Below are 72,089 nucleotides of genomic sequence, written 5' to 3'. Positions count from 1 at the left end.
GTATGCCCAAACCTATTGCAATTATCACAGTGCTTGTCACTAACAGGTCCAGGTGCAGCATTCTGTGTATTCTGAAAACCTTTGCTTTGTCCAGACTGTCTAAAACCAACATAAGCACTTGATTCTGCTAAATTAGAGACAGTCTCAGTAATCTGCTTTTGCCGCTCCACCTTTTGCAACAAGGCTAAGATTTTATTAATAGATGGCAAAGGCTCTAAGGAAAGAATCTGAGTGCGAACTCCATCATAGCTGTTGTTCAAGTTCATAAGAAATTGAATAATCTTGGCATTGTTGTCCCTGTCAATCATTTTCTTGACCAAAGCACATGTACACAGACTGATTTTACCACAGGAACATGATGGTAAAGGGTCAATTGAATCAAGAGTTTCCCATAAGTTCTTCATTTTACTGTAGTACTCAACAAGAGAAAGATTAGCCTGTGCAATGTCCCCCAAATCCTTGGTTAATTGGTAAACTTCCAACGCATTCGACTGACCAAATCTTTCAACCAGTTCACCCCAGAATTCTTTAGAAGAACTGACATACTTAAAGTTCTCCCGAATTTTATGATCCAACGAATTTGAAAGCCATCTCATAATCATAAAATCGCACCTCTTCCATTGTTTATGACGCTTATCAGTTGGAGGGGGCATGGGACAACTACCATCTAACAAACCATCTTTATTTTTTGCAGCTAAGGACATTAAAACCTCACGTTTCCAACCCATAAAATCATGGCCCTCAAAGAGAAAAGAAGAAAGGGTGGCAGTTGGTTGATCAGAAGATGACAAATACAGTGGGTCATCATAATAGTCGAAATTTACTTCAGTTGAAGATACTTCAGGCATGATTGAAAATAGATGTGAAAACAACAGGACTGTATAAAGAAAGAAGAAAAGAACTATAGAGAATGAGTGCGGAAGCGATATGTGAAATTATACCTCTATTCCTTGATATATTCAAGCAAGAAATAGACCCAGAAAAACCAGAATCATCATACTGTATACTGATACCATATTGAATTATGTGACTGTTAGCATAGGTGAACAATTGAGCTTCAAGGTTGAAGATGGAGATGTTAAGAGATGATGAAGATAAGAAGAGTTAGAGATGAAGATATGAGAATGAATACGCAAGAATTGTAAAGGAGAATGTAATATTAATTTGAGAATTTGTTATATGTAAAAGTAGTTACAATGAATGAATCTGTTAGTATTTATAACAGACTTCTTAACAACCTAACCATAGTTAGTTAATTACTAACCATAGTTGTTTAGGAGTAGTTAGTGTATTAACCGACTCCAACTAATTCTTTTAACTAACTTCTATATTCCTATAAATAATAATCCTTCCTTATTATTATTCCTTATTCGATAATTTATACGCACTCCGTCCCAGTGAAAAGTTATCTATTTATATTTTGCTGTGTATTAGTGAATAATTATCTATTTTCATTTTTGACATACTTTTGTGAGCCCTCTTACATGTATGAGTGGAATGTGTTTTATGTACGTATACGTGATACAAAATCACTCATCTTTATTCCCTTTATTTTTCTGCCAAAAATAATAGATATTCCGTAACTATTAACCTTGATGGAAGTAGTATAAGACTTTGAACATTAACTGTGAGTCTGTGACCATGTCATAACTTATGTTCAAAATTTATGATAGATATATTGATGAGTGTCCTTGATTAAATTACGCAAAAATGGTAATATATAACTTTTACAATTTAATGTTTTATTAACTTTTGGAGGGATAAAATAATGTGAACTATTTTTTTTTTACAGATAACGAGTTTTATATGGTGCTCTTGAGTTTTTAGTTCATGTTCATTATACCCGTCACCCGTGAAGTTACTGGTTTTGCACACGATATCCTAAGTTTTTTTTTCAAATTTTTAACTAATTTTCCGCGCAAAAGAAATTATGACATTAATCGAAGACAAATTATCAATTTAAACTAAAGAGTTAATGAAAATTACGATTTTGCACATGAAATACAAACAAATTAGACTATTTTGCCAAATTTTGATCTCACGAAGGAGATCTATATCCAAACCCGATAGGATCCAACATTTATCTTATAAAAACATACTAGTAGAATGCAAATACTCATCTAAAAAGAAAATGAATGTCGACGTAGATTCATTTCTCCTTCATTTATTTTAAATAACAATTTGCATGACTTCAATTGTTTTTTTTTTTTTTTTTTTTAAGTTTTAACATATCGTAATTAAAAAAAAGAAATAATAAAGGCTAACAAAATTCTTGTCATCAAAGAAGTTGTCATATATATAGTGGAATTTTCTTCTCTAATTCTCCAATATGAGATTCTTACATGTAAAACTCATACAGGTTGGAGCTTTATTTTCTAACATTGACCGACATACTTCATAAACTTGAAACTTGATGAATAGTTTTCTCTTGATATGACATGCTCAATACAATCTGGTTCTGCAAACGAGCTCATGCGTTAAAAAAAATTAACTCATTAAAAAGTTCGAATTTCGATTGGGTATTTTAAATGAATTACTTGGAAAGATGATATTTTTTGGGGGATGATTAAAGCTCTCGATCGCATGCTTTGTGCAGGGTCCATACGTTATTTTATTTTCCATCTTACGAGTATCTTTTTATCTTATCACTTGGCCTCGACTTACCCAATGCTTAGTGGTTACACAGTGAATATTTCGGACATTGAGTCAATAATTCGAGTCGAGTGTCATGTGTATTGTTTACTGAGAAATCTGCAACTAGATATCCTAAATTCATAATGTTGAAGACTTTAAAAACGCTTTATCACAAGTTACAATTTTAATAACAAATTCATGTTTTTATTTGGTGGAGTATACTACTACGAAGTATAACAATACATGAAAAGCAATGCAACTTCGTGTCTTAAATTATATTTATTCATGGACCTAAAAGTAGGGCTGAGCAAATTTAGGTTCGGATATAAAAATACGATCTTAGTTTCGGTTTCAGTTCGATTTCTCGATCGGGTTCATTTTGATAGGTTAACCAATTGTGTAATAGATGAATCATTTCAACCAAAACCTTAGGGTGATGACGATAAGGTGGAAATTGCTGGTTTGAACTATTTTAAGTGGGATATGTTGAGACTAATTAGAAGAATAATCCCCTTATAACTAAAAGAATAAGAATCCTAAAAAAATTTCTTGCCTAAGTTGATTTATCTCTAAATGGGCCTTACTTTTGTCATAATTCTACACCTTAGCTAGGCTAAAATTTTTAGCCTAAATAATCACGTTTGCACGACTAATAAAATAATAACCATAAATAGTGCATAGATGAGTTAGTACCGTAATCCCGGAGATATCTTTTTGTAACTATGGAAGGTTCTATAAAACTAGAAAATTCATGGGTCTCAAACAAGAAAACGTTGGTGAGGTAAATATACTGTGTATAAATAATAGAATTGTCTCACATCGAAAGATTAGCATAAAGTGGGGTGATCCTATGATTATAAATAGGAGGCATCTTTGAAACTTAGGTAACAACCCAAAATATTTCGAGTCTCTCAAGTATTGTCTTAGAGAGCTTTTAAGAGTTTCTATCATTACCTCCAAAATATGATATATATTTTCTATATTATATTTAAGTGAAGTTTATAATTTTTATATAAAAACTTATACCATTTGACAAAAAAGCATCGTAAAAAAGTATGAAAATTATATAATTAGATTCGTGGTAGAAAATGTTATCGTTAGAGTATTGGTTTCATATCATCTGCACATATTTTAATTATGATAAAAAAAATAAAAAATTACGAATATTAATAGATAGTATAGTATTTGCTTATTATTAAATCGGGTTGGATGTCAAAGTAGGTTCGAAAAATATGGTGTTTTTCTAAGTATATTATTCGTTCCACATTGAAAAGTAATGGAGGTATTATGAATATATATATTATGTACAAATAGTTGAATTGTCCCACATCAGAAAATTATCATAAAATTATTATAAGGTGGAGTGACCTCATGATTATAAATAGGATTTATCCTTGAAACTTACTTATCAACCCAAACTATTTTGAGTCTCTCAAGTATTGTCATAGAGAGCTCTTACATATTTTAAGTCTCTCAAGTATTGTCTTAGATAGCTCTTATAAGAGTTTGTATTAACAGCACGCCTGAGTTACAACAATAACATACAAATATTAATCACGTAAATAATTATAAAGGTGATTACATATTAGTGATATTATAATATGATTATTTTAAGACAATCGATAGTATAAATAACTTCATTTATGTCAAAATCACAACTTAAAATAAAATGCTGCTAAATATACGCAAATTGGTTATTAATTTGTCATAAATAATGATAATCTCTACACTAAGATAAAAAATTTATAAAATATAATAAAATCAGGTGTTATATAAAAAGATCGTGAATACACAAACAAATCAATAATTAGCTTTTTACTTTGATAAATTGTAGAACTAAATCTTTTACCTTTCAAATATAGGTAATTATTATGCCTCATAACATTTGAGTAAGACTAAAATAAAACGTTATTTTTAACCATATATCGAAATCGCACTAGAAAAAAAAAAGCATTTTACAGTTATTTATACATTTTATTGATTCCTCCATTTCATATTAAAATTCGTGTTAGGAAAAAAAAATAAAAATATGTAATTTAAACAATTAGATTAGTGAAAATATTTATTCTATATTCCCAAAGATCAATAATTGCATAAGTTAAGGTGGGTGATCCTATGATATAGTTAAAAAAAAAATATGAAAAAAATATAATTAAATTCATGGTAAAAAAAATATTATCATTAAAGTACAGGTTTCGTATTATTTGCACATATTACAGATAGTATACTTCTTAGTATGTTATATATCCTAAATTGAACGTCTAAATAATAGAATTATCCCACATCGAAAGATTAGCATAAGGTAGGTGATCCTATGATTATAAATAGAATGCATCCTTGAAAAAAGTATTGTCTTAGTGAGCTCTTACAATATGATATAAAAAATAATATGATATAAAAAATAATGTGATATAAAAAATAATGTCTCTCAAGTATTGTCTTATAGAGCTCTTACAATATGATATAAAAAATAATGTGGAGAATGTTTTAATTATTATAATACACATTTCCTATATTATATTTAAGTGATGTTTATAATTTTTTTATAAACACGTATACATTTCATTTGACAAAAAAATATCGTAAAAAAATAAAAATTATGGTGATTATATAATTACATTTGTGGTAAAAAAAATGCCAACATTAAAGTATATATTTCTTATTATTTGAACACATTTTAATTATGATAAAAAATAGAAAACAAAATATACGAACATAGTGTAGTACTAAGTACGAAAAAGATGGTGTATTTCTTGGTACTCCCTCCAATTACCTATCTTTGCCCCATTTCCCATATAAGGCAAAGTATTTGTGTTTGCCCCATTTAACAATTTTCCTTTTTGAGACATACAAATGACCATATGGTCCTTATGGGTCATTTATATTTACAATTGTTGCCACTCATTAATGGGCTTAATTTTGGTGTTTATAAACACAAACCCATTGTTAATTTACCCAAAACTAAACACTAATCTATTCTACACTAACTACTCCCTCCCTTTTTTTTGATCAGTCCAAATACTCCCTCCCTTTTTTTTGGATCATCATAAAACTCCCTCCATATTTATTTGGATCAACCCAAAACTCCCTCCATATTTATTTGGATCAACCCAAAACTCCCTCCATTTTTTTGGATCAACCCAAAATTTCCCCCACCTACCGTCCATCCATATGAAAACCCTAGATCTTTCCTTTCTTTCTCTAGATCTTTCCTTGCTTTCATTTATCCGCCTCTTCCCCTTTCTTTCTCTAGATCTTTCCTTGCTTTTTCCATTACAAACCCTATATTTTCCATCTAAAAACGATTGATCTTTACATTTTCTTTGATTTTTTCGCCTCCTCTTATTCTAAAAACCATTTCCTTTGTTTTTCCGCCTTTACTTTAGCTGATCATCCATTACAAAACGATAAATCTTTCCAATTGTTGTTGTAATTTCTGGGTTTTTATGGCTCCTAAGCATTCAAATTGTGGTCAAGAGTGTCTTCAGTGTGTGTTGGATTGGTATATGTGTCGTTCATCAGGCGATGAAGATGAAGAACCTTCCTCTACCCAGATCTCGCTGCCGCCTACGAGGATTGTACCTGACTCACTAAGTCCGTCTGATTTAGGAACTCAGGTGGGCGAAACGGAGTTCGATGACGCTTGTTCTTCCTATGTGCCAAATACACCTGGGTTTGATGAACTCTCCAATCAGTCTGGGGATGATGAGCCTGATATTGTGGTACATGAAGCGAAACCGGTTCTCCCTGAGCCTGTTTATTTGGTTTCGGAGCCTGAATCAGAAAGTTTAAAGAGGATGGATGCTTATGTGAGGAGGTTCGTGGATAGGCAAAATATTTAACTAATCTAATTACTTTTTGGTTAACTATCAACAACTTGCAGATTTTGCATTACTTTCCAATTGTTTATTCCTTTCCTTATTATTGGTGCCCAAATGAAATGGGGCAAACTTAGTTATTTGGAGGGAGTATATTATTTGTCCCACATTAAAAAATAATATGGATATGGTTAATATATAAAGTATAAAGAGTCGAATTGGGGTGATTCTATATTCCCATGATTATAAATATGAGTCATCTTTGAACTTACGTGTCAGCAACCTAAAATATTTTGAGTCTCTTAATTATTGTCTTAAAGGTCTCTTATTAGAGTTTCTATTATTATTTTTACAATAACGAAATTTATTTATTATTTGTTTTTTCTCGCATAAATAATAAACGGTAGGTGTGTATGTATTTATCTTCTATTTTCATTGAAAGAAATATTATAATCATATATAAACAAATAATTATATGTAAAAATTTAAACCTTATAATATTTTTTTCATTATAACTAAATTAATTACCCCGTGCAACGCACGGGCTTTTACCCTAGTTACTACGAAGTATAACAATACATGAAAAGCAATGCAACTTCGTGTCTTAAATTATATTTATTCATGGACCTAAAAGTAGGGCTGAGCAAGTTTAGGTTCGGATATAAAAATACGATCTTAGTTTCAGTTTCAGTTCGTTTTCTCGATCGGGTTCATTTTGATCGGTTAACCAATTGTGTAATAGATGAATCATTTCTCGATCCACATTTATTTTAACCTAACCTTCCGGTGCTGGTTTCCACCCTTCATTCTCTCTTTCAACCGTGTCATCCACCTTCCCTCCAAGCCTTCTCCTACCAGCTCCTTCACTCTCGGCCTCCTCCTGTAAGATGTCCCTAATACGCTGCACAATTTTATCTGGTTCCACATGTGCCCCCTCAAACGCCACCTTATTCTTATGTTCCCATTTCGCCCAACAACTAACCATAAATTTCCTGTAATAATCCCCCGCCTCTATCTCCCTCCACATACTCTCCACCCAGCCACGCACCTCACCATCACCCCCACATCATCTCCCACACCGTCCCACTCCAATCCAATAGCACTCCACACCCATTTTGCCACGCTGCACTCCCTAAACAAATGTAAAGACGACTCAGAATTAGAAGTACAAAAATAACAAGAAGAAGACTCACCTCTAACTCGAGCTACAATGTTGTCCAAAGTTGCCAGTGCTCCACTACACAGCTGCTAGAAAAATAGCTTGACGCGAGGCCAAATCCGAACTTTCCAAAGCCGATTCCATAGCCAACGCTCATTCTCCCAATTCGACGGACCCCCCAAGTCACTAGCATCTCCAACTAAACACACATAAGCCGTCTCCACAAAGTACTCCCCGTCTCGCTCGAGGCTCCAAAACCACACATCTCTCGGCATATTAGGACTAACTCGGATATTGAGAATTCGTTGTACTTTGAATGGTAAGAAAAGTCGCTCTAAAACCTCCACATCCCACCCCCTACCATGCGGCTTCAACAAGTCAGCCACCATCATTACCTCATTCCCCGGTCCACACGATGAGATTATCTTCCCCCTCTCGCACCCATCAACAACCCAGGCCTGTCCCCACACTTTCGTGTCACGACCATCACCAATCCTCCGTCGCAATCCACGTTCCAGAACACCTCGGGAACCAACAATACTCCGCCAGGTATAACTCGGTTTGTGTCCCACCTCAGCGTTCATAAACTCACCCGTATGGTAATACCGAGCCTTCATCACACGAGCCCATAGACAGAACTCGTACTCTTCTATACGTTCTTCACTGCACAAGGAGCACCATTTTCTTCATGCTATAGTCAGGCACCCACCACTATGGACTTTTGCTATCTACTCCCTCCATTCAACTCCACTTTACATGTTTGCTTTATCACATTTGCCAACGCGACTTTTACGCGATAAATATCTTTAGCTACGTATTTGCAAAAATTATAAAAGTTAGATATTTTTAATGTACTCTTAAAGACGAATCAAATAAGATCCCACATGAATATATTTTAACTTATGTATCGAGAGAAAATTGAAGTTGAATGTCCGCTTGTGAATAGTGTGCAAAAGAGAAACATGCAAAGTAGAATTGAATGGAGGGAGTACAATTTATCTAGCATTAAATGCTCTTCATCAGTAGCTTTTCACAATTGTCAACAATAGACAATTCACCCTGTGTGTACACACTCCAAAATATGGAGGTTCAGTACAACAATCTCCCACCTCCGACATCTTTTGGAGGTACCACTGAAAAACACCTCATTCACCCGATCCACCTAATACAACCGCATCTCCGCTCATGCCAAGTGCAAGAGCCCAATCGAGGTACTGTCCAACCTCGACCCATTATCATCCAAGTCTGTTCCCAACGGCAACCATACATGTCGGGCTTCATCCATCGCTCCTCGGGGCGTGCACTCCCACCTGAACGAAACACCCTTTCGTGCCTTCTTGGAATTACTTGAATTTCCGCACACATCCCAGCGTGCCAGTTTCACCTTGTGCGTTCTCGGACCATCTTTCGCCTTCAAGCCACCGATTTTACTCACACGGTCCTTAGTGTAAGGCCCACTATGCATAGTTTTCGGATCCCGCGATAAGTCTCGTCAAACAATTTCAGACTTCATCCCTCCAGCAGCTACTCTACTCATGTCACAACACCCAGCAGTGGTGTACAAAGTTCCACTCTTAGTCCCACGAGCTAGTACCATAGCTTTCTTGACTATTTTCCAGGAACTCCCCTCAAAGACAACTTTGTAGCCTGCTTCATCGAGCTTTCCAACAGATATCAATTTCTTTTTCAAGTTCGTGATGAACATGACATATGTAAGCTCCCTACCCCCCCCGATCGGGGTCCTGATTTTCACATCACCTCTTCCCATAATTGGCATAGCCTTACCATTCGCCAGGTAAGCGGTACCACACCTTCCACCAATAAATTTATGAAAGGAATTTTTACATGGGGTAGCGTGAAATGACACACCAGAGTCTAACACCCAAGACTCCATTGGATCTTCGACACTCACAGCCAAAAGATCACCCTCCCTCTCAACAGCTATCGCCGTACTACCATCCTCATAATTACGCCGCTCTCGGTTTTTCTTAGGATTCACACAATCCCTCCTGACATGTCCACTCTCACCACAATCCCAACAAGTCGGGCCACCTTTCACTCGTGACTTAGATCTCCCATGATGACCACCTCTATAATTTTTCCTTCCTCTACCCTCTGCAACTAAACCACTCCCATCATTGACTTCAGAGGTCTCACCTAATTCCTTCTTGCGAATACTTTCGCTCAGAATTAGATCTCGTACCTCATCAAACTTGAGCTTCTCTTGTCCTTGCGAACTACTAATTGCAGTGACAGTAGTATCCCAACTACTAGGCAACGAGGATAACAAAATTAAGGCTTTTATCTCGTCATCAAAATCTATTTTTACCGAACTAAGTTGCCTCGTGATCACATTATAATCATTAATATGATCGGCCATTGTGGTTCCTTCATGCATCTCAGAAACCAAACAGGTCTACGCATAAGGAATACCTTATTTGTAGCAGATGGTTTCTCATACATGTTCTCCAGGGCATTCATCAAAGTCAACCGTCGTCGTCGCATTCATCACATTAAATGCAACGTTTACGGCGGCGTCAACCGGACCACGCCTAGCGCCCGCCTATCTAATTTTTCCCACTCAGCATTCTCCATGGAATCCGGCTTAGAGCCTTCCAATGGGAGATGCATATTCTTCGAATACAAATAATCAGTTATTTGCATTTTCCAAAAAGCAAAATCTTTCCCGTTGAATTTATCGAACATGATTTTACCTCCTTCCATTATTGCGAATTTTTTTGTGGTTCACTCACCCTCACCCTTACTTCTCGCCAACCGGCTCGATACCGTTTGTAGGGGATTTTCTTTGGGTATTGTATTTGACCACACACAATAATAAAGACAAGAATAACAGGGACACAAGTATAACGAGGTTCACCAAATTGGCTACGTCCTCACTGCGGTTGTACTAGGATTTTATTGATCACACTCGGAGATTCTGATAAGAGTAATATACACAAGAGACTTAAAGATTGCTCTTATTATTACACTTATAACTCACTTATGAGGATTTGAGGGATGCTAAGAACTGAGCACTTCATCTCCTTTTATAGGCAGAACTCGTACTCTTCTACACGTTCTTCACTGCACAAAGGAGCACCATTTTCTTAATGCTATAGTCAGGCGCCCACCACTATGGACTTTTGCTATCTACAATTTATCTAGCATTAAATGCTCTTCATCAGTAGCTTTTCACAATTGTCAATAATAGACAATTCACCTTGTGTGTACACACTCCAAAATATGGAGGATCAGTACAACAATTATCATTATCGTTAAGTTATTGTCATGGGGAATGATCAATGATTCAATGCACTGTGTATAACGTGTAATTATCCAGAAATTATTTATATTAAATTATTAGTGGTTGTTGAATCCATTAAGAAAGTGACCAATTGAGAAAGTAGTATAAATAGGGTAAGCACATTGCCAAGGACATCACATCAGCTTTCAACATACCTTCTAATAATAGTAAGCAAAATATTAAAGAGTGAAAAAATCACGTAAAATAATGGCGATTGAGAATATTGTTATGAGCAATGACGAAACCGTTCAACCAAAGGAAGTGCGTCCCCTAGCACACTATCACACTAATCTTTGGGGTGATCGATTCCTTAACTACACTCCTCCTAACCAGGTATTTCGTCTTCGTAATGAATGAGTTAGTCTTGTATATGACCATTTATATATTTATTGTGTGAAACAGATTTAAAACTAGTATAACCGGTTAGTCTTGACTTTTCAATTTATTTGTCATGCATGGAAACATATTATTTATACATCAAAGGATATTTTTGTCCGGAAAGTGAAATGAGATCCTTAAAGCTTTCAATTGAAAGTTCGGATCCTTAACACGAAATTCTATCAAAGTTCAAGTCCTTGTTTTGTAATTAACTCGGTGGTTACCACTTTCTTAGTGGCTGTTGGACAATAGCAGTAACAATGACAACACAAATATACCCAACCATTGGACACATGACCCAACATGATATGTGACGGATAAGCCAGGCCCATTTACCCATTGACCCATAATACTAGGTCTTATGTTGCTTCCTTCTAATACCTAGTCATATATATATTAACTCTTGTACATGTGCAGCTGTATTAGGTTTTCACAATCAATACAATCATCTTTCACTCATTCATCTTCCTTACATTCAATTTTCTTACATTAAAGTTCACAACAATGAATATGGAATCGAAATCTTATCATGGTATCAGAGCAGGTTAAAATCTGCTTCTGCATAGTCAAATCATCAAGGAGGATCTGTTCTTCCTGACATCAAAGGTTTCATCTTTCCATTTGTTGTTTTCTGTTCTATAGCCTTGTTTTCTCTCAAAGACTGTATCTTTCTTTCTTTATCTTTCCCCTGCTTCTAGCCAATATGCCACCAAAGGACGATAACCAGATCATTCCCACCACAAATGCTTCCATAGACACAAATAGTCCTTACTTTATACATCCATCCGACAATCCAGGACAACTAATCGTCTCCAAACCCTTTGATGGAACCGGTTTTGGATCTTGGAAACGGTCCATGCTCATCGCTTTATCAGCTAAAAACAAATTGGGCTTCATCAATGGTAAAATCGCCAAACTTTCCACAACCAGCGCTGATTATGAGAAGTGGGACCGCTGCAACGCTTATGTCATCTCTTGGATAATTAAGGCTTTGTCAAGTGAAATTGGAGAAACAGTTATGTACTACGACACAGCAAAGGAGGTCTGGGAAGAAATTGTTGAGATGTTTGAACAGTTTAATGGGGCTCAGCTTTATCAGGTACATAGTCAGATAAATGACATCAGTCAAGGGTCTGATTCCGTATCCACTTATTACACCAAGTTGAGGAAAGCCTGGGAAGAACTACGCAGTATTTGGAGGGCTCCTCTTTGCACATGTGGTTGTAAATGTGGTGCCTATGATGAAATTGCCAAACATGAACAGCAACAAAAACTCATCAAGTTTCTAATGGGTTTGAACGATAGTTATAAGACTTACAGAGGAAACATTCTGATGATGGATCCTTTACCAACAATCAATGTGGCTTATTCTCTCATCATTCAAGAGGAGAAACAAAGGGAGATTGCAACTCGAGTCCTATCAACCTTGAAAATTCAGCCATGGCAAAGAAAGAGATGGGACAACAACAATGGTCGAAATTCTATAACAAGAATGGAAAAGGTTACACTGGAAACTATAACAACTCTGGTTCTTTCAGAGGAAACAATAGTGCCAATAACAATGGTGCTGGACCAAGAAGAAACAACTACTATTGTAGTCAGTGCAACATGGAAGGACATAGCAATGAAAGATGCTACATACTGCACCCTGAACTCAGGAAGAAGAAAGTTGCAGCAAATGTTCAATGCAATGAGCTACAGGGTATGAATGGTGACAAGGAGGCACATCAGCTCAACAATTCTGAAAGCATAAGTGCTGCACAGGAATACAATCAAGTTGTGTCAAGTTTCAACAGTCTTAACAACAAAGGTGGTGCTTCATCATCATCCGAAATTATGCAATGATGGCGGGTAAATCCAATACTTATTTACCTTGGATTTTGGACAGTGGCGCGTCTGACCACATCACTCCTCATTTACATTTATTTGACAAATATTCCAAGCCTAAATCCTTGTGTGAAATCACTATACCTAATGGGAATAAAGTTAGAGTCCACAACATAGGGTCTGTAAGATTCTCTCACAATATCATTCTAAAGAACGTTCTTCACGTACCGGACCTTAAATTCAGTCTCCTTTCCATTAACAAATTAAATAATCAACTTTCATCTCAAACCATCTTTACACCTGATTCATGTCTTCTTCAGGTCCCAGCTTTGACCACCCCTTTGATTCTTGGTAAAGCACACAATGGACTCTACCTGGCAGACTCAAAATTCTCCCAGATTCAAGATGATGTTGTCTGTGCCGCTAGTTCCAAAAGTAGTACTTCTTTAGACATTTGGCATTGTCGTTTAGGGCATTTTCCTTTTGCTAAAATGAAACATTTGCCTGTAATAATTGACTCTAATCAAAGAACTTCTAGTGTTTGTCAAGTTTGTCCCAAGGCCAGGTTTCATAGATTACCCTTTCCTTCTAGTTATTCAAATTCGGCCGTCATGTTTGAAATGTTGCACGTTGACTTATGGGGACCTTACCACGTTGAAACACACTCAGGACACAAACACTTTCTCACAATTGTTGACGATTGTTCAAGAAACACTTGGACTCATTTGTTGGCTCACAAGAGCAACGCTCTCCCAATCCTAAAGGCATTCATCAATCACATTGAGTCCCAATTTAATTCCCATGTTAAAGTTGTTAGAAGTGATAATGGTTCTGAGTTTTCTGAAGTACAAGCAAAGCAATACTATGAGTCAAAGGGAATTATACATCAAACAACATGCGTTGACACTCCCCAGCAGAATGGGGTTGTAGAGAGAAAACACAAATATCTACTTGAGACAGCAAGAAGCTTGTATTTTCAAGCTAACCTTCCAATTACCTTTTGGGGGGATTGCATTTTAGCTGCCACGTACCTCATAAATAGGCTTCCTTCCACTGTTCTAAATAACAAGACTCCCTATGAAATTCTACATAAGCAAACACCTTCATATGATCATTTGAGAGCTTTTGGGTGTTTGTGTTTTGCTGCCACTTTGAAAAGGAATAGGGACAAGTTCCAACCAAGAGCAAGACCTTGTGTTTTCTTGGGTTATCCCTATGGGAAGAAGGCATACACTCTATTAGATCTCCACACCAAAAAAATATTTCATTCAAGAGACGTGACTTTCCATGAACACATTTATCCTTTCCATACAACAAATTTATCAAAGCATTTTTCAACGAATACTTTGCCATGTCCCCCTGACACATTCCCAGATCCCATATTTTTTCATCAAGACGCAGTAAGACAACAACCTAGAGACTTGTCTGCTGTCACAGAAAGTGTTCTCAATTTACATGAATCTTCCATCAATGAAAACAACAACACTGATGAGGAACAAAGGGCACCAAGTCCAGCCATACCACTCAGGGTCTCTAGCAGAACCCATAGAATTCCAGCACACCTGAATGATTATGAACTAGATCTTCCTCAGTCTTTGGAAGAGTCTCATTTTTCAGGTCTTATCCCAGGGCCAGGTTTGTGCAACATTATTCAATTTGATAGCTTACCTGAGGCTGCAAAATCTCACATAAATCACATCATTTCTTACACCGAGCCCACAAACTACAACGAGGCTTCTATAGATTCATGTTGGGTGAAAGCTATGGAAGCTGAACTTCATGCCCTCCAATCCAACAACACTTGGGTTGTGACAGACTTGCCAAAAGGGAAGAAAGCCATTTCATGTAAGTGGGTATTTAAGGTCAAGTTGAACTCTGATGGCTCACTTGAAAGACATAAGGCACGATTGGTGGTTAGAGGTTGTAATCAAAGGGCAGGCATAGATTTTCAGGAGACTTTTTCACCAGTCATAAAAATGAGCACAATTAGGGCCATTATCAGTGTTGCTGTTCAAAACAAGTGGGAATGTTTTCAACTGGATGTGAATAATGCCTTCATCCATGGTGATTTAATAGAAGAGGTGTACATGAAAATGCCAGATGGAATTCCAAATCCAGAAAACAAGGTTTGCAGATTGAGAAAATCTCTTTATGGTTTAAAACAAGCATCGAGACAATGGTTCACAAAGCTCAGTGAATTCCTCAAAAGCCTTGGTTATAGACAATCCAAGAATGATTACAGCCTCTTCATTCTGAGAACAAATTGTAACATTACAATTGTGGGAGTTTATGTCGATGATATACTTGTCACCGGTTCAAACATTCAAGCAATTGAAAATTTGAAGAAACAATTGCACCTGAGTTTTGGCATTAAGGACTTGGGAAAGTTGCATTATTTCCTTGGCCTCGAAGTCAGCTATTTAGCTGATGGTGTCGTTCTGTCTCAAAGAAAATTCACCAATGAATTATTACATGAGACAGGCTTCACAACCAGAAGAAGTGTAGTGACACCTCTTCCTCTAGATCATAAATTAAATGCAGAAGAAGGAGACGTACTTGTCAATCCAAGTTACTATCGAATGATTGTTGGTAAGCTCAATTTCTTGACTCACACGAGACCTGACATATCTTTCACTGTCAACATCTTGAGTCAATACATGCAACAACCAAGAGAACCTCATTTGAAAGCAGCTGAACACACTTTACAGTATCTCAAAGGTACATCAGGACAAGGGATTACTCTCAAAGGGTCTGATCAGCTCACTTTACAAGCCTTCTGTGACAGTGATTGGGCAGCTTGTCCTACAACAAGGAGGTCCATGACAGGCTGGGTCATCCTCTTAGGTTCATCCCCATTGAGTTGGAAGAGTAAGAAGCAAAGCACCCTTTCTCGCTCATCGGCCGAAGCAGAGTATCAGGCTATGTCTCAAGCAGCCGCTGAAGTTACATGGATTGTTCGTCTTCTTGAGGACATGGGTCTTGATCACTTAAAGCCTGTGACACTCCATTGCGACAATCAAAGTGCTATCCATATTGCCAAGAACCCCGTGTTCCACGAGAGGACGAAACACATCGAATTAGATTGTCACTTTACTCGTGATAAAGTCATAGAAGGGCTTCTGCAGCTGAGCTACCTTCCTACAAAATCCCAGTTAGCTGACGTTCTTACCAAGATACTCCCCTCTGAACAACACTGGGATCTCTTACACAAGATGGGGATGACATCATCTCCTCACCCTCCATCTTGCGGGGGGGTGTTGGACAATAGCAGTAACAATGACAACACAAATATACCCAACCATTGGACACATGACCCAACATGATATGTGACGGATAAGCCAGGCCCATTTACCCATTGACCCATAATACTAGGTCTTATGTTGCTTCCTTCTAATACCTAGTCATATATATATTAACTCTTGTACATGTGCAGCTGTATTAGGTTTTCACAATCAATACAATCATCTTTCACTCATTCATCTTCCTTACATTCAATTTTCTTACATTAAAGTTCACAACAATGAATATGGAATCGAAATCTTATCAGTGGCTATATTTTCGCATTATGTTAGAGTCTTAGAGACTTGTAAGTTGTAGCCTATATATATATCAAGGCCATGAATTTTGAATTACGTATAATAATACTACTATCATTTAGTTCAAAATTCATTTCACAAAATTAGTAAAATTAACACTTGAGTTTAAATAACAACATCTAGTGATAACGATCCTCGTTGCACCTTTCATTTCACACCTTTAAAATGATAACGTGATTCTGAAACTTAGTACTATCTAATGTCAATATAATGTAATAACAATCTAGAAATTATAAAATTATTTGTTGTTGATGATACTTTTAAGAAAGTGATTAGTTGAGAAAGTAGTATAAATACGGTAAGCACTAAGCACATTGCCAAGGACATCACTATTATAAAGAGTGTACAAAAACACGTAAAAATGGCGATTGAGAATGTTGTTATTACGAGCAATGACGAAACCGTTCAACAAAAGGAAGTGCGTCCCCTAGCACACTATCACACTAATCTTTGGGGTGATCGATTCCTTAACTACACTCCTCCTAACCAGGTATTTCGTCTTCATAATAAATGAGTTAGTCTTGTGTATGACCATTTATATATTTATTGTGTGAAACAGATTTAGAACTAGTAAAGTAAGAATAACCAGTTTAGTTTAACTCAAAAGGCTAAAAGTGAAAAGAACGATTACGGACACAAAGATTTGCATGAGGCGGCTTTACACAAGGATGTGGTTATTGTACTACTCTTTTAGTTCTTCTTCTAATTTATTATTTTTGTATGCGTTTAATATCAAAATCGAGGTAAAAGACGTACTTACAAAAATATCCCTTAGGGGACATTCGTACATGATTTTTATAAAGGTTTCTCAATATTACGTGGTAAAGATACGTGAAAAAGAAACGTAGAAAATGGACAGACCAATGATATATAGTTACTCAAAATTTGTTCGGTCAAAATAGCTTTGACATAACGAAAACTCTTAGACACGGATTCCAAATGCAACATTATTTTTCTAAAACTGTTATAATTCTTGTAAAGATGAGCAATCTGAAAAAAAGAAGCGTAATTTTCTAAGCTTACTTTTTTATTTTATTTTTTTAATTTATGAGCATTACGTACAAATTGGCCAAAAAATAGGTACTATCACGTACATATTGGAGACCAAAAGATTCAGATAATGACATGAGTTTGACACTAATCACTATTGAGTTAGTGCTGTCTGAGTGTCGGATACCATGCATTTCAATATTACTCTATCCGTCTTAGTTAATAGTTTATACTTACTTTATTTACTTTTTAAAAATAAAATAAAATAAATATAAACTATTCACTAGGATAAAACAAATATAAACTATTCACTGTGATAGAGAAAATAGTAACAAGTCTCGATATTACTATCTTAGAAGATTTAGATACTTTTATATAGGTTTTATATAAAGAGATGTAACGGTAGTAACAAAATTTGTTAATCACTAACTCACTGAGTGACGCCTTAGTATTGTCCTTAAAAATATTGCCAGCGAAAAAAATACATATGGTGCGAGAGGTTTTACGAAATTAGTGAGACCGTCTCAGCTTCACGTGAGTCGTGAGAGTTAGTGACTAAATTAAATTATTATCAAAAATATATATTGAGATAACGTATTTATTGTAGGAAATTCACGGGAAATATGAAGAAGAAGCACAAGACCTGAAAGAGGAAGTGAGAAAAAAGCTTGTGGAAGTTGTTAAGGATTCAAAAGAAAGACTATTAACCATAGACAATATAGAACAACTTGGAGTGGCATACCATTTTGAAGCAGAAATTGAAGACAATTTGCTACAATTTTTCAACAATTATTCTCATGAATTAGAGACTTATGAGAAAGATCTCCACTTTGTCTCTCTAAGATTTCGTCTCTTAAGGCAACATGGTTTTTATGTCTCTTGCGGTAATGATGCTAATATCCCTCAACTCCATTAGTATTTCGGTTTTTCTAATGTGTGTCCAACCTAAAGATACACATTAATAACCTAAATGTGGTAAAATTTACAAAATATTGTTATTAATTATGGTAAAAGTGAGTTTATACTTGAATGTCTCATAAGAATATCTTGTGAATTATCCTACCACATTAAGCTTATTAATAGGACAATACACATATGTAGTTTTAGGCCCCAATTTCTTGCACATAAACTTTTTGAATTGTACTGAACTGAAGACTTGAATAAGAAATAAACTGAACTGAACTAAATTGAAACTAAGTTCAAATGAACATGTTTTAATAGCGATATAATTTCAACTAATGTTTTTTTTGGGTGAAACAGACGTGTTTAACCAGTTTAAGAACGAGGATGGAACTTTCAAGGAAAAGCTTAGTAAAGATGTAATAGGCATGCTAAACTTGTATGAAGCATCTTATCTAAGGGTGCAAGGAGAGGAACTCTTAGATGAAGCAATCAAGTTTACCACTAATCACTTGAAATCAATGTTAGATCAATTAAGCCAACCATTATTAACCCAAGTGACTCAAGCCTTAAAATTGCCTTTACATAAAGGTATCACAAGGCTTTTATCAAGGTATTATATCTCTACATATGAAGCTAACCCAAAACATGATGAAACTCTTCTAAGATTTGCAAAGTTAGATTTCAACATATTACAATCCATGCACCTCAAGGAACTACAAGATCTCTCAAGGTAATTATGCTACTCTATTCATTATTTTTTCTATGTCGTTTTAGATGAATGCAGAATTTACTCTCGTATCAAGTTTTAATTATATTTCTTTAACGCCATCCCTTGCAAACCTCCCTTCATAGGTTAATTGACATATCTTGACTTAAATTTGGTTAAATTTACATTATTGGACCTGAACTGCACCCCATACATAGGAGAGAAAGTTCAGTTAATACGTTCAAGGTTGAGTAACTCCTTGGTTAATTTTTGTTTCCATGTTAATAAGATTTGAGCATCTACTATGTTATTTTTATGTAATGTAGATGGTGGAAAGACTTGGAATTTGGCACAAAACTACCATTTGCAAGAGACAGAATTGCAGAAGTATACTTTTGGATGTTAGGAACACTTTATGAACCCAAATATGCCTTAGGCAGAGAAATATTCACAAAATTGTACAAGATGACATCGGTTATGGACGACACATACGACGCTTATGGACTCTTTCCCGAACTTCAAGTGTATACTAAAGCCGTGCAAAGGTAAAATGCGTGAAACGGATTTAAAACAACCCATATATATACCCAGTTAGTAATGAACATTAATTATTCTATAGAGATGTTTTTTTGGAAGTGTTTCACAATTAAGACGGTCTTAAGAGAGACTTGTTATTCCAATTTCCAGGTGGGATAAAAGCTGTATGAACGAATTGCCCGACTACATGAAGCTGACTTACGAAGCCCTTCTTGATACTTTTCAAGGATTCGAGCAAAATTTAGCCCAGGAAGGAAGATCACATCTCGTTCCTTATGTTCAAGAATTAGTAAGTCCTCTAGAGGTTACATTTTTTCTTTCATTAGACCGTCTCAAAATTTAATCTAAAAACGTCATTTGTAACAAAATTGATTGTTAATAGATGAAAGCACAATGCCGAGCATATTTTCAAGAGGCGAAGTGGTGCAACCAAAAGTACGTGCCATCATACGATGAGTACCTAGACTCTGCCGCGATCACCACTGCAGGTTACACATTGATGTCGGCTGCAACTTACCTAGGAATGGGAGAATTGGCGACCGAAGAAGCCTTTGAATGGCTTAGCCAGACACCGAAACCTGTCAAAGCATCTTGTATTATTGGAAGGCTCATTGGTGACATAGCTAGCTATAAGGTAAGATACCTCACATTCTGTCACAATACTGCAGATGTCAGCTAACATAGCTGGTAAAGTCCATAGGCTGATACTCATGACCTGAGTTCAATTCCCCGTCAACAATATATCTGCCCTTCTTAATAATATGTAGTATGAACATTTCCTAAGAGTGTTTTAAATATCGATTTGTAGTTGGAGAAAAATCGAGATCATGTAGCCTCGGCTGTACAATGTTACATGTCACAATACGGAGTGTCAGAGGAAGAGGCAGAGGAGAAACTAAGGGAGCTAGTAGAAGATGCATGGAAGGATTTAAACCAAGAGATGCTTCGGCCAACCAAACTTCCGAGGCCAATGATGATGCGAATCTTGAACCTTTCACGGGTCATTGAAGTTTTCTATCGACTTGGTGAAGATGACTACTCGGTTGTGAGCGAGAATATGAAGGAAAAGATACATGCTGTTCTCATTGATCCGGTTATGGTCTAATAATACCACCTGCTGGAAGCTATCCTTTAATTTTAATCTGTTTGTTTCGAGTGTTTTAATTGCGCGTTTTGTGTTATGTTATTCGTAAACAGTCACTTTGTGTTATAGTGATCGTCATTTTGGATGACCATCAACTTGGTTTGTGACGGTGTATTGTATGCAAATAAACTTAATTTTACTTTATTTCATGTAAAATTCGATAATTATCTTAAATTTATTTAGTACCCGTGTACATACAAGCAACCATCCTAATGTGGCAGGGGCGGATCCACCTAGTAGTAAGGGGTGAAAGCCGCTACCCCAAACATTAAAAAAAATTGGTTTGAAGACGGATATTATACCATTTTATTCATAATAAACAGCTTGTGGTTTAATGATAAAGACTTTTGGTTTTCCACCATTTGCCCCGGGTTCGAATCCTGGTACATGCATATATAGACTACGTATAATTTTTAAAGAGACTGCGAAATTAATGGGCAAGAGCAGCATAAGGAGGCCAATAGACGGTAAAATCGAGCTTATAAGATGTAGTCGGTCCACTAAGATCGACGACGGTCGTAATCATGTAACCTTGAGCAAACCGAAAATCACCGGTACCGCCAACTAAGGGAATTTCCGAAAGTCGATTATAATAGGCAGTTCCTACGTTTATGAGATCCCCTTGGTACCCTTTTAAATTAACAGCAGTCTTAGATACGCATATGGTGCCATCACCATGGAAACTTGTTGTGGTCGCCATGCCCTCGACATAGCCAAGGACCTTGGAGGTTGGGTCGGGTGTCTCGGTTAGGGGGTCGTGGAAGACAAGTACCGAACCAAAGGGGTTTGAGATTCTGGTAATGTCGGGAGGCCCTGCCACGCCTTTCACAACGAAATAGGCGGTTTTGTTGAATGCTTCGTGTTGGTAGACGGAGAATTTTAGGGTTTTGAGGCGGTTTCCGGTCGCAAGAGTTTTGTGGGGTTGTTTGATGTCATGAGTGAGTGCAAGAGTTGAGAAGAGAGCTAGAATTATGAAGGAGAGTAAAGAGGGAGCCATGGGATTGCTAGTATGACTAATGTATCATGTTACAAGAGATTTGCAAGAGTTTATATAGGTACAAGACTACAAGAGGTATACCTAATTTGTCTACTTATGGACTATATATATCAATGCAATTGGTGGTATAATTTATGAGTTTTTTAATAAAATTTTTAAAGGTTTGTATAAAGTAGATGAGTTTTAATGTAAATTTCTGACATGATTTGCTTAAATATTATCAAGTTCAAAAGATCACAATGTAACTCGAAAATAATACATATTATCATGAGATAATATACGTAGTTGCTCTTTCATGTACAAAGATTACTCTTTTATGTACTTTTAACCATTACTTTTCCATACCGTACCCTCCTTCCAGAAAGTAAAACAAATTCTCCCTAATTTTCTTCTTCACAAAATTAATCAAATCTATCAAATTACTTAAATTATGAACTTTAGTTGTTATGTCGATCAAGTAATAATTATAATTTATTACTTTTATTAACTATGTTATATCGAATTAGTGAAATTAAATTAATTTAGACCAACGAATTAGGGTTTTATTGTTTGTTAAGTCGTTAGAAAAGTTCATGAACTGATGCATGATGCATCACGTAACAGCTCATCGGAAAAAGAAGCCAAAATAAAATGGTTTGGATTATTGGAATAGTAAATTTTTAAGGTAGCCCCTTTGATTCTTGTCCAAATGATTTCTTCACTAATTTCTTGTACACCTCCAATTTACACCATCTGATTTTACTTCTAGTGCGTACGGAGTAATAGATCTATTTTCTCAATTGAATACTACTCCGAACGACGTAAGTCGTCAAATATTCGTCATTCGACTTCTGGAAGTGTACAAGAATTAAGATTGGATTGCTATTTCTTGGTACTGGGTGATTGGATTGATCAATTTGATAGTTGGTTCGATTAGTTTGAGAGGTTTCATTGATTTATGAAACAAAATGGAGATTAAGGGGTAGAAATGACAAGGGCATAATGGTCATTTATGTCCATGATTGAGTAAATCATGTACATGAATGAGCATAACCCATAATATATTAGCTGGGATATTTTATGTATTAGCTAAAACTTTCCCCTTATATTCTTTAATACATATTAGCTGAGTTATATTTGAGTATTGACTCAAAAAAATTAAAAGATAACTTAGAGCAGTCGAAAAACTTCATATAATATCCTTCTTGTTCCATGTTATATCTCGCATTTTCCAAAGTTTTTGAGTTATATTAGCTGAGTTATATTTGAGTATATAACAACTTTATACTTTATATAAAACTTTTAAATGCAAAATTGAAAAAACATGTAAATGGTTACACATTTTCCAAAGTTTTTATTATTGGTTCCCAAATTTCCATGTCACACAGAATGAGTTCTTATTTTAGAACTCGGTTCTTAATTAAAATTAAGAACGAACTTTTGATTGCAGTAGATAAACTTTTTAGTTTGAGTTCTTGTTGACTGTAAATGGTTTCACATTTTTCCAAAGTTTTTATTATTGGTTCTTATTGCTTTTAAAAACTAATTTGCTTCGGAAAAATACACGTCTAACTCAGTTAAATTTAAGATATAGGCTTAATTTCTGTATTAATGACAAGAGATATACCTTCATTTTGCATTGAATGTAGGTTTGATTTTTGTGAACTAATAATGTATTCAATTAATTACAAAGTTGTTACATATTGATTTTTATGTCAATTTTTTGAAAAAATGCTAATATTTTAATGACAAAGTTGTAACAAACAGAATTTTATTTTCATTTTTGAAAATGTGACTTAATGTGTTTACATATTAGACGACGCGATGTCCCAAAATCATTCTAGCTCTAATAGTTGGCCTTCCGACTTACTCCGTATGTTTTAATATATAAGGAAAAGTAGCAAATTGCCCCCGAACGTTTATGCCTATGTGCAATTTGCCCCCCGAACTTCTAAATATGCAATTCGCCCCCCAAGCGTTTTATATTATTTGCAAATCAACCCAGTTTTAAAATTCCACCAAATTTACATCTACTACCACCCACTCCACCACCATCGAACACAATCCTCCACCCCATTCAGACCTCAACCATTTGATTTACCACCATTACTAGGTTTGACCAAAACATCCGATATTCAATACGTATCCGATCCAAAAAAATGGATATCCGACCGGAAAAACATTCGGATCGGATATCCATATTCTAAATTTTCGGATGTCGGACCAGATACGATATCAGCTTTGAAATTTCGGATATCCGACCCCAAAATTGTAATTTTACAAAAAAAATTATTGTTGGGACTTGGTTAAGTGAATGTCTATCAGTATTTATTTGTAGTGGGCTCGGCCCATGCTATGTGGCTAGCTGCCTGAAACACACTAACATTGGACGTACAATTGGCCTTTAAGAACATATTTATGTGGCTAGCTAGATCAATATGATAACGAGAAATACTAACTACTTTCTTCTTTCAACCTTCTCTTCTACCTTCTCCTCTTACAACCGATTAAAATATCGTTTATTTTGCTTCTTCTACTTATCTTGTGACCCCACCCAATATATATTAATTTAATTGGTTGTGAGAGAGCGAAGGGAGAAGGTTGGAGAGAAGGTCGGAAAGAGAAGGTTGAGCACCCCTCTATGGTAACTGGTAGGACATAATTTTGTTACCCTTCCTGTTAAGTTTAGAAATGATTAAATGCGGATTTGGGTTGAAACTCAGGCCGAGCTAGGCAATGAAGTATGTGTCCTATGTATGTACATGTGTGTTAACAGGCCACACCTATTTAAATTGAGAAATTAATTATGTGTACCCGTTTTTATCGTGTAGTAGTTGTTAGACACAAATTTTAAACTAATTTCACTTATATTATGGAAATTTTTTATGTTATTCCTTAATTTTGTTAGATTTTCCATAATACCCTTATTTTTAAGAATTTGCATATAATACTCTTGAGGTTTCATTTTTGTGCCCATGATACTCTCTAATATAACGACCGTTAAATTTTGATGATGTGGCAATGAATTAGTAATTAAAAATTATTAGTAAATATGAAATAAAATGAAAAGTAGGGTATCATGGAAAATCTGACAAAATTAAGGGGTACCACAAGAAATTATCACGTCATCAAAACTTAACCTCCAATTAACGATCGTTACATCAGGAGTACCATGTGCACAAAAATAGAACTTCAAGGATACCACAGGCAGATTCTTAAAAACAGGCGTACCATGGAAAATCTAACAAAATTAAGGGGTATCATGGAAAATTTCCGCTTATATTATAAGTCTGTACTACGGTCTCTTTATGTTAAGTGTTAACGGGTATCAAACTTACATGGGAAGTGACGAAGTAGACGATAACGTTGAGGACTTGAGAGCAAGAAAACTTACATGGGAAGTGCCGGTAGATCTTTGGGAGGTATTGGAATAAAAATACGAGCAAGAAAACTGTCATTACTGTGTTTGTAAATCCTCTTCTTAATAGATACTCCGTACACAAAATCTCATTGAAGACGGCGATATCCGTCACAAGCTGAAGACGGATACCATTTTCTCTCACAAAATATCCATGAAAGGTAAGTGGGGAAGTACATGGGGGGATGCCCCACCTTGTCCCCTCTCCCTTTGTCAGAGGTCTTCAATTTGTGACGGGATTAGCCCATCACAAGCAAGACGCTTTGTACTCCGTATAATATCACAACCTATAACACTATCTGCATTCGGTAATAATAAGGTTATAGCTTTAATTGATTATAACTAATACATTTAATTAGACACTACTTGTTAAAATTAAAAAGAAAATAATAATGTGTTAGTAGGTAATCAAGTGATATTGAGTTTTGGTAATGAGATACTCATATTTATCATTAAGACATTAAACCAATTTAGTTAGCATTTTTAACTACGATTTTTTTATAGATCACATTATAAAATCCGCATTAAAAGTGGCTATAACTTGCCATGCACAATGATTAATGAGTACTAATTCATACTAGAATGGTTCTAAATTTTGATTATAAACTTGTTTTTACTCTTAAATCTTAAATTTCATATAAGTATGTTTGAAAATATTCGATTCATATGTCCTCATGATTTCTGAAACAGCTAAATTTCTGACATTTTGCATGAAGAAAGTAAAAGACATGAAGAATTCACATGCTTCTCTAATTTGAAACTACTCCTATCATTTTATAAAGGTTACATTGTTTGCATGCATATGAAACAAGTCCTATGGCATACAAGTGTCGTCTCTTCTCTTGATTTGCATGCGTAATAATAGCGTACAAATAACCCCTACCAAATTAATTGTTTTCCTTTTCTCCTCCTAACTGGCTACATCTCCATAATATTGACTTTATTCATGTGAATAGTTTACATTTATTTTATTATTTTGTGAAGGAAAATAAACTAAGTATAAACGATTGAGTGGAACAGAGGGGTACACGGTTATCTCCCTTTGCCTTTGTATAATTAAAGTTCGCTATTTCAAATCACAAATAAGATTATACATTCAGTTATACCATAAGTATTGTACAATCAAAGTATAAGAATCCGAGCTTATATGTATTTTTTACGAGCTAATTCAGAGTTTATGTTTTTAATGTTGTTCCGGGTGTAATTCCGAAGCAGTTATTTGTTACCACTCATGGCTTGTAGAATGACGTCTTTGGTTGAATCCTCCTTTCGGTCTCCTGAAACAATGAACAAACTGAGGGCTCGGCTTTGGCCGAGCGTACTCACTCCGACGCTCAAGTCAGTGAACTTAAAGAGATAAGTTGTTGTTACTTGGCGAAGTATATTTTGTAGAGAGATAAGGAAGATATTACCAGATGAATAGTGAGTTTTAGGTTAGATTTTGGATCCTTTCCTCAATGAGGGTTGAGGAGTATTTATAGACTTTCACCTTTTGTCACGTAGTGGCCAAGTGGCTAGCAGGTGGAAAGACTGATCTACTGTTGGGGTTGGTGTCCTTAACAGTTAGTGCAAGGACTAATAAACCTCTAAAAGGATCAAAGGGCATACTTTGGTATTATTATCAGTTGATCCACGTTTATCAATAACGGTTGGCTTGCTAGATAAGTTTGACGTTATTGTCATACAGATGGCGGTGATCAACTGGTCCCTAAAAGTCACACCTATAGGATACGTTCGAGAGATGTGACGGTATGAAAATACTTGTCATGTAGATGCCAAAATTGACTAACCAAGATTAGTCAGAGTAATTTGACTAAGTAATTAGTCAAATATGTGATGTTGAGATATTATATTTAATACGGATTAAATATCATGGGCTAAGGCGAATTAACCCGTTAATTCGTAAAATTAAATATACGTGATTTATATTTAATTAAATGTATATTAAAAATAATTATACAATACTTTTGTTTTGTCGGACACGTATTAATATTTCAAATAACCCGTATAATTAGCTGATGCCTTAATTTCCGATAACCGATAACAGTTTATAATATAAACCGCGTCATATACATTTTAAGCGAGACGGGTCGGATCATCGGATCACTAGTCAAATGAGGAGAAAGTGGAAAGCCCACTCCTCCTCTCTTGACCATGGACCGAGGCAACAAAAGGAGAGGCTCCTCTCCTTTTGACCTAGCGATTTTCATTTACGAGAAAAACTAGGGTTTTGGAGATAGCTTCTCTCTGAAAACCCGAGATCTCTCATCTCGACAAAACTCACATCCGTTCTCCCTATATTGCAAGGCAATCGGAGAACACTGTTCTAGCACAAGGGCATATCTCGGACCAAGTCTTGGGTGCAACGATTAGGAGGGAATCGCTTAGATTTCGATCTTTACGCCGCAATTAAAAGGACCCGAGGTTGATTTCTATACACTTATCGTTTCTATTGTTTTTATCGTTTTATGACTATAAATTGCATGTAAATTTTACGTTATAGTCCTGCATTTTAAGGGGTAGTATACGGATATTAACCCACAAGTGGTATCAGAGCGAGGCCACGTGAATTTTTCATGTGTTTTTCATAAAACGATCTTGAAACGATTTTGTTTTGGCTAAAAATTTTGTCTCGGCAGCCTATTTTTCACTCGGCAGAATTTTTTTAAGTTGCTTTGCGTTTTTTTCTTTTGGGAACCGTGTCTTGTTTACACGGTTGCTCTTGATGTTGTTTTGTCTCGAAAACCAATCCGTGCCATGTTTTGCACTACTGCTTTGCTTCAAATTTCATGTTGTTTTTACATGTTGTTATTTTATACGGAGATTATAGCAACATGTCAAGTTTTGTCAATTATCAAATTTGTTTTGATGCGTTTTGATCAAAAATTTTAATTGATTTTATCTCGAAAATCGGTTTTCACGAGGTTTGGGATTTTTCAGAAATTTTTGTACTTGATCGAATAAAGTTTCAATCGATCGAGTGTTTTTTCTCTTGTTTTTGTTCGATCAATCCCGATGTACTCGATCGACCCCGTGTCAAAAACCTTTTCTCGATCGAGTCCCCTGTTGTACTCGATCGAACCCTTTTCTAAACCTCTGTTTGCTCGATCGAGTTGTCCTCGTACTCGATCGAGTAGTGTTGTTGATATAGGTACTCGATCGACCACCGCTTTAGTCGATCGAGCACCTCCGATTAGCATTCCTCTCGATCAACTTGCGCCGGTCGATCGAGCTCCCTGTCCCTCGATCGAGCACTTATGTCCCTGGATCGAGGGATTTCGTCTTTAACTTGACTTTGAAAATTTGTTTCTTTTGATTTAAATTTTCCTTTGGCTTTAATATGTACTTTATCCGGATATAGTACACTCGCTTAATAGTGAATCGGTTCACTCACGTACCATATAGTTGTTTTAAAGTGTCTTTAAAATGACGGATTATAATAGATTAAAATTAAATGATAGAAGCGGTTTTATCACACTAATTTTAATCATTAAAAGGTGGTTTGGATAAATTTAACATAATTACAGAATTATGTCACGAATGAATTTGTTTTAGTTGATGCATTTTTATTTATCGTTTTGTTGAATGCCGTGAATGCCTTTTAATTACGTATTTAATTTTACAAGCGATTGTAACTTAGTGTGGCCTTAGTAGAACGTGTTACCGTAATGATGGAACACGGTCTTGGTTGTATTTTGAGATCTTGTATCTCCGTTTTGGATTTTTCACTTGTAATTACAGTTTTAATTAGAATGTAAATAGGTTTATATTTGTAATTTTAATTGTAATTTTTGAGAAGACCAAAGATGGAGACCGGATGCTCACTCCCGCTACTTGGATCAAGATGGAACATCAAGACAAGCTTTTCTGGTCCAACGGTGGATTCCAAAGTTGTATTATGTTCTTTTACTAGGATAGGCCACACTAGGACATTTTTATTTACGTTTTTGCATTCATTTATTTATTTTTCGCAACGATAATATGCATCATATTCCGCCTAAAACCAAACCACCTAATTTATTGCATGAAAACTGACACATATAGAGGTCACGAGTTAGTTTTCATTGACATTCTCATGTCACACGTTTTAAGCCATCATCCAAATAAATTCATTCACGACCGACGCTAGTTATTCGTTCACTTAAAATGAATTATAATTTTGTTGATGGGATCTTCCTCGTATAAACCAAAATTGAGAACGGTCTTTATAGGTCAAACTCCAATGAGTCCCTTCTTCGTCGGTAGGCATACTATGACCCCTTCTACGTCGGGTAAGTTGGAACCGATTGACCTATTTTATCTCAACACTATGGTCACTCGTACGATCCTGTGATCATAGTGGACTATAGATAGGATTTACGGAAATCTATCGACCAAGAGTTCTTCCTAAGAATTAGCTAAACAAATTGGCTTATCAATTTACACAAATTGAGTCTTGGGATCACTTGTATCATTCTTGAGGGAGATCAATTATGCAAGTGCAAGAGTCTACATGTTTAAAATGAATTTTAAAATAGACTTAAATCACCTCGATGAGTTGCTTATTTCGTTTTGTTTTTCCTTCTTTTTCGGTGTAGATCACGTTTTAAATCGCTTAACATCAAATGGCTGGTTCAAGTGATAACCCAATGCCAAGTGCCACATTGGACCGTGAGTCCTGGCTTAGGATCTTCATGAATCGAGATGAATCGGTCTACTCGATCAAGAATGATGGATCCAACTTCGCGGATCGGGAGGCGGCATTACGGAATGCTGCCGCGGCCGACGGAAAGCTCAAATATCTACTTGAGCCCATGCCACCACACCCGTTCCCACGGTGAGCGAACGAGATCGCTACTTATAACGATTTCGTCATGGAAGCGGGTGCGATTAAAAACGTACTCATTTTTGCAATGGAACCCAATTTGCATAAACGCTTCATAGCCCAAGGTGCAAACAAGATTTTCACCACGCTCACTAAGGAATTCTCGAAAGCACCGAGAATCGTGACCTATGAGCATACCACTCGTTTCTTTGATGCGAGACTCGAGAAGGCCAGCCGGTTAGCCCACACATTCTCAGCATGATTGAGAATGTCGAAAAACTGAGACCTTTAATCGTAACATCAGCGAGAATATTGTTATCGACCGTATTCTTCATTCACTCCACGATGGTTATTCGCAATTCAGAGCGAATTACTATATGAATGATTTGAAGAAAACTCCCCATGAATCGCACTCCTCCTCGTACAGACCGAGAAGGACATGAAGTGCGGCGGGAGTTCAAACAGATGTCCTCGTTGTGTCAAACAAAGGGAAAGGTAAGGGCAAAGCTCCGGCAAACCTAACAAAAAGGTAAGGCGAAGTTCAAGAAGTCGGGTTCAGGGAAGAGTGGTCCTGGTGAGTCGAGTAACTCATCAGGCATGACAAAGAGCAAGAGTGATAACATGGAATGCCATCATTGCCACAAGACTGGGCATTGGAGACGCACATGTCCTGTTTATCATGAGGACTTAAAGGCAAGTCGTGTTAAACCTGTTGGTATGTCTTCTCTCTCTTCTACTTTTATTCATATGATTGAGATTAACCACGCAAGTTACGGAACTTGGGTACTTGATAATCTTGGTTGTGGTTCTCATCTGTGTAATCATGTGCAGGGGCTCCGAAACATCGAACCCCTCGTAAAGGGTGAGGTGGACCTGCGTGTTGGGAATGGAGCAAGAGTAGCTGCCATCTCCAAGGGGACATATGTGATCCAGCTTCCTAGCGGATTTGAGTTATCATTATATGATTGCTATTATGTACCCAGTCTTTCTAAAAACATTATTTCATTTAAGCTTGATAAACTTGGTTTTTCATTTGTAATAGAGAATAATTCTTGCATTTTCTCATTACACAATATGATTTATGGCAAGGCGCTTCCATGAATGGAATTTATGTTTTAGATCAGACCAATGAAATATTACACGTAATGAATAAAAAGTTAAAGGTTGGTGACAAAGATCAAACGTATCTATGGCACTGCCGTATGGGACACATTAATGAGAAACGCGTAAAACAGCTCATCAAACATGGAGCTATCTCGGCCTTTGATTTTCAATCATTTGGCACGTGTGAATCATGTCTCATCGGTAAGATGACTCGGATTTCCTTCAAAGGTGTTGGAATGCGCGCTGCTGACCTATTAGGGCTCATACACACGGATGTATGTGGTCCTATGTCAATCACCGCACGAGAAGGCTATAGATATTTCATCACTTTCACGGACGATTTGAGTAGATATGGCTATGTCTACTTAATGAAGCACAAAAGTGAATCCTTTGAGAAATTTAAGGAATACCAAAATAGGGTGCAGAACCTATTGGGTAGAAAGATAATAACACTGCGTTCGGATCGTGGTGGCGAGTATCTTTCTCACGAGTTTGATCAACACCTAAAGGACTGTGGGATTGCCCTACGATTGACTCCACCGGAACACCTCAGGTGAACGGTGTATCCGAACGGAGAAATCGAACACTACTTGATATGGTTCGATCCATGATGAGTCACACGGTTTTACCGATTCATTATGGGGTTATGCTCTTATGTCACCGCTCTAATACTTAACCAAGTCCGTCTAAAGTCATTGACAAGACTCCATATGAACTATGGAAGGGAACGGTCCCTAACTTGTCCTTTATACGGGTTTGGGGCTGCGAGGCTTATGTCAAGTGGAGACACGAAGATAAGCTCGGCCCGCGATCGGTCAAGACATACTTTATAGGTTATCCTAAAGGATCACGTGGTCATTACTTTTATTCGCCAACCGAACAACGCGTTTTTGTTGCGGCTAGTGCGACATTCTTAGAGAAGGAATTTCTCGAGAATGCAAAGAGTGATAGAACCTTCGACCTGTCGGAGATTCCAGAACCAAACACCGAGCAATTATTGGAGGAACCAATTCCTTCAATCCCTAAGCGGTGAATATTCCCGAGGAACCTAGGAGGTCGGGAAGAGTCTCTATTCCTCCGCATGATACATTGGTATGGTCGAGGAACATGATATAGATGACGTTCTACTCTTAACGAGTAGTGAACCCGTAACCTATAAAGGTGCCATGACTAGTTCTGACTCAAAGCTATGGCTTGAGGCCATGCAATCCGAGATGGACTCCATGTATGAGAACAACGTGTGGGATCTTGTTGACTTACCTGCTAAGGTTCGTCCCCTTCAATGCAAATGGCTTTACAAGATAAAGCATTCTGTGGAAGGTCAAAAAGATATCTACAAAGCACGACTAGTTGCAAAAGGTTTCACCCAAGTGCCAGGTTTGCACTACGATGAGATTTTTGCACCCGTAGTTATGCTGCGTTCCATTCGGATTATCTTAGCGATCGCCGCTTTTCATGACTATGAAATTTGGCAAATGGATGTGAAAACCGCCTTCTTAAACGGCTTTTTGGAGGAAGAGTTGTACATGGTACAACCCGAAGGTTTCATCGATCCAGTACATCCTAAGAAAGTGTGCAAGCTTAAGCGTTCCATTTATGGACTTAAGCAAGCATCAAGGAGTTGGAATCATCGCTTCTACCAAGTGATAAAAGAAAATGGATTTACTCGATCGGTCGAGGAACCATGTCTATATATCAAGTCGTGGGAGCAAGATTGTCTTCCTAATATTGTATGTTGACGACATACTCCCGATTGGGAATGACATACCTCTCTTAACTTCGGTGAAAGTATGGTTGAAAAACCATTTCCAGATGAAAGATCCGGGAGAGGCACAAAGAATTCTAGGCATCCGTATCTATCGAGATAGATCACGACGGATGTTATCTCTCGATCGAGTCTTACATAGACAAAGTCCTAGAGAGATTCAGTATGACTAACTCCAAGAAGGGGTTCCTTCCCATGTCCCCAGGGGTGCATTTGAGCAAGTCTCGTGCACCGAGACACCGAAGAGAAAGAGCGCATGACACGGATTCCTTATGCTTCGGCAATAGGATCAATCATGTATGCCATGATATGCACACGTCCGGACGTGGCATATGCATTGAGTATGACAAGTCGATTCCAACAGCAACCAGGTGAACCACATTGGTTGGCTGTCAAGAACATTCTTAAGTACCTCCGGAGGACTAAAGATTGGGCATTGACTTATGGAGGCTCTCAAACGCTATGCGCAACCGGTTACGCAGATGCTAGCTTCCAAACGGATCGAGATGACTCGAAATCTCGGTCCGGATTCGTTTTTACTCTTAATGGCGCTGCAGTCACCGGAAGAGTTCGAAACAAACTGTTACAGCAGATTCTACGACTGAGTCCGAGTACTATGCCGCGTCTGAAGCAACAAAGGAAGCGATATGGATGCGTCAATTCTTACATGGACTATCTGTAGTGCCTAGTTCGAATGACCCGATCACCATCTATTGCGACAATAGTGGTGCCATCTTCCAAGCTAAGGAGCCTAAGTCTAGCAACAAGTCTAGACATGTACAACGGAAAGCTCATCTAATCCGGGATTACGTGGAGCAAAAGATAGTAGTGATAGAAAAGATTGCTACAGATGATAACATAGCAGATCCTCTCACTAAAGCATTACGACAAGATAAGCATGAAGGGCACGTAAATTCCATGGGAATCAAACGTGTTCCTGAGTTGTAGTACTCTTTTATGGATCAGATTCATTCTCCTTTGTACTCTATACGACATCATCGTTTTGATATTTTATACATATATTTTGTTTTTCATGTGGAATTGTACGACAATTTTGAACACCACAAAGTGAACTGAACAAACATCATATCTTGTTAGTCCTTAATTGCCCACATGAGCTGATAACTCTGGCAATTATTCTGTGACGTTGGTTGATGGTGGGTTCAACGAGCCATAAGTCAACAGGTTGACTGACCAATCACAGAGGCGATTTATACGGATATTTCGTAGGACACAATTGTGACATCGACGTGGAGTCCTAAATGTTTTATAACATTCGTTGCCCGGTCGTGGATAGGACCTCCATGGTGATCCTAAGAGTCGATTCTTTGACTATCGACCGTCTCTTGAGACTACGGCATTTTTGGGTGACTTTTGGTTTCTTTCTCACGGTCATCCGTAACAGGGGGCCAAGTAGATTTTTTCTGGGTCATTTCATGCCGTGCTTAGATCGGAAGGAGTCGAGTTGAAGGAAATATTCAGCCTTTATCGGTACTCGATATTTCTCGGGGCCACTCGAGGAGTCAGAATCGAAATGCATGGCCATGCTCGGATACGGATTCGTTTTATCGGTTAAGTTACTCTCTAGTCGGGGAAACCACTCTAGATACAGATCGATTGTAAAATACGACCTTTGTGGATCCAGATCTGCAAATTGTTTTACATTGAGTGGGAGAGATTTTAAATGAATATGAGAATCGGTTATCGCACCTACACTTGTTCGGACAAGTGGGAGTTTGTTGGAGCTTGTGTCCTCCGGTTAGTGCGGATAACGTCATTGCACATACACTTGTACGGACAAGTGGGAGCTTGTTGGGGTTGGTGTCCTTAACGATTAGTGCAAGGACTAATAAACCTCTAAAAGGATCAAAGGGCATACTTTTGGTATTATTATCACTTGATCCACGTTTATCAATAACGGTTGGCTTGCTAGATAAGTTTGACGTTATTGTCATACAGATGGCGGTGATCAACTGGTCCCTAAAAGTCACACCTATAGGATACGTTCGAGAGATGTGACGGTATGAAAATACTGTCATGTAGATGCCAAAATTGACTAACCAGTTAGTCCGAGTAATTTGACTAAGTAATTAGTCAAATATGTGATGTTGAGATATTATATTTAATACGGATTAAATATCATGGGCTAAGGCGAATTAACCAGTTAATTCGTAAAATTAAATATACGTGATTTATATTTAATTAAATGTATATTAAAAATAATTATACAATACTGTTTTGTCGGACACGTATTAATATTTCAGCTAACCCGTATAATTAGCTGATGCCTTAATTTCCGATAACCGATAACAGTTTATAATATAAACCGCGTCATATACATTTTAAGCGAGACGGGTCGGATCATCGGATCACTAGTCAAATGAGGAGAAAGTGGAAAGCCCACTCCCTCCTCTCTTGACCCGCGGACCGAGGCAACAAAAGGAGAGGCTCCCTCTCCTTTTGACCTAGCGATTTTCATTTACAGAAAAACTAGGGTTTTGGAGATAGCTTCTCTCTGAAACCTGAGATCTCTCATCTCGACAAAACTCACATCAGTTCTCCCTATATTGCAAGGCAATCGGAGAACACTGTTCTAGCACAAGGGCATATCTCGGACCAAGTCTTGGGTGCAACGATTAGGAGGGAATCTGCTTAGATTTCTGATCTTTACGCCGCAATTAAAAGGACCCGAGGTTGATTTCTATACACTTATCGTTTCTATTGTTTTTATCGTTTTATGACTATAAATTGCATGTAAATTTTACGTTATAGTCCTGCATTTTAAGGGGTAGTATACGGATATTAACCCACATCTACCCTCGGTCGGGGGACCCATGGCAGGCCGGCGGGCCCTGTTGACTCCATGCCGAGGGGTCTTAGATATGAGTACGCGGATATGTGCCCCGGCTGGCTAGTTGTCCCAGCCGAGACACAAGAGACAGGCCGACAGGCTGCGTCGGTTAGGCTGTCTAAGTCGTTGACTTGCTGTGCATATCTTTGACCTTGCTCAATACGTTGACTCGGTCAGCGGGTGCAGAATATGCCCCATCAAATGTGTAAATGGACGATTTCAATATTTTCTAATAAAGCTTATATTATTTAACATAAAGCTCGGATACTTTATCATAAAGCTCAGATTTTACACCGGACAATATATACAACTGGTTGTATAATCCATAAATTGCTAGTTTTGAATTGGTTTATTAGATCCCTTATTACAAATGTATGATTATTAAGATTGTAATGGGTAAAGAAATCAATATTTAACAATTAAATTTTAAATTTAGTTTTAGAGTTAAAATTATTTTGGTAGAATATATTTCTCTATAAATGTTGATAAATAAGAATTATGTTAGGCCCAATCTATAAATAAGTGAGGACAAAATAAAGGTCTAAAGGTACACATCTAATCTTAATGGGTTGTGTTATGACGAACGGTCCTAGGTTGTTATAAATGGTACAGTATTAGAGCAACCATGCGGTCAGGAGTACCTAGGTCACCCACCTAGCGGGGGATTCTGATTTCTGGTCTTGGCTGCGGTTAGCTCTAAGGCGCAACGAGGATTTTGTGTTTTTTAGTGGGGGAGTCTGTAACACTCCATGAGATGTGAGGAAAGTTGTCTCACATAGTCCACATGGGAAAAATAAGGAGTTATGATATGTTTATAAGAGATTTCAATTTTCAACTACCAGTTAGTAACAAGACCTTGTTATTTTGAACTTAAATGAGGACAGAATAATGGCTTAATGGTGCACATCTCATCTTAATGAGGTTGTGTTACAAATGTGACGGGCCAGGTTATTGTTATAGTATCAGAAATCGTATACCCGATTTTATTTTTGCCCAAATTCATATCTTATATACGAAATAAAATTCGCGTAATTAATACCGTTTATCCTATCGTATTCGTATATTAAAACTGTATCGTATATTTTAGTTCAACCCTACACCATTAAATGAAGAACTCTAGTGAGGTAAAAAGTGGTACTGAGTCTTGATACCATCCAATGTTGTGATAACGCCCTATTATTATACTCCCTCCGTTTTTTAATATAGACGATTTGCATTTCCGAGGTAAGCTTTTCATTTTAATATTTTTAAAAATATATTTCTTCAAAAATTATAAAAATGTTATCATTAAATTTCATACGTAGAACTCTTTCAAATAAGTATACATATCTTAATATTTAGTCTTATATTTTAAGAGAAATTGAAGAGAAGCGAATGTTTCGAAATGTGAGAAAATTATACTGAGACAGCACTATAAATAGGGTAAGGAGGTTACCAAGGAATTCACAACAGCTTCTTCTTAAGCAAACAATTAAAGTGTAAAAAACACAAGAAAAATGGAGCTTGAGAATGTTGTGGACAATGGCGAAATCCTTCAACCAAAGGATGAGCGTCCCTTAGGACACTTTCACACTGACGTTTGGGGTGACCGCTTCCTTAATTACACTCCACCTGATCAGGTAATTTACCGTAATAGACAAACATCTCGTAAAACAGTTTTACACAAGTATTTTGTACAAAGGCATCAATAGCATGCAAGAGCGTAGTCAGAAACGAAATTTTAGAGTAGCAAATTAGACATTTTCGGGTAGTAGAGATCAATAATCTTAACTAACTTTTTGGAATATGGGGTAGCGAGCGGTTAAGATATAGCTCACCCATGATAAAGACACATGTGAGTATCCCACACTGGAAAAAAAAGGAGAGAGTTGTCTATCATATAAACCAAGGAGTTACTCCACCCATTGCCTATTGGTTTTGATATAGAACCTCTTTGGACTTATAAGCCGGACTCTCTCTTCTCCATGCGGGTGCGGCCCAGACCTGATAACGGAACTTATCACGAGCGTCACCCCTTGTTTCTATGTTATTAATGTAATAACAATGAGTGAAACTAAGGGGCCGTTTGGTTCAAACAATTGGAATGGATTGGAATGGATTCTAATATCAAGCAGGTATGGAGTTAGAACCCATACTTTTTAATGCTTGTTTGGTTTGATCTTGTAATGGATTGTAAATGACATTTATATTTTTTGGTTCACATTTGAATGGATTTCAAATTATTTGTTTTCTTCATTATAAATAAGATCTACAATATTATTTATAATTAAAAATAACTAATACAAGATAATAACAAAAGCAAAAATCCAAATTACACATACAAATTGGTGAGAAGCATAGAAATTTAATCAAAGAGCAGTCACGTACAAAGTACTAAAGTAGCATAAATATCAAATTACGCCTAATGATTATAAAGAACAAATTATTAAAAAAAAAAAAAAAAAAAGGTAAAAAGTCGTTATGGAATGAAGTAATGAACAATTTTTACCAAAAAAAAAAATTAATGAACAACTACCAGCTAAGTACCAAATTTATAATTAGGATCAAGGAATATCAATGGAGAATAATTCGTGAGATGTATACAACCCTTTTTTTTTGTTTTTTGTTTTTTTTTTCTTTGCTAGGGTTTGGATATGGAGGGATGGAGTTAGAAACTTAGAATCATGGGGTGGGACTTGGGTATGAGATTCCAAGGGGTTGGAATGGATTTAGAACCCCTTGGATATCAAACTCCATTCCAAAAGGGGTCAACCAAACACTTGAATGGATGAAATCCATTCCAATCCATTCCAAATGCTCCAACCAAACACCCCCTAATAATATTAATCGGGAATGTAGTGGAAATAGTAGTATTAACAATAGAAGTGTTGATTGTGTCTTATATTTTAATTGATAAATATTATCTTATCATAATTTTAAGATATATCGTAGAAAAATATTTCATAAATGCTAAATGTATGAGAATAACACATAGGGAATCAGTGACAAATTTATCATCAAATACCAATATTAAGATACTAAGTTTTTGTTGTAGGGAATTCAAGAGAACTATGAAAAAGAAGCACAAGATTTGAAAGTGGAAGTGAGGAAAAAGCTTGTGGAAGTTGTTAAGGATTCAAAAGAAAGATTATTAATCATCGACAATATAGAACAACTTGGAGTGGCATACCATTTTGAAGCAGAAATTGAAGACAATTTGCAACAATTTTACAACAATTATTCTCACGAATTAGAGACTTATGAGAAGGATCTCCACTTTGTTTCTCTAAGATTTCGTCTCTTAAGGCAACATGGTTTTTACGCCTCTTGCAGTATGATGTTAATTTCCCTTAACTCCGTTTAGTATTTTGTTTTTTCAAACGTGTGCCTGACCTAAAAGGCACATATTATTAACCTAAATGCGGTAAAATTCGCTAATGGGAATAAATATAATAGTTAGACATCAACCATCACCTTAGAATTTTGGTTGAGATGGTTTATCTATCTTGTTCTCAGGGCCAGTGTGACCGAAAGGTCCTGGCAACCTCAATAACTCACAAAGTGGAATTTCAGCACATGGTTTGGGTGAGCTTGTTCAGTAACCACTCTTCAAGCCCAATTGGCATCATTCGAGTGAGGGTGCGTAATAAAAATAAATATAATAGTTGGATCTCGACTATCACCTTAGAATTTTGGTTGAGATGCTTCATTTATGATTTACAAACTATTCTTATTAATTATGATTAAAAAAATGAGTTTATACTTGAATTTCTCATGAGAATATCTTGTGAATTATCCTACATATTAAGCTTATAAATAGGACAATTCACATATGGTAGTTTTAGACCCCGATTTCTTGCAAATAAACTTTCTGAATTGAATATGGTTTTATTAGCATTATTTTTGTCCTAAGCGGAACGAGCGTCCTTGTTTAACCCTTCCCTAACTCCACCACTAAATTCAAATGAACATGGTTTTATTAGCATTAATTTCTACTAATGTATTTTTTTCTTTTTTTTGGTAATGTGAAACAGATGTGTTCAACCAGTTTAAAAACGCGGATGGAACTTTCAAAGAAGAGTTTATTAAAGATGTAATAGGCATGCTAAACTTGTATGAAGCATCATTTCTGAGGGTGCAAGGAGAGGAAATCCTAGATGAAGCAAACAAGTTTACCACTAATCACATGAAATCAATGTTAGGTCAATTAAGCCAACCTTTATTGGCTCAAGTCACTCAAGCCTTGAAATTGCCTTTACATAAAGGTATCACTAGGCTTTTGTCAAGGTTTTATATCTCTACATATGAAGCTAACCCAACCCATGACAAAACTCTTCTAAGATTTGCAAAGTTAGACTTCAACTTACTACAATCCATGCACCTCATGGAACTTCAAGCTCTCTCAAGGTAATCGGTCTCCTATATACCTCTCCTGTATACTAAGAGAATAAGCCTGTCTGTATCTAAACTAGATTCAGACTATTATTAGTTCCATACTTCCATAGTGGACATTTATATTTTATCGATGGTAATCAAATCAAATTTTATATTAATTGCAATGTAGATGGTGGAGAGACCTAGATTTTGGCACAAAACTACCATTTGCAAGAGACAGAATAGTAGAAGTATACTTTTGGATGTTGGGAACCTTTTATGAACCACAATATGCATTGGGTAGAGAAATATTTACAAAGTTGTTCAAGATGATCTCTGTTATAGATGATACCTATGACGCCTATGGATTCTTTGGAGAACTTCAAGTGTACACTAAAGCAGTGCAAAGGTACGTAATTACGTATATGATGTGTGAATAACTAAATCATCTGGAAAAAAAATGAAAATAATTAAGATGACGTCCTCGTGTGGTATCAAGTCTCGATACTAAATCAGTCAGGTATCAACCTTAGTTTCAGGGATGACAATGGATCGGGTTGGATTGGTTTTGCACTTTTGCGAGATTTAAAACCGGTCAACTTGTTTATTGGATCACCGATGCATATCCAGCCGATCCATATCCAACATTTTCAAAAACATTTGTTTTTAACGGTTTCGGGTAGGAATGGATCGGGTTTGGATTTGATTCGGCTTTTCTAAAAGTGATTTGGATATGATTTTTAAATTAATAATGGATCGGGTATATGAGTTATTAAGAGTTGGGTTTGGATCGAATTTTCCCTTCAGGTCGATACGATTTCGGTTCAGATTGGATTGCAGTTGTCATCCCTACTTCACATCCATGTTGTAGGGACTACTACTAGCGTAGTTGGTAAACTCATGAGGGGTGGTAATCACAAACTGAGTTCGAATCTCATTTCCATTAAAATCGTTTGTGCCTCTCTTTACACCAAAATAAAATTATTGTAGGACTACTAAAATGATGAACCCTACATAAAGCATATAAGAGGGTGGTACTAACTACTAAGGGACTCGGTACATCACGTTGGCGCCCTAACATTGTCGTCTGAACGGACGGTTATGGCGAATATCTAAATTTATATTCATTTCTAATAAAATTAGATAAAGAATATTTAATTTAATCAAGGTAATGTAATTTCAGGTGGGATAAAACTTGTATGAACCAATTACCCGACTTCATGAAACTAACTTACGAAGCCCTTCTTGATACTTTTCGAGGATTTGAGCTAAATTTAGCCGCGGAAGGAAGATCACATCTCGTTCCTTATGTTCGAGAATTAGTAAGAACCTTGACATTATTTTTTATTTGCACAATATTTTCAATTTTCAATTTTCGTCTATGAGACTGTCTTACAATTTAATCTAAAAACGTCATGTTATGTGTAAGTGTGTGATAAAATTAGAATGTTAATAGATGAAAGCACAATGCCGAGCTTATTTGCAAGAGGCGAAATGGTGCAACCAAAAGTATGTGCCATCATACGATGAGTACCTTGAATCTGCCGCGATCACCACCTCAGGGTACACATTATTTTCAGCGGCAACATACCTAGGAATGGGAGAATTGGCGAGTGAAGAAGCCTTTGAATGGGTTAGCCAGACGCCGAAACCTGTCAAAGTGTCTTGTATTATTGGAAGGCTCATTGGTGACATAGCTAGCCATAAGGTAAGTTACCTCACATTCTATACATTCTATCGCAGTATTGTAGATGTTAGCTAGTATAACTGGGAAAATCAATTCTGTTAGCAACATATCTGCTCTTGTGGGTCCCTTTATACCAGACTGAGTTTTAAGTTAACGATTTGTTAACTAATATGGATATTTCCTAAGAGTACGCGTTTTAAATATTGATTTTTAGTTGGAGAAAAATCGAGATCATGTAGCCTCAGCCGTGGAATGTTACATGTCACAATACGGAGTGTCAGAGGAAGAGGCAGAGGAGAAACTAAGGGACTTAGTAGAAGAAGCATGGAAGGATTTAAACCAGGAGATGTTTCGGCCAACCAAACTTCCGAGGCCATTGATGACGCGAATCCTGAATCTCTCACGAGTCATTGAAGTTTTCTATCGACTTGGTGATGATGATTACACAGTTGTGAGCGAGAATATGAAGGAGAAGATACACGCTGTGCTCATTGATCCGGTTATGGTCTAATACCACCTGCTTTAAGCTGGAAGCTATCCTTTAATTTTAATCTGTTTGTTTCGAATGTTTTAATTGCGCGTTTTGTGTTATGTTATTCGTAAACAGTCATTTTGTGTTATGGACGACCATCAACTTGGTTTGTGACGGTGTATTGCTTGTTTATGTCATATGCAAATAAACTTAATTTTACTTTATATCATGTAAAATTCGATAATTATCTTAATTTTATTTAGTAGAAAGTACCCGTGTATCGTACAAGCAACCATCCAAATACTGAAATTAGTGAGCAAGAGCAGCATAAGGAGGCCAATAGACGGTAAAATCAATCTTATAACATGTAGCCGGTCCGGTAAGATCAACGACGGACGTAATCATGTAACCTTGAGCAAACCGAAAATCACCGGTACCGCCAACTAAGGGAATTTCCGAAACTCGATTAAAATAGGTAGATCCTACGTTTATGAGATCGCCTTTGTACCCTTTTAAATTAAATGTCATCTTAGATACACATATGGTACCATCACCCTCGAAACTCGTAGTGACCAAGATGCCCTCGAAGTAGCCGAGGGCCTTGGAGGTCGGGTTAGGTGTCTCGGTTAGGGGGTCGTGGTCTCGTGGAAGACAAGTACCGAACCAAAGGGGTTTGATGTTTTGGTAATGCCGGTAGCCCCTGCCACGCCTTTCACAACGAAATAGGCGGTTTTGTTGAATGTTTCGTGTAGGTAGACGGAGAATTTTAGGGTTTTTAGGCGGGTTCCGGTCGTAATGTGGCCGTGTTTGATGTCATGGGAGAGTGCAAGAGTTGAGAAGAGAGCTAGGATTGTGAAGGAGAATAAAGAGGGAGCCATGGGATTGTTTGTTAAGTAGGGAAGTTTGGAAGTGAGTTGAATGTGTCATGTTGGTAGTTTATATAGGCCAAGAGGTATAACTAATTAGTCAGTTTATCGATTATACCGCCAATTATATTACAACTGGTGGTATACATTTGAGCTTTATTCAAACGAGCCCTTGCAATTATTGCTTGAAGTAGGCTTGGAAGCGATAAAACTAGTGGTGATTGTGGGCCGGGCTGAGTCGAGCTTTATCGGAAAACTGGGCCTATATGTGTGGATCTAGCTTGGCCGGGCTTTTATGGGCTTGTTCAAACGTCTCGAACTCGGCCCTATCAGACCCAGTATATGGGGAGGGGGATTTGGACCTGTGATCTATTGTCGCGGTATCTTCATCTTAACCACTAATCTAAGTTCTTTTGTGAGTTTGATATATGGGCGTGAATGCGTGACTATGACAGGTACGTGAAATACAACAAGCCCATGTGATTTAGGTGTTCATGTAACACAAATTATGCGAGACATTTTATTGTACGTAAAATAAAGGGTGCCGCTAAAGATTGTCATACATTAATTTCCACAAATACTACCCTACAACCAATCGATTGTATAAAGATCAGATAACTGCCTCAAAGTTGTTGAGTTAACTACACAAAGTTGTTGAAGTAATTTCTGATTTATTGAAATTTATTTTACTAAGTTATTGAGCTTAATAATTATTCTATTAAGCTCAATAACTTTGTACCATAGCTCGATAATTTTGTTAATAAAACTCGACAACTTTATAATAAAGCTCAACTACATTAAATAGGTTGTATATACAATCAGTTGTATAATACATTAACTGCATTATTTCGAGTCATCGACTATATTTATTGAACTTCTTATTTTGCCTTTTTCATAATCTCTCACTTCACATAGAAATTTCAAAAAGAAGAAAACGGTTTTCAATTTTCATCCTTGCGACAACATAATCAAACAAATCGTAACGACCAATTAATGTAAAACAAAGCGATTAACACAGGCAAGTCCCCTTGTTATATTTGTGCCTTGAATCTATTAATCGCTGCTTCGAACGACTATCACAGGGGTTTCATTCAAGCCTTGATATTGCCAACCATTTATTGGTTCAAACAACTAATCACATAAAATCGGTGTTAGGCAATTAAGCCAACCATCAGCAACTCCAATAGCAAGCTACAAAACGTAGATACACAAAAGAGTCGCCTGGTCTAATGTCATTCAAAGCGGAAAATGAAATTTCAATGAAGATTACTAGAAATGAACAAATTCTATCATCCTCTCCTTAGGATGCTCAATTCCTACACAAAAACCTATACGAGACGGTCTTGCATGTCAGACCAACTCATTAGCTATATAATCAAGAACTTGTTCACATGTGAAACCGTCTTACATTCCATATAAGACTCACTGTTACTCCTATCTCCTTACAGTCCCGAGACGAAATTTAGACTGTGTCTCGGTTAAGAAAACTGTTAATCTATAATTCACACGGAGCACAATTCAACAAAATGCAGCACCGACTGCGCTTAACTCTCCATTTCTATGATATACCAAATATGTACCTAAAAAGAAGGTAAGAAGGAAAATAGACACGACAAATACCGAATGTAAAGCTTCAAAAGTCAGTGTCGGCGCTATCTATAGAGTCTTGCCTCCTGAGTTCACGCACTGGAGTCTGCAACTCTGCTTCATTGATATCAATAGTCACGTCCTCGGGTGTTGCAGTCAGGGATGTTTCGAAAGGTTTCCTGCTACGCCGAGATTTCAGGATCCGTGACAATACTTGGACTATGTCTCTCATGGACGGCCTTTTCTTAGGAACACGGTTGATACATTTGTATGCAAGAGCGGCTACCTCGTTGAGCTCTACCACATCAAAACTACCCTCAAGGCGAGAATCGACTATTTCCTCCCATCCACAACCTCCCTCTGTATTCATTGCAGCCTGTTCACCAAAAGCTCATAAGATTCAGACGATGGAGTGCTACGAATCACAAAATTATTTGTTTTAAAATATACAGAATCAATGAATTCAGAAAAAATATCGTAATGTATCTGGATCAAGAACACGAGATCTTCCAAGTTCACAAAAACTTATAGAAGAGGTCTTACGTATGAGACAAACTCATCGGATTGGTCTTGCATGAGCGACTATCCCATACAAGACTCGATGATCCAAATTAGCTACCTTGACAAGAAACGATTGCCTAAGGATGCGAAATAGGAAAACTAAGAAAAGAAATACAAGTCGAGTAAAAAACATACCAGCTCAACATATTCCATTAGGCCTTGATTAGGGTTCCTTGCTGCAATAAGTTCAAAGAGTAGTACGCCATAACTGTAGACATCACTTTTCTTCGTGAAGGTTTTGGATGAAATATACTCGGGATCAAGATAGCCAATAGTCCCTTTCAGATGAGAGGCATGCCCGTCAGCCATTTCTTCCCTTGAAAGCCCGAAATCAGCCACCTGGGCAGGAAAAAAAAAAGTAAATGAATATCAGACGGAGTAGATTAAGAAACCTCCATCTTGACCAAGTTATCCGGGGGAAAAAAAAACTCACACAACGGCACATACAAGAAATAGTGACTTACTCTGGCTTTCATTGACTGATCCAGCAAAATATTAGACGATTTAATGTCACGATGTATTACAGAAGGAACTGCCTGCAGTAGAAACCATGAAAATAATTCTTAACAAGCTTTAAATTGTACTCGCTCAGCATTGTACAGTGTACACTGAACTCCAGGTTAAAGTAATCAAAGTAGAGGCAGAACGAAAAGCCTACCCCGTCATGAAGATACTCCAAGCCCCTAGCTACATCCAATGCTATATGAATCCTTCGATCCCATCTTAAAGGTTCCTTCTTATCATCTGGCCAAAACAGTCAGTCACCACCACAGTGAAACACTAACTCGATAGGGTAGCACTTGCAAAAAGCATAACTATTATAACTATTAACTACTGACGATGTTGAGAAAAGGCAGGGCATGGTCGAAAGTACATTTATTTAGTTTAACAAGGTATCATAGCTCATAGTTCTTCTATACTTACCTCTCGGTTAAAAATTGCGCGTGCATCAAGGAGTAACATTTAGATGATTCCGCGCACAAATACAAAGATCTATGAGACATAGTTGTATGTATCCATACAACCAAGCCCTTTTCATATTGTATTCCTCGCTTAATAATAGGATTAATGCTTAACGCTAATTACTCATACTGTCATACAGAATATACAGAAAAAAATTTATGTTAACTACGAAACTACATTTACAGAGTATAGAAGAACGATCAAGTCGTCTGCTTAAAAAAAATTCAAACAAACTGTTCAGTATTAGCAATCTAGCATCAAGATCAAATTTCAGAACGAGAAGGAAGTAATAAATTAATAATCACGGATTCTGTTGTAACAGGATCCTCTTATATGACAGAAAGAGGGCTGCAGATAGAGCTCATGGAAGACTTACTGTATAAATGAGAAGCTAGACTGCCGTTGCTCATGTAGACATATATAAGCATGTTTGTGCCCTTTTCTATACAATATCCAACCAAATTTAAAAGATTTCTATGATGTAACCTTCCGAGCAGTTTCACCTGAAAAGAATTGCAGATAAAATGAAGATGTAAAACCCTACTTTAAGCCATGATATAAAAGAGTGGATCTATAGCATTACAGAACTCCACAAGCTCCACAATTCCGAGTACCGATTTGCAATTATTGCACAACAAGAAGTCGGTATAATTTGATTATTTGCACTAACCTCCGTTTCAAACTCCCTCTCGCCTTGCTTTGAGTCCGTTGCTAGAACCTTCACGGCAACTATTTCGCCAGTCAACATCTGTGCTTTGTATACCGGACCAAATGCACCTTGCCCAATGATAGTTGTAAAATTTTGAGTTGCTTTCTGTAAATCCCTGCAGATGTATCCAAATGAAAATGCTCATGTATGGAAACACGAAGCAAAAACACGGTAACTTCAGTATGAGCATTATCCATGATGAATTACTAAAGTCTCATTAATTAGAGAATCAAGCATAGTTAATGCGGAGTACAAAACATTATCAAACAGGGAAATGGCTCCTTAATCAGAAAGAAGTTAGGCAGCCTACTTACTCACCTATCTCCTATACAATAAACATTTAAACCACTTCCATAAGAAGAAAACAATGATTACCTAACTTCATGATGTTTCTACAAATCAGTAAACCATGTATATCAACATTCCCAAAGTCTCACCGTTGAGCGATTAGATCAACTAGTAAGGGTTTGATCAATTTAACCAGAGATCTCGTGTTGAAACCCAGGGAATGCATTGGAGTTCAAACTCAAGAGGGAGAGCTTGGTGCCCCGGTGGTTCTACCTAGCTCGAACCCAAACTAAATGGAATAGGGAACAAACCAAAAAGGGAACATTCCTCTAATCTTAAAGTAGATTCTTACATTCAATTCCTTATCAACAGACAACCAAGCATCAAAATACTTCAACAACTTCATATCAGCACCAACAGAACAATTATTCATCATAATCTATACGGCATTGTAAGAAAATCCTCACAACGGCTGACAAATACAACAACAACATTACCCCAGTGCCTCAATGGCTCCCTCAAATTGCGGGGTAAGGAACGGCTAACAAATACATTCCATATAAAACATGCTCAAGGAGAACAAACCTGTAAGAGTACTCAGGTATGCCAGATGCAGAAACAACATTACTCTTCCTAAACCCATCAAACCACAAAGACATCCCATTAGAATTTTTCCCAAATTGTCGGGGTGAATCAGCACCAGCAGTAGAGTCTGACAAGACTGTACAAGTATCAACACCATTTGTACGGATAGGAATTGTCGAAGCTCTCCTAGAACTACTATTGTCTATTTGAGCGCGCTTTCTCTGGAATCTAAAGCAATACAGTGTAAAAACAGCTAAACACACTCCAATTACTACCCCAATTGAAATACCAAGTATCAAACCACTAGATGCATTCCCAGCCATTTCCGTCTCAAAACTACGCTACCTCGTCATTGATCCATAATTCCACATCCAGTTCATCAAGTCAAACTGCAAAATCATACCATATTTATATAAATGACACTAGGGTTTCAAGTTGAACATAAAATAGTACAAAAATTGTCAACTATAAGACATCATTCTGCCAACTAAGAAGCTTAACAACACAAAATAAAGCAAACCCAATTGAAAACATATCAAGATCTTCGGGTTAACATCGAAAAAACTACTCGAAACCCGGAAAAAACACAACCAATTCAATATAAAATTAGGGTAAAACAAAAATTCTAAAACCAAATTAGTAAACAATCTTGCATTGACATAAAGGCTGCTTCAAAATTGTTGAGCCATAATTAATAATATAAATTTTCTAAGCAATGTAGCCCCTCAATTCAATTCAACTCAAAATTCAACACATTGGAATTATCAAAAGCTACTTTTTCTTCTCTCCTTTCGTCTTGTGTAAGACGGTTTTACACAAATTGCAAAATCCATTGAAACCCAACATTTAGGAACAATAATTCCACTATTTAGAAACTAAACTATCAACATAACAATCACACATTGTCAAAAATTGCTAACAAAATAATCGAAAATACAAATTCTCATTTAAGACCGGTTTACGGGTGTTAATTGTGAAAGGGACCAAATCATCCCAATTATCAACATAATGAGACACGTATCTGTTTCACAATAATAACTCATACAACGGTCTTAAGCGATACCAACTAAACCGAAAATAACCACAATAAAAAGAAGTCAAATAACAGATCAAAATACTGAAATAGTAAAATGGGTACACATCAAAATGCAAGAATTTGAAAGAGTAAAGTGATTTACCTAAGGTTGAAGTGAAAATAACTGTTTACTGTGGTTTTTCAACAGTTAAAAACCGTGACAAGGGTAAATTTTGAAGAGATAAAAATGAGAAAAAATGGAGAAAAATGACAGAAAAAAAGAGTAAAAGAGAGATTCTAGGAGTATGGGGAGAGAAGAGGAGACAAAGTGATACGATCCAACGTTATATACCCTGGCGTGTTGTATTGTTTGTGTGTGTATTATGACTGCACAATTAGCTGCCTAATCATTCTAATTGTCGTGTAAGACGGTCTCTTATTGTTAATGCGGAATCATCAATATTTTAATTTTTTTTCTATTTAACTAGAGATCTCGAGTACAGGTTCTGTTAATGCAGTAGCTTTAAAACTCGTAAAGGAGTTTTAGCAAAATAATAGCCTTATTCGGTTCGATTAGGACTAAACTTGTCTTATATACGAATATACAGTACTCTGTATAATACCGTGATTATTATTTAATTTTTAATTAGTTCATTTATAAAGTATATCTCGTACTAATTTAGCGGGAGATCATCTCTGATAAAATTTCGTACGAGTACTTGCTGCCTTGCGGAATCACCACCTTTTATGGAATTGGAGATTTTTACTCGTTTATAATTTGCCAGAAAATCTTAATTACATAATACTAAAGAATAAAATCTTAAAGTTTCATGGATTGAATATTGATAAAAAGGAAATGTATCATTTTATGTGGCATGAGATTTTGTTTTCTACTCTTATTTTGGGTCTTTAATGTTAGTGCAATCCACTTTGATTTACATGGTCTTTGAGATTTTTTTTCATTTTGTTAAAGCTTGTTTTTGGCTGCTTTTTAATAATATAGTTTGTGATAAAGTAAATTTATTTATGGGTTTCGATATATACAACCCATTGGGTTGTATTTAAGGAACTAAATATGGAAAGAATTTGTAAATATATGCATTAATTACATTGGTTTTAGGTTGTTGCTCTTTTTCGAGAAAGAACAAGTACTCCTATTTAACACAATATCACTTTTTTTTTTTTTTTTTTTTTTTGATGGAAAATGCCTCACGGCATTACTATATTAATAAACGATCAAAAGCAACAGCAGTGTTAACAGAAGGTGGAAGACCATCCTCCCATACAACCTTTCCTACGACACGTGGGACAATATGAGCTAACCCATGTGCAACACAGTTATTGACTCGACTAGCATAAGACCAAACAACAGACTCGAAATTTGAACTAAACATAACAATATCATTCAAAAGTTGATGAAACATGCTTCGACCCAGCTGCTTTCCTCGGATAGCTTCTATCACCGATAAGCAATCGCTCTCTACCTCCACCTTTCGGATTCCCCGCACAGCTGCTTCCTCCAGTCCGTCCATTATAGCGGTAGCTTCTGCGAAGGGCACCTCCCAGCATTGATCCCTTCCTATCGACACTCCCCATATCACATGGCCATGGGTGTCACGGCAAACCACCCCCGTACTAACCCCTTCACCCTCCTTAACTCCCGCATCCACATTTATCTTCACAAAGCCCTCCTGCGCCGGTCTCCATCCCGTCTCCTCTTCCCTTTGATCTCCTCCTCGTTCATGTCCACCCCCATTAGGCCTCCCATTCCCAATACCCGCACCCTCATGAATGACATCTTTCGCCCGTCTTACCACATCCTCCGGAGCCACAGCTGCATTATCGAAAATTACCTTGTTGCGGTGTTCCCATATCGCCCAACACCCTACCATCAGTTTTGCCCCTTCCTCCATGCACATCTCCTTCCAGCACCCCTCCACCCATTCCTTAACATCAGCGCCCCTCCCTTTTGTCAATTCGCCCAACCCCAAACCATCCCAGACCCATTTTGCCACCCCACAATCCCGAAATAAATGAAGGCTTGACTCAAGATTAGAAAGACAAAAAGGACAGAAAGAAAACTCACCTCCAACTCGGGCAGCAATGTTGGCTCTTGTGGCGAGCGCTTCACTACACAGTTGCCAGAAGAAGAGCTTCACACGGGGCCAAACCGAAAGTTTCCAAAGCCGATTCCAGAGCCATCTCCCCCTAGCCCAATCCGATCCTCATGTCGTGTCACCAAGCTCCCCCACTAACGTCTTATACGCACTCCTCACCGAGTATAAACCATCTTTCTCTCCTCCCCAATACCATATGTCCGGTGGTTTGTTCGGGCTAATACGAATATCACGGACCCGCTGAATGTCGATAGGAAGGAGAGTTTGGTTCAATTTATCCTCATCCCACTCAGCAGCATTCGGCATCATCAGCTCAGCTACACACATGCTCTCCAATCCTTGTGGACACGGTGATATAATTCGTCCCGTATGCGTGAGAGGGAGCCATGCCTGCCCCCACACCCTAGTCTCGGTACCATCCCCAATGCGTCTCCTAAGCCCACGCTCCATCACCCCCTTTGCTTCCACAATCCCTCGCCAAGTGTAGCTAGGATTATATCCAATCCCAGCCGTCATAAAATCGTCGTGAGGATAGTATTTGGCCTTCATTAACCGAGCCCACAAGCTAGTCGGGTCAGTGAGCAATCTCCATGCCTGCTTGCCTAAAAGCGCGAGATTAAATTGTCTAAAATCGCGAAAACCCATACCTCCCTCTCCTTTTGGGCGAGCCATTTTCCGCCACGACACCCAATGAATTCCCCTCTTGCTCTCATCGTGTCCCCACCAGAAGCGTGCTACAATTGCTCTTAGCTCATCACAGAAATTTGCCGGAATTTTAAAAACACTCATCACATAGGTAGGGAGTGAATTGGCCACAGCCTTTATGAGAACCTCCTTACCAGCCCTCGACAAAATTTTCCCGCGCCATCCCTGTAACCTTTTGCTAAGCTTATCTCTAATGATATCGGTAAGCACCTTCTTGGACCGTCCAATCACCGTCGGGAGTCCGAGATATCGCCCATGTTCCCCAACTTCCCCAACTCCCAATCTAGCTGTCACAGCATCACGTTGACCCTGAGTGACCCCCCTACTATAAACCACTGTCGTCTTTTCTAAGCTTACCAGCTGTCCAGAGGCCGCTTCATAACTCCTCAAAATATCATTCACTGCATCTGCTTCTTGTGTCGTTGCCCTAACAAAGAAAATGCTGTCATCAGCAAATAGAAGATGTGATATCACTGGTGCCGTGGCTGCAATCTGAATCCCATGTATCGTCTGATTTTCGACAGCCCTTCGGAGCATATTGGACAACGCCTCCGCGCAGAGAAGAAATAAATATGGAGACAACGGATCACCCTGTCGTAATCCTCTAGATGGCCGAAACTCAACTGAAGGGGAGCCGTTAACAAGCACCGAAAAAGTCACAGTAGTAACACAAGCCATAACACGCTGGACCCAGCCCGTATCAAACCCCATAGTCAGCAGCACCTGTCTCAGAAAGACCCACTCCACTCTATCATACGCCTTCGCCATATCAAGTTTCAGTGCCATGTATCCGTCTGACTGTCTATTATTCTTCATAAAATGGAACATTTCAAACGCCATTAAAATATTATCAGTGATCAGTCGACCTGGAGTAAAGGCACTCTGGTTTTCCGAGACAATTTCCCCAAGGAACAGCTTCAGCCGGTTCGCCAGAACTTTCGACACCAATTTATAGGCCACATTACATAAACTGATGGGTCGGAAATCCCTTATCTTATCTGGCGCTTTCTTCTTCGGTATAAGAACAATATTGGTCTTGTTGAGGCACGCGGGGCTCGCATTCCCACGCAATATATCTAGCACCGCAGGAATCACTTGTGGCCCAATTTCATTCCAATAAGTTTGAAAGAAGAGCCCGTTCATACCGTCAGGACCCGGAGCTTTAAGGGGATGCATTTGGTTTAACGCCTCCACAATCTCCTCCTCGCGAAACTCCATGCGCAGCATTTGGTTCATTCTTTCCGTAACCCGTCCTTCCAACCCTATCAGCACATCATTAAAATTATTCGGCTCAGATGTCCGAAACAGCTCTTCAAAGTACTGCACGGCTACCCGTTCTACTTCCTCGTTCCCTCTGCATTCTCGCCCCTGATCGTCAATAAGAAGAGGAATAAAGTTCTTGCTCCGTCTTTCCCCAGCTTTGGAATGGAAAAATTTTGTGTTACGGTCCCCATCTTTTAACCATAGAGCTCTAGACCGTTGCCGCCAATATTGCTCTTCTTGCTTATATAAATTTGCAATCTCCGCAATTAATTTCCTCCTCTTTTGAACCGCTGCATCCGTCCTATCTCCTTCATTTAGTCGAGTCAATTGTCTGCGTTTCGTTTCCAGTGCCCGATTGATCTTGCCAATACTAATTTTCTTCCAAGCAAGAAGTTCCTTAGCACACGCCTGAATTGTAGCTGGTAAGTTTCCCCTGCCCTTTTCCACACCTCGACACACAGCTTCCTCACACCCCTCCTCACCTACCCAAACTTGCTCGAATCTGAACCTGCTCCTTGTTTTTCCTCCTATCTCACGTCTATCGAAGATCAGCTTCAAAGGAGCGTGGTCCGACCATTCCCTGTCAAGATGAAAGTTTTTTGCATATGGAAACAAGTCTAACCACGCCTCGGTGCACATAGCACGGTCAATCATACATTGCCTATTATTATCGCCCGCTTGTCCATTGTCATATGTAAATGCATACCCTTCCCACGCCACATCTTTCAGACCACAGAAATCCACAGCTGCTTGAAAATTATTCATCTGCCATTGGGCCCTACTTCCCCCTTTCATCTCCGTAGAAAACAAGACCTCATTAAAATCACCTATACAAATCCAAGGTAGCGATGATTGGCCGTATAGCAGCCGAAGTAAGTCCCAAGAAAGATGTCTATCAGTCACGCTTGGCCAACCATAGAAGCCCGTCACTCTCCATTCCTTTCCCCCCTCCCGAATATGAAAGTCCATATGGTGCAAAGAAGCCGAAACAAAGGAACAGTCGATTTCTTTTTTCCACATGAAAGCGAGACCTCCCGACCTCCCCGCACTATCCACATCGATCCCATAATACCCATCAATCTTCTCCCTAACCCTCCTCATTTCACGACCACAAAGTTTCGTCTCGCAAAGAAAAATCATGGCCGGGGCTTCCCTACGTACCAAAGTGCGTAGGGCATTCACCGTGTCGGGGTTGCCCAGGCCCCGACAGTTAAGACTTAGGAGATTCATTGGGCCTGGCGGGGTTGAGTCCCCTCAACCTCCGCCTCAGGTATCAAGACGCCCCCGTCTAGCATGATTTTTAGTCTCTTCTCCCCACCTTCAGCCTCCTCCTCCGCCCTACTCCTTTTCCCACCACTAATCGCCTCCACTGGAATACCACTACTTCCACCACCCCCCACACGTGCTTGCTTCTTCCATTCCCTTCTCTTTCCCCCATTTTCCCCTTTGCTGCTCCCTCCACCATCCGCCACCCTCTGCCCAGCTATCTCCCTTATGGGTCCCTCACTTCCCGTCTCCAACTCCATAGCCTCCTCCCTCACCTCCCTCTGCATATCAGACATTCCACCCTCCCCTCGTTCACTCCCCAACACTTCCTCATTTTCTCCCCTCTTCCCACCATCCTTTTCCTGTATAGCATTCTCCAAATGAGAAACCTCCACCACTTGCTCTATCACCTCCGTGCTCCCACCATCCCTCTGTTAGATATAAGATCGGTTGTAGGTGATATTCTATTTAGTTACATACTCTATATTACTTTTGTGAAGTTAGATTAAATATTGAATATATCGGTGTATAATTCGGAAATTAATCTAAACTCGGCCAAATAATAAATTGACATAATGCATATCATAATACAAGCTAGTGATCAAAAATTGAATTAACTAAACCTCATTAAGGATTAATATTATCCACATTGTTCTAAAATTGCCGTACTCTTACAAGAAAGTAATAACCACATAGGATTTAGATAGTGATATTAAGGATATCGAGTGTCAGCATCAATTTTCACATACATAATGTTGATCTTATACAGTGAAGATTGAAAGAATTATTTCATTTATATAGAACCTAACATATGCTTCGTATATATGTAAGAATGTAAGAGTGATACTAAAACTCGATAAGTACTAGCTCATTTTCTCACAGTTAATTAGCCTTCCAGAGTTGGCACGACAAAAGAACAAGACATGAGAGTAGATACGTGCAATGTGCCGGGAGAAACGGTACGTTAGAGCTTGTTACTAAGGTTGCCCAAACCAATAGGGGTAGTAGTGCAAGAAAAGAGAAAGGGTAGTTGATTAAATTGGCAATTTGGCAGTTAACAGGTGAAATTAGTCACTCAAGTAGGGAAGCTTTAGTAATTTTTAATTAAAGTGTCAATTAAAACATACCTAATCTCACTATCCACCTTATTTTCTTATCCAATCTAAGTTTGTATGAAAATGACCCAAATTCTTATTAAACTAGTTTTATGCCCGTGCAGAAATTGCACGGTCTACATTGATAAAATTTATTGAATATATATTTTATTTTCAGAAAATCCACGATTATGTATTATATTATGACATTTAAAATTTTTGATTATAAGTCATATTTTTAATTTAAGAGAACTAGTTTTGTGACCCGTGAAAATCACGGGTTTGACTTTTTTTGTTATTTTGTTTTCGTTGTATTTTTCGTAAAAGTGTTTTTTGACTTTTTCCTGCACTTTCTTTTTGACTTGGAGATATATTATAGTTAGCGTATTTTGAAATTTTGTGATATTAGTCAAAACTATGTAATGAGAAATGACACCAAAACCCTTGAATCTATATGATAAAATTTGTCTTAATGACAACCCCTAAGTTAGTATTCCATTTTAATATCCGGGGATTGTAACAACTAAATCAAACTTATTTAAAGAAAACAAAAATACTTGGTATATGTGAAATAATAGAAGAATTAAATATTGATTGTTTATACCTTGACATTTCACATTTAGATCCTTAGTAAGTACACTCTGAAAATAAATAAAAATAAATTAGAATCCAATTGAATAGAGTGTAAAAGACTAAACAAAATTATGCAAATAAAAATTTATAGGTGAATGGAAGTCTCGCCGCCTTTTGTGGTCTTATTTATAATTTTGAATTATATGGCTTTTAATTGATATATCTCTTGAGTTCTTCGGTTATAATTGATCTCAATAAACCATCCTAGTGCTAAAGATAAATGAGAGTTATTGAAATTAGACTTTAATGAATTAGAAGAAGTTATAAGATGTAAACATCATTTTAATGAGTCAATTTAACTAATTCTTATTTTTTATCTTTTTAGTTTCCAAGATCATTAACGATTGAGTAATGAAAAATTACTCATGCATATTTTCTTAGAGAGTTTGTGAAGGTTTTTAAATGATCACTTAGTCATTTATTTAACCAATTTTTATTCTTTGTCTTTATAGTTACCAAGATCATTACTCATGTAACTATAAAAAATTTAGTGCATATTTATCTTTCTTTGTCTTTTAAGTTACCAAGATCATTATATATTCATGGGGTTATGAAAAATTTAATGCATATTTATGTTAGAAAAATTATAAAGGTTTTTAAATGATTACTTAGCTAGAGTAAGATGATGTCACTTGACACTTTAAGGAATTGCTCAAAATATATTTTTATGTTATAGTATAGATGATGATGATGATGATGATGATGATGATGATGATGATGATGATGATAATAATAATAATAATAATAATAATATCATGTAAACTTTTATATAAACTTTTATTTTTCTATCTATAAAAGCTGCGCGCATCCCTTTATAATAATAATAATAATAATAATAATAATAATAATAATAATAATAATAATAATAATAATAATAATAATAAAAAAAAAAGTTGCGGTGTTTTTATATAATAATAATAATAATAATAATAATAATAATAATAATAATAATAATAATAATAATAAAAGTTGCGGTGTTTTATATAATAATAATAATAATAATAATAATAATAATTTATAGATGAATGGATTATAAAAATTTCATGTGAAATAAAATTAAATGATTTAGGTAGCCTTTTGATTGTATATATAATAATAATAATAATATTAATAATAATAATAATAATAATAATAATAATATCGTACGAAGTAATGGATTATAAAATGTCATTTGAAATAAAATTAAATGGTTTAGGTAGCCTTTGTTTAACTTTACCCATTTAATTATAAATTTACCTTCGAATAGCACAATACCACAAATCTTGATAGTTCCTACATAAGAAAGTTTTAAAAAGTGATGAGCAACCAATTGAACTTAAAAACAAATAAATGAATTATTATTTTAAAACCTTAATACATTTACCAAACCTTAATACATTTACCTACCACAAATCTTGATAGTTCCTACATAAGAAAGTTTTAAAACGTGATGAGCATTTCATAACCAATGGAACTTAAAAATAAATTATTAAATTATTAATTTAAAACCTTAATACATTTACCTTACCTTAATACACTTACCTTGATGTTGATATACTGATAATATTTAAAAAAGACTATTTACATATACAACTACGATTTTATTGGCGATGAGGGCAAAAAAATATTGGCGTGAAATTTAGCTCACAAATGTTGTCTTACATCGAACATTTATATCCAATTGAGGATGCATGTTATGACTTTTGGGTGTCTTTTTATTATTATCATCAAATTTAATATATATATATATAATAATTATGTAGTAAGGTTTTAGGACTTTTGATCATTCTTTTTCATTATTAGCAAATTTAATATAAACATAAATATGGAGTAAGGAGAAATGAAATGTTAAAGGTTTGCTTTAATTTTTATTTTATTTTTTATTTTTTTGTTGACAAAAGCCACCTTGTTTAATGTTAAATATGTTATTATTTACTCTTAATATCAACAAAATATTTATTTATTTAATAAACGGAGTAAATTAGAATTATGTGATATTTATTTGTTGTTTAAAATATTCTAACAATAAACGTCGAAATTTAAAATTTAATATGAATTTTGATTTTAATTGTTGTTTAATTTATCTACAAGCTTAAAAGTCCAACGTATAATATTTGTAATGCTATTTGCATTTAATATTTCTTTCTTTTTTTCTTTTTTACTTATAAAATTAGAAATAATGATGTAAACTTTGGTGTAAATTTCAATTATAAATTTTGAAATTTTGATGTAAATTTGAAAGGGATATATAAATTTTGGAAAAAAAAAATATTTAAATTAATGTCATATAATAATAAGTTGATGATTTATACCACATTAACTCGCCATGTCATACTAAAATTTGACATGTCATGTGTAGTAAGTGACGTGGCTTTTTGGTAGTGTAAGGTGGCATTTATGACGTGGCATTTTAAGTTCCCCTTTTAATAGTATTATATAGATGTAAAAATTGGTAAACGAAATGTGTCGCAGACTATTTTTAACCCGTATTCTAACTATTATTCGACCCCTATTCACTTTTACCCGTATTTTATCCTGACATGGTTAATCTGTTTAACGTAATCTAAATTAACCCGACTTGTATAATCCAAATGCAACCATAATGAATTGATTAAGCTCGTTTACAGGCGACTTGCTGTGAATCAATATTAAAAAAAAAAAAAAAAAAAAAACATCAAAAATAACCATATAATAATACACGTGGAATCCAAATTGTTCGATCTATAGCCCATGTATCTAAATTGTTCGATCTACAAACCTAACACCATACATAAAATACAAATTGCATGAATATGGTTCAAATAGTAATTTTATATTACTTAGAATATATTAAAAGTAATGTTAATTAATACATGGCTTAGTCAACATTACTTTTAATTTATTCTAAGTAATATAAAATTACTATAAACCCAATTATTTGACCCATAACCTCCCATATTCATCAGTCATGTAACTCATAACCCTCCAATCTCCATGTACCCGCATTTTTCGTAAAGTTTGTTGCCTTTTAAGTGTAAAACATATAACTCTACCACTGCCAAAATCTTGCCGCCTTATATTTCACCTGCTTCTCATTAAACTTCTGACTCACCTCAACACTATAGCCTCTTCAAGATTATTGGTGCGCCAGTTGAACTCTTAATCTCGCAGTTCTGCTCTCTCTCTCTCTCTCTCTCTCTCTCTCTCTCTCTCTCTCTCTCTCTCTCTCCCTCTCTCTCATCCTTCATAAATTTTTCTTGTATTCTTCGATTTCAATTGTAAAAAAACGTAGGTGAATTTTTTTGGCCATATTTTTTCAGGTTCAATAATTTTTTTATTTTTTTATCAAAACAATTCTGATTTTTTTCTTATTTAACAAATTTTAACAAATAGTTTTTTTCTTTCTAACCATAAATTTGAAATCTCGAAAATTTCTGGAAACTTACTTTATTTTCAAGTGTTCAATTTTTTTTCAGTTTCAGTAATTTTAACGAATAAATATAATTTTTTAAAACTTTATCTCATTTCTATCTCATTGCATTCACATTATTTCACTAAGATTTGAATAAATATGGTATTTAATGTTTTCTTATTATGTCTTACTAATTTGATTATAAAGAAAAATTAGGTTGTTTCTGAGTTGTATTTATTAATCCAGTTAATTAATGAGTTTATCTTAATAAGATCAAGTCTGAATTATATTTTTTTTTAAAAAAATTCTTACTAATTTGTGTTCTTTAATCTATTTGTATTTAAGTGACTTATATTTTTTCGATTTTTCGAATTTTTTTCCTCAAAGTGCGATGAACTTAGTTGTGCACTCTTGAAAAGGAGAAAAAAAGAAATGCAAAACAAAATGAAGTATAGGAGAGAGGGTAATTAAATAGTTACAATGATAATGGAGGTCCCTACCTAAAAAAAGTGTTTTCAATTCCATCAACCAATGGGAAGCCAAGAAAAAACCTAGCTTTTATACTAGGTAGATTTATTGACCACTCATCGATTGAGAAATAGCATCTTGATTTATAAAATACTTACGAGTTATTTGGTTACCCAATTTAAAACACATAAATTGTAATTTATGTGATTGCAAAATTTGTGTGTTGTTTATTTGCCACAAATCACATGAATTGAAGTTCTACAAGAACTCTAATTCCTCCATAATGAGAGAAATTGATTACTTATATCTTAAATAATCCCCTCGTAAGTGGGAATTCCCGTAAAATTCACTTTCACATTTCAACCAAATATTTATTTTCTATTTCATGTGATTTTATTACAAAATCGTGGGAAGTGTTTCTTCCTTTAATTCCTGTGTAGTTCTTATATCGTTAAATCTTGGTAGAAGTAAAATTGTAAAAGATTTTTGTGACGATTTTTTCAGCATATAAATGGTGTGGAAGCATGCAGCGTGATCTCTAATATGAATCGAGGAGCTAAAAAGAATGAAGAATTAGATGTTTGCCAGCTGAATAATGAAAATTGAGAAAGTTTTAGTTCAAATTTTTTTAAAAAAATACGAGTTTGCGTTATAACATCACTTGTTTACCAGCTGAACTTTTTCGTCCCTTAGCTAATATAAATCCTTATTTCACCGCTGTTCTTGTAGATAAGTACTTTTATCCGTTGAACGTTATCCTTATCCTTTATTACCACCTCTTAAATTACTACGTACCCGTTAGGGATGTCAATTTCACCCGCATCCATCAAAACCCGATCCACCCGATCCTTAAAGATGGATGAAAACCCGATTTAAATGGATGGTGGATGGATGACGGATGAAACGGATGTGGATGACGGATGGGTTGGATGAAGAAATTCCACTCGCCATCCACCCGCCATCCATCCATCACCCGATTTTATTATTTTTTATTTAATTTTTATTACATATAACACATTATTAAGATATAAAATATTTAAATTTTCATTTTTTTCTACTCTCAATATAAATATTTTGTAAGCCTACCCACTAGAAAGTTAAACTAAATTAATTATCTAACTTTATTTTTGTAGAGAAAAAAAAATCATCATTTTTTTAAACTTGAAATTATAAATGCACAACACCCGTTTATCACCCGATCCACCCGTTTCATCCATGGATGATGGATGGATGGATGATTGGATGATATGTTTCACGGATGACGGACGGGTTGGATGAGATTTTAAAAAGACGGATGGATGACGGATGAGGCTTCACCCGACCCGAACCCGATCCATTGACATCCCTAGTACCCGTCGTATAGTAACACATGAGTAATAACACTCGGAAATGAAATTAAGTGCATGGTATAATTGATATAGTACGTGGAAACCACGTGATAATAATTGAATGATTGTGAAGGCACCTCCTTCCTTACAACCCAAAAGTCAAGCTCATAATAAGGGTGAATTGATAAAACACAAAATCTTATTATAGACGGTCACTATCCGTCTATAATGAAAGACGGGTCAAATACAATACCATTTTCCTAATAAAACAAAAGACAAGTGGGGTGGTGGGGCCAAAAATATCACCACTTTCATTGTATTTGACCCGTCTATAGCTATAGACGGATATACCCGTCTATAGCAAGACTAATTGTTGATAAAAACACCCCTTTAAGTACCAAAATTTCAAAATTACACCCCTTTATGTTTTTTTTACAAAATTACACCCATAAACTTCCATTTCTTTAAAATTTGATACCCGTCTAATTATCCGGTCAAACAAAATTATAAACTGACTATTTTGCCCCTGACTTATATACTCCCTCCTATTCTCAATAACTGTCTCATTTGCCATTTTCGTCTATTCACATAACTGTCCCATTTGCCATATTTGGACATGCCTTTTGACTTTCCTACCCTTGACTCTTTTCTTTATTTACCACCTCAACCACCCCTAAACCATCATATTCAATATTTTTCATTATTTAACTCATATATTCTTACCCCTATATAATATTTTTCATTATTTTAACTACATTCCTTAATTTTCGTGCCATTGTCCAAATGGGACAGTTATTCGGAATAGGAGGGAGTACTACTTATCATTTACTCCCTTCTTCATTTCTTACCCAGTCATTTCTCATCCCCAAATTATAATTAGATTTAATCCATCTTGCTTCTTCATCTTCATTTTTACACAAAATAATGCACCAAATACAATTATACTCCCACTACACACTGGCATTTTCTTAATTGGATGAGGATGAATTCTTAATTGGATGAGGATGAACAATAATTACGTCTTGCTGCTTCATCTCCTCTTGCTTCTTCATCTCATTCTTCAAGCATTTCACCTCCTTCAACAGTCCATTAATTACATCTTTTTGCCAATTAGTTTGTGGCTTGTCAACCCAACAAAAATAATTGCAACCATCATCCCTACTGCCACGCTTTGATAACTTACAAGTCTCGAATTTTCTGCCCGGATTTGCTTCTGTCCATGACTTAAGGACAATAGCAGGTATACCACAAAAGCATCTTCGTGATCCATCGGAGCTAATATGTGAGCTAGAACTCGCCATTAATGGTCAATCAGATTTCGTTGTTGTTGATTTTGGTAGATTTAATATGATTTGGATGATAAAAGGTTGAGATGGATTTTGGGGATGAGAAATGACTGGGTAAAAAATGAAGAAGGGAGTAAATGATAAGTAGTATATAAGTCAGGGGCAAAATAGTCAGTTTATAATTTTGTTTGACCGGATAATTAGACGGGTATCAAATTTTAAAGAAATGGAAGTTTATGGGTGTAATTTTGTAAAAAAAACATAAAGGGGTGTAATTTTGAAGTTTTGGTACTTAAAGGGGGGTTTTTATCAATTCACCCCTCATAATAACTCATGACATGACTGTCAGAAATCACAACTCACTTGGAACATTCCCAAGCTTTGCATGAAATGACTGACAGTAACTAATTAATTAATAAGGGTAATTAAGTAAAATTGGATGGATAATGAACGAGGTTGACTTCCAAGGAAGACTGTTTTACTAAAGCATGTGCATGCAAATGCAAAAGGAGACAAATTATCGGATTATCAAGGGTCTTTTACCAAACTAACCATTTAGATTAAACTATTTACCAAAATAATCATATCGCCAATTTAATTACCAAAACAACAATTATGTATAAAAAGATGCCAAAGTTAAGCATTGAACCTAATTTATTGTGATTGAACCGGTTCAACCAAGTTCTTTCAATTGAAATAGTTTGAAGAAAGTTCTCCCCCAATTAACTCAATTAATCAATCAAAAAATTAATCAAGTAAGGTAAAATCAGCCATAATAGATGACAATTACTTTGAAAGGGGGGACAAGATCACTATGGATTAATCAAACAACAGTTATGTATCCGTGTATGAATCCAAATAGGATCATACATTGCATACACTTGGTTAGTTTGTATCACTCTTTGGCTTTGTTTTACGCATACAATGATGACAAATTGCAATGTTCTACGAGTAACTTTTAAGTGGTAGATCAATCAAATAATAAAAGCGTCAATTGAATTATTGAAACCACAAACTCACCGAGAAAATGTGGCAAGTTTCTAATGATCGTGCTCGACAACTTCATACAATCTTAACTTTTGGTTACTGCTATTGCCATCGCAGTTTATACCGATTCACTTTTCAGTTTATAAAAAAATTGATTGAGCCGGTTTAATTACAAATAAATTGGTTTAATGTTGAATATTGTCATTTTGGTAACTAAAATGATTATACGGTTATTTTGGTAAATAGTTTTAATGAAATGATTAGTTTGGTAAAAGACCCGATTATCAATTCATTTTTGTCACAAATTGACACATGCACTTCGCGTATACCAAATGTTAATGAGAAGCATGCGAATATCCAAATCCACTTCAAATCCTAAACCCTCTCTAAAAACCTAGCCTCCATTATTTTTCGGGGGCTTCCATCGATCATCCATCGATGGTAAGCCCCACAAAAGCTTTCTTAAACAACTAATATTATGCAGATCTATCTTATTTTCAATAATAGTCTCCCTTCTGGTGAGATCTGTTGTTCCGTCCCTTCTTTCGGGGTTTTTCCATTTTTTCGTGGGATTGTTATCAATATAATAAGTTTTAATCGACGGGGAGATTATCAGATTTGTTTCGTGGATGAATACATCAAGACGGCTACACTGTTTCCCTCCATCAAGAAGGATGCAAAGACATCGATTATTCATAGATTCAAGAAATTTATGATTTTGGAGGAGCGCGGCCATTACCGATATTTAGATAGTTATTTTGAATGTATTTTTTACGTTAGCAATCTTGATTTTCCTTTGTCTATTTGTTATCTTCATTGTAACCTACGCCTAGTTGATTATTAATGAGATGACAATTTCAAAAAAAAAAAAAATGTTAATGAGAAGCTTCCATAAGAATTGTATTGTTTATCGATAATAATGAGTAATTCCTTTTGTAAAGAAAGTAAATAAATTATAATTAAGAAATTTATTTCATTTTTATTGACGGAGATTGAACCTTTAATTTTATGGCATATTAATTAGGTGAGAAGGCATGTTAGATGGGTGATAACAATGTTTATTTGATTTGGATAAGAACTAGTTTTAAACCCGTGCAAAATTGCACGAGTTTGTATTTAGCACGGTATGAATGTTTTTTGATAAATATTTTATTTTTACATTTCTATTGTAATTATCTAATTGTTTTATATCAGTGATTAGTGATCTAACTGGAAATGAACATTCTCCACGTAAATAGGATGCGTTAAAACCACAACTACCGGGTGAATGTTCATTTCCAGTTACAGAGGGATTAACATCAGTAAGAGTTTCACCATATTCGGCATATAGATCTCTCACTAAGCGCTCAACAATATCGTACTATCTAGTTTTAAAAAATATTTAAGTTATTTAATTTATTCGACTTACCTTATCGTGTTTTTATTATTTAAACAATATTTGTTATAACAATTGTGAATTATTTATTAAAAAATTTATTAAAAAAATTTTACTAAAAATTTTTTAATCACTTGTAAATTAAATTAAAATTTATTTATTTGTTTTTTTAGAGTAAAAAAAATTAAAAATAGCTTTAAATGCTTGTTGAAGACTATATTAACTCGATTTCCTATCATTGTCACCTACCAATTTCGGTGTGCGCAGCTGATAATTAAGATGCCGAGTTTTATATTCCAAGTACATATGCCGTCATTATTATTTTTTGAAAAAAAAAAATTGTACCCTGTAGTTTTAAAAAAATATGTTGTGAATTTGTGGTACAATAATATTAACAAAAATAGATGTAATTCATTTTTGTAATTCATTTCCGTTGTAGGTTCGATCCCGTATATAACTGTAATTCCTTCCTGAAATTATGTAATTTTATTGTGTAATTTTGTTTTAAAAATTATGTAATTTAATCACATTTACTCGCATTTGTAATTAATTATGCGTAAATGTTATGCATTTTCTTTACACGGAATGTATAAAATTTTATCATAATATTAATTCGAAGAAGTATTCCATAAGATTATTTTATATAATCTGTTGCGACACGAAATTTAGCGCATGTTCGAAAAGACGGATATCTGAATAATTAAATACGTTGCACACTCATGGGTCCCACCATAACCTGGATTTTCCAAAAAAAAATGCATTTATGACGTGGCGCGCTGTACAATGAGTATTGTCTTCTGAATTTATATAGATAAGACTAGTATGGATATTAATTAAAAAATATTTAACTTTTCTTATTCCCTAAATAAAATATATATATATATATATATATATATATATATATATATATATATATATATATATATATATATATATATATATATATATATATATATATATATTATTGAGCTAACTTGTACTTCCTCCATTCAACTCCACTCTACCATCTTTCCCTTTTCATCCATTCAACTCCATTCTACCTATTTCCTAAAAAAGAATGTCAAATGACCATTTTGTCCTCATACCCTATTACTTATTTACAATATTTGCCACTCATACCCCACTACTTCTACATCAAACTCCACCATTTTCCACTCATACCTCACTTAATTACATTATACCCCATTATTTATTTACAATATTTTCCACCCAACCCCACCCTTCTTAATATTTGTGCAAAATACAAATAGGTAGAGTGGAGTTGAATGGAGGAAGTATAAAATGGTGTGTGCGAGTTGTTAGAATAGTTGAAAATGTTGCATTTAATAATTAGTTTTAGACTTGAGTTGGATTCCCGAGATTTATCACTGAAATTAGTGTCTGAAGCTTTGATTCTGGTGAAATAATCTCTTAATTTATAAGGTAATTAATCCGAATATTCATTTGATTTTTTATGCATGGTTTCCTAATCTACCAAAGAACTGACAAATCTAATTCAGTAACAATTAGTCTACTTTAAGTAATAAATGTAATGTGGCTTTGGAAGCGGAGGCACGGATTGCTTCTAATGTCTCGGCTTTAGGGGCTGTCTGCTATGATCAGTCGGATTCTTTGCGGAATGAGATTAGTAATTATTTTCCGTTCTTTTTGGTGGGAGATAAGGGGACTTGTGCTCCTTATCGAGTTAAAGTTGATGCGAGTTGGGTATGTTCTTTGCATGCTTCTGCAGGGTGGATTGTCTATGCTCCTAATGGGGATTGTTATGGGACTTTTGCCATCAGTTTTGATGCTGAATCTGCATTACAAGCTGAAGCGATCGGCATTAGGGAAGTTTTGCGATGGGCTGTTAAAAGTAATTTGCTTCACTTGGACTTATCCTCTGATTGTCTACAACTTCTTCTTCAGCTTGCTAGAGTGGAGTCGTTGCATCACTTGGTCAAGGGAATTCTGCTTGATATTGAGGCGGACCTCTTGTTGTTTTATTGTATTTGCTTTAGTTTCGTACCACGTCGTCTTAATAAGGTTGCCCATAACCTAGCTCGGGCTAAATTGGGACTGTAGTTTATTATTTTTACAGCTGCCAAAAAAAAAAAAAAAAAAGTAATAAATGTCATTACTCGTTATCATTCACACTTACCAACTTTAGTTAATTCGTGTCATCATTCGAGGATTGTGGGTGTGATCTCGAGGGCCATGGGGCTAGATGTTAACACAAAATTTCATTGAAAACGGCGATATCCGTCACAAGCTTGTGACGTATACCGTTTCCTCTCACAAAATACCCATGAGCGGTGAGTGGGGAAGCACATGGGGGTGCCCCACCTTGTCCCCTCTCCCTTATTGTAAGAGGTCTTCAACTTGTGACGAGATTAGCCTGTCACAAGCAAGACGCTTTAAAATGTTAAAAGTAAGTAAATTTAAATGGTGTTGGCGCTCAAGCAAGTATGAAGCATTGTTGTAATTGTATAAGCCTCATCATAGTCATCAAAATTCAAAAAGCATCCTAAGATTAAAGTTAGGAGTGCTTCGAAGGGAAGGATGGAGTATTATTGTCATACAAAAAGGATAGATAGATGTTGAGTGGGCTCTTCTTTAAGGGTCCGTTTGGATTGAAGGAATTGGAGAGAAGGGGAGGGGAGGGATTTAATTTACTTTGTTTGGATAAAAAATATGGGAGAAAGGAAATGGAGGGGGAGAGAAATGAGAGGACTTATTTTCTCTCCTATAGAACAAACTATAATCTTTCCAATGGTGGCAAGATTTGGAAAGAAAACATTATTTGAACCTCTAATTATATCACTAACATCCTTCAATCCTCCATCCATTCTTCATCTCCCTCCTTCCTCCCCTTCCATTTCCCTTCATAATTTTTGTTATCCAAACATCCACATCCCATTTGCCCTCCCCTTCTCTCCCCTCCCTTCACCTCCCCTCACTCCCCCTCCCCTCCCCTTCCCTCCTAAAATTGTATCCAAACGGACCCTAAAGGAATCTTTATTTGTGTGCATTTTAAGATGCGGAAAAATGGGGCGTCCGCTTTTTATAACAGTTAGTCATGTTGAAAACGGGTCGGAACAAGTGACGGATAATGTCACTCACAAAATGGATAGAGGGGACTAGGTGGGGTACCCCCATGTGCTTCCCTCTCTCCTCTATTTGGATCATTTGTGAGAGAAAATGGTATCCGTCACTCCAAAGTGATGGATACGTGTCGTTTTCAATAAGATTTTGTGCTTTTATAATAGTGCTACTAGGACAAGCGTTTTTTCATTTTTCCTTATTTTTATATTTTTTAAATTTAACTAGTTTTGTGACCCGTGCAATACACGAATTTTATCAACACGCTTCCCTAAAACTTTATTCTGATACAAATATTTAATGAAGGGTGATGGGCCATATTCTGCACCCGCTGACCGAGTCAACATATTGAGCAAGGTCAAAGCCAAAAGACAGCAAGTAAACGTATTAGACAGTCTAACCGACGCAGCCTGTCGGCCTGTCACTTGTATCTCGGCTGGGCAACTAGCCAGCCGGGAGACACATCCGCGTACTCATATCCAAGACCCCTCGGCATGGAGTCAACCAGGCCAGCTGGCATGCCATGGGTCCCTCGGCCGAGGGTAGAACAGTCTTTAAATACTCCACTTCTCTCATTGAGAAAAGGATCCCAAAAAAATAATCGAATAACTCATAAACTCACTATTAATCTGGTATAAACTCCCTTATCTCTCTACAATATACTTTGCCAAGTAACACACAACTTAATCCCTTTAAGTTTACTGACTTGAGCGTCGGAGTGAGTACGCTCGGTACCAAGCCGAGCCCTCAGTTTGTTCATTGTTTCAGGAGAGGTCGAAAGGAAGAGTCAAGCAAAGTCATCATTCAGCAAAGCTTACGTGGTCACAACACTGCTCCGAAATCACACCCGGAACAATTGGCGCCGTCTGTGGGAATTAGATACTAAAAGCTAGTCAAATCCTTTAAAAAAAAAAAAAAAACACAAAACAAAACCCACCCAGCAAGCTAAGAAGATGTCAAAACAACAAGAAATAATGGTGAGCGACGAAACTGCATTCTACCAGGATGACACAGTCCCTAATTCTGAGATCGGGCAGTCCCCCACCGGCCGAGTAATTCAACCGGCGTACGGGATGCCGATACTACCGCTCACCGCTGCCTGCCGGCCAAGTCACTGTCATGGGACATGTGGTCGATGCAACCAAACTGAAGCTATTCCTGGACCTGATGGGTAATACGCCGATCACCCCCGCCGCAACGACGGTGACGGCAGCACACCCATAGATGAACAGGGCCCATAAAGTGACCCCGAACAACTTGTCCGGGGCAATACAAGGAGCCATTCATACTAGGACGCCGGCGGTGCCCGTGCTGCCAGTGGCAGACCAAAGTCCTTCCCCCCTCGCGGGAGGACAGCGTCGTCGCGGCACCAACGAGGCCACCCCCGAAGAAGTGAAGAAAGAAGTCCGACTCTCCAAAGTCGGACAACAAGAAGCCCTTCCCGCCACGGGGAGAGAAGCCGGACTAGGGCTGCGAGGAGTCGATCGCCACGTGTCATTCGACACGTGGTCAGACAGCCCCTCAGTGCCTATGTCCTTGACGTCTCTGTGCCGACCAAACTGAAGCTGCCGTCCCTATCATACAAAGGGGACAATGACCCAACCGACCACGCCGAGGCTTTCGAGTCTTACATGTCGGTATGGGAGCAGCCTGATGAGGCGTGGTGCCGCGTCTTCCCAACAACCTTGCATGGGATGGCCCAGAGTTGGTACAAGGGGCTGCCTAATGGTTCGGTATACTGCTACGCCGACCTAAGGGATAACTTCATAGCCCAGTACGCCTGCAAAAAGAGGAGGGTCGTGGAGACATCGGATCTCCTCACTATCCGACAGGGGGACGACGAGTCTCTACGAAACTATGTGAAGAGGTTCGACGCAAAAGCTCAGCAGATCCGTAAGCTAAACACCGAACTGGCGGCCTTCACACTGATGAAAGGCCTCCCGAAAGGCGAGCTCAAAAATGAGCTGATCAAGTGCGAGGACCTCAACCTGGACTCCGCTAGAAAGATGGCCGACCGAGCCGTAAAGGTGGAGGATTACCACAAGACCTGGGTAGGCCACAGTGAAGCTGGGCACTCAGAAAGGAAGAGCCGCCGGGAGAATGCTGATGAAGGTCGCCGTGACACGAATTGGTCACGGCCTGAGAGATTTAACAGGAAGCAGAACTCGGCGGGCGCCGGGGGGAGTTCGGGACCATACACCCAGAGGCGGTACAGCGGTCTCACCCCCTGGTCAAATCGCCGGCCGAGGTCTTCGCCCTGAGCAAGAATGAAGGGCAGAAGTGGACAAGACCCCCCAAGACGAGGGCGGAAGGCGACGCAAGCCAATTTTGTGATTACCACGGCCAGCCCGGCCATAAGACCGAAAACTGTCGGCATCTGAAGAATGCCATCGAGGAGCTAATCCGAAAGGGGGCCCTCAGCAAGTATGTAGCTGGGGCCCCGGAAACGAGCTCCGACGGGGTGAATAGGAAATCAGTATTCCAGAGGATGGGAGTGATCCAGGTGGTTATCGGAGGAAACGAGAACGGAAGGTCAGCTAATGGGCATAAACGGCACCTAAATGAGCTTTACCAAGCCATCAACTTTGTGCCCACCACAGCGATCCCCGCTTCCACCATTCCCGATATAACCATCGGAAAGAAAGGCTACGAAGGAGTCGTAGCCCCGCACAGCGATCCGCTGGTGGTCCACCTGGACATAGCCAGCCACTTGGTTAAGAGGTGCCTAATTGATACAGGCGCCTACACAAACATCATGTTCAGGGAATGCTTCCTCAATCTCGGCCTGAAGATTGAGGACCTGAGCCCCTGCACCAACCCACTATACAGCTTCTCTGGGGCCGGCCTGGTACCCCTGGGGTCAATCAGATTGCCGGTGATGTTTGGCCAAGCAGATGCGGTGTAACACCCCCATTTATTCAGGAGCCTTTAGCTAGACATTCCCAAATAAATAGGACTGTTACCATCTCGGTTTCCCGAGGTAGTGAATAACAAAGTACAACAATACCAAAGTACTTTAAATTAAAACTTTAATGATTACATGTTTATTACAACTTAATCAACTAAAACTTAATATAAAAATAAATACATCTCGCAGCGGAATTTAAATAAGTGATATAACTTGTTCTATGTGATCTAGACTTCAACTATGGTCCAAGTCGAGCTCTCTTCCCAATGCTCCCAAGTCAGCTAACTCCAAACCTGCTATTTAAATCTGCTCCCCATTTAACCGGAAATATTAAATGGTTCACCACAGGATGCCATCAATTAAAGCAGGCATCACTTTTATTTTGACACAGAAGCAAACACGTCAACCAATGGTTGAGTAGAAATAACCAACAACAAGTCAAGGTAAAATGATATAATATGCAATGCCAATAAAACTGAGCTCATCACCCGAAACACCCATTCATCCCGCCAATCCCTGGCCCGGGGTATTCATCATTCCAACCGAAGTTGAAGTATTCACCATCCCAACCGAAGTTGAGGTATTCATCATCCCAACCGAAGTTGAGGTATTCAATTTTAATTATACGTCATGCCAACATAAAATCATCTCAGACACGAGGCTGAGGTATCCAATCCAAACAAATTTCCAATATAAAAAAAATTAAACGATAAACAATCCGACAACATATAATCCACATCCATTAATTCACCGGAGTCCACAATACTTTTATAATTTCCACAAACCAACAAAGATAAGACGAGTTGAGTAGTTATCCTACCTGGCAAGCAAGCACTCCAATTATGCAATCCAAATAAATAAAGCAAATCCAATCCGATTATAATTCTTCACAATTTCCGTCACCTATATAATAATAACAATTACAACAATTATAATTACTAACTTTATTTGTTTATTTATTTATTCCTTTTATTCAATTATTCAAATTAATTATTTACTATAATTATTAAAGGTTTATGATAACTAAAAACCCGATTTAACTACGAACCCGGCTCACCCGAGCTAATTAAATAATTAAAACCAGTCACACTACAAACACATACCACCTTAACATGGTTTATAAACCATGGCCAACACCTCTCTTAAAACCCACCAAACCCGACACCACAAGCCACCACAGCCACCACCCAACCTCGACACCCCTAGCCTGC

The 72,089-nt window shown here is 36.8% G+C and overlaps 5 protein-coding genes across 5 annotated transcripts in view; 2 read left to right on the top strand and 3 right to left on the bottom strand.

Moving 5' to 3' along the window:
• The window catches only part of LOC141655811 (uncharacterized), a 2,283-nt gene extending 966 nt beyond the window's left edge, over nucleotides 1–1,317 (bottom strand). Inside the window, exon 1 of the mRNA XM_074462854.1 lies at nucleotides 1–1,317. This exon is cut by the window's left edge and continues 368 nt beyond it. Coding sequence (XP_074318955.1) covers nucleotides 1–848 — 848 coding nt within the window. The 5' untranslated portion in view covers nucleotides 849–1,317.
• A 15,760-nt stretch (nucleotides 1,318–17,077) lies between these two features.
• LOC141657968 ((-)-drimenol synthase-like) lies at nucleotides 17,078–22,014 on the top strand. Its single transcript, XM_074465357.1, has 7 exons — nucleotides 17,078–17,206; nucleotides 18,314–18,590; nucleotides 18,967–19,339; nucleotides 19,642–19,860; nucleotides 20,003–20,141; nucleotides 20,235–20,486; nucleotides 20,661–22,014. Exons 1-7 carry the CDS (start codon nucleotides 17,078–17,080, stop codon nucleotides 20,955–20,957), a joined length of 1,686 nt encoding a protein of 561 aa, XP_074321458.1. The 3' UTR covers nucleotides 20,958–22,014.
• Nucleotides 22,015–37,381: 15,367 nt separating this feature from the next.
• Nucleotides 37,382–42,598, top strand: LOC141655810 ((-)-drimenol synthase-like). The gene is made up of 7 exons (XM_074462853.1): nucleotides 37,382–37,533; nucleotides 38,949–39,225; nucleotides 39,928–40,300; nucleotides 40,458–40,676; nucleotides 41,451–41,589; nucleotides 41,724–41,975; nucleotides 42,169–42,598. Exons 1-7 carry the CDS (start codon nucleotides 37,411–37,413, stop codon nucleotides 42,463–42,465), a joined length of 1,680 nt encoding a protein of 559 aa, XP_074318954.1. The 5' UTR covers nucleotides 37,382–37,410; the 3' UTR covers nucleotides 42,466–42,598.
• Nucleotides 42,599–44,500: 1,902 nt separating this feature from the next.
• On the bottom strand, nucleotides 44,501–49,358 carry LOC141656458 (calcium/calmodulin-regulated receptor-like kinase 1). The gene is made up of 8 exons (XM_074463348.1): nucleotides 49,164–49,358; nucleotides 47,986–48,374; nucleotides 47,074–47,227; nucleotides 46,780–46,906; nucleotides 46,099–46,184; nucleotides 45,905–45,976; nucleotides 45,576–45,779; nucleotides 44,501–45,255 (listed from the first exon to the last, which is right to left on the bottom strand). The coding sequence occupies exons 2-8, from the start codon at nucleotides 48,306–48,308 to the stop codon at nucleotides 44,926–44,928; spliced, it is 1,296 nt and encodes a 431-aa protein (XP_074319449.1). The 5' UTR covers nucleotides 48,309–48,374; nucleotides 49,164–49,358; the 3' UTR covers nucleotides 44,501–44,925.
• Nucleotides 49,359–50,220: 862 nt separating this feature from the next.
• On the bottom strand, nucleotides 50,221–54,186 carry LOC141657967 (uncharacterized). The gene is made up of 2 exons (XM_074465356.1): nucleotides 51,257–54,186; nucleotides 50,221–51,130 (listed from the first exon to the last, which is right to left on the bottom strand). The coding sequence occupies exons 1-2, from the start codon at nucleotides 54,184–54,186 to the stop codon at nucleotides 50,221–50,223; spliced, it is 3,840 nt and encodes a 1,279-aa protein (XP_074321457.1).
• Nucleotides 54,187–72,089: the final 17,903 nt, after the last annotated feature.

The sequence above is a fragment of the Silene latifolia genome, chromosome 5, assembly GCF_048544455.1.
Source record: "Silene latifolia isolate original U9 population chromosome 5, ASM4854445v1, whole genome shotgun sequence".
Classification (NCBI taxonomy): Eukaryota; Viridiplantae; Streptophyta; class Magnoliopsida; order Caryophyllales; family Caryophyllaceae; genus Silene; species Silene latifolia.
This window is presented reverse-complemented; position numbering and strand designations above follow the sequence as displayed.

Coding starts and splice junctions, on each gene's coding strand:
- LOC141657968 (XM_074465357.1), top strand. CDS start 17,078: ATGGCGATTGAGAATGTTGTTATTACGAGCAATGACGAAACCGTTCAA. Junction 19,340..19,641: donor GAACTACAAGATCTCTCAAG/GTAATTATGCTA, acceptor TATGTAATGTAG/ATGGTGGAAAGACTTGGAAT. Junction 20,487..20,660: donor GTGACATAGCTAGCTATAAG/GTAAGATACCTC, acceptor ATCGATTTGTAG/TTGGAGAAAAATCGAGATCA.
- LOC141655810 (XM_074462853.1), top strand. CDS start 37,411: ATGGAGCTTGAGAATGTTGTGGACAATGGCGAAATCCTTCAACCAAAG. Junction 40,301..40,457: donor GAACTTCAAGCTCTCTCAAG/GTAATCGGTCTC, acceptor ATTGCAATGTAG/ATGGTGGAGAGACCTAGATT. Junction 40,677..41,450: donor TACACTAAAGCAGTGCAAAG/GTACGTAATTAC, acceptor ATGTAATTTCAG/GTGGGATAAAACTTGTATGA.
- LOC141656458 (XM_074463348.1), bottom strand. CDS start 48,308: ATGGCTGGGAATGCATCTAGTGGTTTGATACTTGGTATTTCAATTGGG. Junction 46,185..46,779: donor TCTAGCTTCTCATTTATACA/GTAAGTCTTCCA, acceptor TGTTTTGGCCAG/ATGATAAGAAGGAACCTTTA. Junction 45,977..46,098: donor TGGAGTATCTTCATGACGGG/GTAGGCTTTTCG, acceptor TTTCTACTGCAG/GCAGTTCCTTCTGTAATACA.
- LOC141657967 (XM_074465356.1), bottom strand. CDS start 54,186: ATGAGGAGGGTTAGGGAGAAGATTGATGGGTATTATGGGATCGATGTG. Junction 51,131..51,256: donor GTGAGGAGTGCGTATAAGAC/GTTAGTGGGGGA, acceptor GCAACTGTGTAG/TGAAGCGCTCGCCACAAGAG.